This window comes from Lygodium microphyllum, chromosome 21, assembly GCF_053477565.2.
Source record: "Lygodium microphyllum isolate KBCC chromosome 21, Lygodium_microphyllum_v1.1.10, whole genome shotgun sequence".
NCBI lineage: Eukaryota > Viridiplantae > Streptophyta > Polypodiopsida > Schizaeales > Lygodiaceae > Lygodium > Lygodium microphyllum.
This window is the reverse complement of record NC_141155.1, coordinates 115,269,414-115,341,502: the sequence shown is the minus strand read 5'-3', so window position 1 is coordinate 115,341,502 and position 72,089 is coordinate 115,269,414. Positions and strand designations below refer to the sequence as shown.

Sequence of the window (72,089 nt, the reverse complement as noted above, 5' to 3'; positions counted from 1 at the left end):
TTGATGGAATACATGATCGATTATGATTACATGGATGTGCATCCGACAATGGCAGAGATTGGAAGATATGATGCCACAAGCTTAGATACAGTGAGCGCCATCATAGCATCACAAGAGCATATTATCTTGGTTGAAGAAGATTACCTTGTGTCGAATGTTGAAGTTGAAGCACTGCAACATGATCTATTTGGACCAAGGTCGTAGCTTCCTACCAAGGAGTTTGTAGATCCCTTTGGTCCCCAAAGAGGTGCCTTGCTGACACACGAGGAAATGAAGATACAAGATGATCTAGAGAAGATGAGATTTCTAGCTACCATATATTTTTATGCGATGAAACTTAATGGTAGGGTGCATCGGGTCCTTGGAGTCCACCGGTGAAATCTTGGCCAAAAATGATGCATGCATATGCCCTGTCTGAACTCTGTTCATTAGAGTTATACTAACTCTTTCAAGCTTTACTCCTTTGACGACCTCACTTTTATCTAATTTTATAACAAACTACAATTTACCTTACATTCCTCAACAAACATATTGTAATACATTACCATTGCCGACTGCACCTTATATAAATCTAAATAGTAATTGTTGAGTTCGGTGAACTTCACCTCATATGCATTTTTTGTCCCAACCTTTAGTGTTTCCACACATTGAACATGCATGGGATCTCCTATCGGCTCCAAAACCTTTGTATTTAGTTTTCGTCGAGCCTCTATTGACTTTGAAGGTTGAGGAAGAGGCATAATTCTATTTCTCTTCAGCACATGACCAAACCCAGCCTTCACACCTTTGAATATCTTTGAGTAAGTCATTGTGCTAATACTGGCCCTATCACAAATGGATTGTGCATCCACAGCCGAGAACTCATTTGACACATCTTTTAATGTGCACTCAATCACCTTTTCCTTCACAGTCTTAAACTTATGATTGCTCAAAGCATTTTCCAATATACTTGCCTTCCGCAATCTACTAATTCATGATTCAACCTCACCCTCACCTAGGTTCTCATTCTGAGCTACCTTACATGCTTTGATATGTTGGTTCCACTGGCCACTATTCACAATTAACTCATTGATTGGCTTCTTCTTTCATTTGCGCTCCTATGTTAGCTTGCTATTGATCTTTCTCAAGTCGTCCAATGGTGCCTTTGCCTCCTCATATGAGATTCCAATGTTATGGATAGTGTCTTGCATTGAAATAATTTGATTGTTTTGTTGAATTATAGTGTCATTTAGCTATACCACTTGCCCTTTGAGCTATTGTATATGAAGTTGATGTGCAATGATCACATCATGATAATTTTTTATAGTTGCTTGGCAAGTTGTAAATACTTTGAATGCCTAATCATTGAGCTGCCTAGTGTAACCGAGCAACCCATTTTCACCCTCATACACATACTTCAGTAAATTTATGATTCTTAAGAAAGTTGAAAGTCTATTATTTAAGGGGTCAATTGGGTAGAGTAGGAATCAACCCACAAGTCCACACCTTTCAATCCCACTTACATGTAACTCTGCAAAACCCAAGGGTTGACACTAGTACACTAGATTCTTTTGAATAATGGGGCGTATTCAATCTCTACCTCAATATGCAGTTCCTTTTGTCCTGTATTCATTTTCCTATTAATAGAAATGGGGAGCCTACCTGGTTGTCATAGGAGGTGGAGTGGAAATGCACAGAGAGGCACATAAAGGTGCCAAGGGAAAGGAGGGTGTAAGTAATTCACTCTGTTAATGAACGTTGCATAAACACAGAGAAGAGGTCACGATAGAACCATGAGAGAGTATAGATATGGGAAAAATAGCTCAAAGGGTAGGGATGTCTAAGAATTTTCATATTTTAGACATTTCTATTTTAGCTCCAAAAATATTTTTAAAAAACGTGAAATTTGACCAGTTGGTTTGTTTTTTGACCAGAAATTAGAATATAAAAAATTCCCAAAATGTCTTTAAAAACTTTCGAAATTTTATTTTTCTTGTTCTCAATTAAAAAATCAATTACCTCATATCTACTAATCATTTTGCATTGAAAACGAAGCACCATACTCTCGTAACTAACTCCTTTTTTAATATAAAATTTGGTTGAAAAAGACTTATTGAATGAGAAAAGAGAAGGAATTTGAGTGTATCTTTGTAGATAATATAAAAAAGGCAAAATGAGATTGCAAAAGTGGAGAGAGAAGATGATATTTTACTATTCTTCTCTCCTCTTTTCCTTGTTTCAAGGAGGAGAGAGGGGGGAGGCTAAAAGGTCCATTTGCGAGTTCATTTTTTTCCTAGTGAAAGCACCGCTTGTCCATAGAACATGTATGACACTTCGGTGAGTTTCAATTAGAGGTCATTGACCAAGCAATCTCAGACTTTGAGTGAATGGTAAGAAAAGTGTGTATCAATCATGCTTTGCATTAGCAAAGTAATTAGATATCATATACAAAAATATTAGATGTACCCATGAAATTTGTATAGAGAGATGATGCTTCATCCCAAGGAGGAATCCACCTATTGCGGCCCATTAAAGAATTCATGCACGTACAATGGATGGAGTGCCTAGCCGAAACACCAATTGGAGGGCACACTCTGCAAACTAAACCCTCATACCACAAGAGACAATGGGCCTTCTGAACCTCCCTCCAATCTTGGAACTTCAAATGGAGGCAATGATCGATGCATTAATGCCAATGAACATCAAGTCATCTAATCCACTCAGAGATATATGATGGTTTCACTTGCCTAACTAACAATTTCCTTGGCGGCACATTTTACTGGTCCATCAGGGAACTATCCTAGAAGACTTCGTTCGGCACTCGCGACAATGCACAGGGTCTATCATCTAGGTTTCCCAAAGTCCTCCCCATAATGGAAGGTACCGGCTGTCCCCACGAGGATCAACCTACAAGCTCGGGGTCCTATAGATGTTATAGGTGGGTATCGGTGGGAATATTATAGGTAGGTGCTGAGTATCTCGCCTAAGATGTTGCTTGCATTACTAAGTGTGCAGGTAAAGTACAGGTCGAGCGATGTGAGTGTGATCGAGTTGGTCAAGTACATTGTACACTCCCTTTATTTTTTTACTCTATTATAAAATAAAAACACTTCTTATGCTCTATACAATTTCCACAACATGATATCATTATATCTCTTTTTTTCAAGGATGGATATCAGTTACACTCCTATAAAAAAAAAGTAGGCCAATTGTTGTCTATGTCTAGAAACCTATACTATGCAAATAGAAAATTTGGAAAACCATGGATACAGTAATCTCGATACTTGCAACGTCCTTGGATTATAATCTTGTCGGTGGGGATTACCTTTAGTACCTTGTCTTAGACATAATGGTGTAGACGTATTCGCCGACCACCAGTAATCATAATTGGATTCCTTCTAGACTAACAAAAGATAAAGGCCTCAACTACTTTCAAATTTTCCATCATTCAAGGCATTTTAGATTATTCTGCATGTTGAAGAATCGATCGGCATCGATGTAACAATAACACTCATCCTAGAACCATCTTCTTTCGTGATTCACAGGGGATGGATGGTATAGGCAATCAAGTATCCTCATCATTTCTCTTCTCCACTCATTATCCATGGAGTTCAGCGCAAATATGTACATTACTCCAAAAACAAGGCACTGGTTCCAAGCTTCATTATTCTACCAAAGTTTATCCCTTGACAATTACCACACTAATTATTACTTAGAACAATTGGTCTTAAAAACCATAGATATTTTTAATTTCAATTATGCTCGAATACCACATGTCACATGCCGACCTAACAATTCCCTAGCAGCACATTTTAGTGGTCCATCGGGAAACTATCCTAGATGGCTTTGTCTAGCACTTGCGAGAATGCACAAGGTCTATCATCTAGGTTTCCCAAAGTCCACCCATAGTGGAAGGTACCGGCCATCCCCCACAAGGATCAACCTATAAGCTCGAGGTCCTAATTTAAAAATTGAGGTCTCGATGCATCAAGTACCTCCATGGGAGTATCCCACAAGGGCTTGTCATCCAACTGGAGCTATCGTAGTTACCCTTGGTTCATGGAGTGCAACTCTTTTTTCGAGCAACTGGTTAGGATTCAACTTTGACACAGTTCTGGCACAGCTACTGCACTTTTTCCCTAAGATAATTGTTGATCAAGGTTTTAAGAACTGACCCTAGGTTAGTCAACGCTCTGCTCTACCTAATTTTTCCTAATTAACGTATCGTTCAATCTCTTAATGGAAGCTCCTAGCTTACCGGGACCACCCATCCGTAGGGCACGGATATTGCCCATCCGCTTCCCACAAATGGCTTTCTTTAGTTTTCTAATTACCTATCACATTAAGTTATAACATATGAAAGCAACTTCGTTAGTTAACCCATTATCACAGGTTCCTTCACATAATATTATGGCACAACACAAAGACAAAGAAAATAATCTTTTGGCAAAACATATTTTGCAAAGTTATTTACAATGCTTTTCCCCTTCTGTCTACGCAGAAGACAAACCTCCCTTCATCGGAAAATCACTGCTATCTGTGCAAAAGAAAATAATCCCTCCAAGATTTACGTCCCTTCAGTAGTACTAGAGACTCCATGATCCCATCTTGATTCATGTGAGGGTCAGACAGTTCCTAGGAGCGATCGAGAGATTTAGGCCAGAGCCCCTATGGCACTCCCACCTCCTTCTACCTAACAGATTCATCACCGAGCGACCTCTCGCCGTCAAGGCCGGTCCAAACTTCCTCACGGGAGTACAAAGCAATCCCCCTTGGAGCAAGGTTCCGCGTCTAACCGTGGGGTAGGCATAGCGTGATCTTTCCTCTTATTATCCTGATTATATATTTACAATCAGATCTAGCTATTGCAAGCACAATCAATATTTCGTGTGCAACCATCAATGCATGCACAAATAAAAAAATAAACAATAATAAGTTTTTTTAGCATATAGGAAGCAACCCCACCCAAATCTAGGGTTTCTCTTTTAAGGTCCCATCTTATTTTTAGGGTTTTGCTTCCTACTAGCAACTCTTTTTTCAGGATCTGCAAGATATTTCAAGAATCTGAAGTCTATTTTTATCCTATGAAAATTTTGGTATTTTCACCCTAAAAGATAATAGCAAGCAATTCATGCACTGCCCTGCCCTAACCCACACTTAGCAGCATTGCAAATGCTTTTCCAAGTATATTTAGGCTTTAGAATTTGTATCGACGAATTATTATCAATGTTCAACAAGTCCTACGGACTTTCGATATTTATTTAATTTCCTGAAACCGATAGTTTCAAGATTGTCGAGTATTTCATGATTGTTTTTGCTTCAACATTCTTGATATTTTAGGTTAGGTTTTCTCACTGATTCATACATGGGTTAACTCATAATATTGACACTCTCACTAATATAATCATTAATATTAACATTGCATGACTTTTTAGCAAGAAAATAATTTTTATTTTATTCTATTCATATTCTATGGTTTAATCTCGACAATGTCTAAACTTTCAACGTTATCTAAAAATATCAATTTTCATTTAGTTATGTCCTAAGTGCAATGTTAATTGTTTTTTTTTTAACTTTATTATAAGCAATGTAAAAATCATAAGTGTAATTTTTCTTTTATCTTTCACACATCGAATTACATTTTCACACACCTAATTTATACACGTCTAGTATATATTATACTATGTAATTTTTTATTGATTTAATACATTGATTATTTCATCATATTATCTAAATGATTTTCTATAAACTATTATAAAACTCATATGCATATTTTTATCATTAGCAAAATGAATTAGAGATAGTCACTTTCAAGGAAAGTTTATAAAATATTACATTTCCTAACACCGTCTATCATTTTTTTGTTATTATGATCTCATGCATCATTAACGAAATAATAATAAATATCACGAAATAAATTATAATTACGATATTTTCTTAATACCAAGCATATAATCATTTTTTAAGTGAAAGAATCTTTTCATTGAATAGTTAATTATTACATTACTTAGGCTATTTTTCTAAGTGGCAATTTATATGCATTTTCTTTAGAATGTGTTTGTTGTTTAAAGCGAAATATAGCAATAAGCTTATAAAATAGTTTTTTTCCAAATCAAAAATATGTTACTCTATCGGGTTTACTATAAAGGGGGTTTCGCAAATTCCTACCACGTCATTTTCTCCATCGATTGCGTTTCTTGATTCGAATGGGCATCTTGAATTTTTGCAACCTCGTAGAGTAATGAATATCATGCAAAATTGACATAGTAGTTCAGGGAGAGTTGTTGGTCATCCAGAAAAATTTCGCCAACGTTTTGCTTAGCAATATGACTGTATGGGAGGAAGGCGTAACAGGGGATAGAGAAAATGGAAATGAGGTAGAAAATGACTATTTTCCTCCTTCAAGGCTCAAGCTAGAGAAGTGGAGAAATTTTTCCATCATTAGGAGGTCTTCCTTCTTGCTTTCTTTCTGAAGAAGACATGGTATATTTATAGGCATGAGGGGGAGCATGCAGTCGACTCGTTCTTTTGGCTACTTGTCAAGAGCTAAGTGAGATTTATTAAAAATGCATTTTGATTGTCTACCTGTTGGATGGTGGCATGGGGATAATTTTTAAATGCTTTCTCTCCCTCTAGGCGTCAAAAACGTCATGATTTTTTACCTATTTTTTTAGAAACGTCTTTTTTCTTCAAAATGACTTCATCTGGCGGTTTTTAGACAAGTTACCTCATGACTTATCTGGTTTATAAAGTCATGCCATACTCTTTCATACTTAATTTACTCAATATCGTACTCATTATTGCGCGTTCTTTGTCTATCGATTAAGGCTTTTGCGATTTATCTTGTGGTTACGAAATCAATGTGATCTTTGACGCATTAAATAGAATCGAAAATATTAAATCAAATATAATGCGGAAAATTTTATGATCAAGCTGTCGTAATATTATTTATGAGGCGTCTTTGCTTTTTATTGGCTAGGAACATTGAGGCATCTTCTCATATAGGAATGCCGAATTGATTTAATGCAAGACTCAATATTAAAAAAATTACGTGCGGTCACTTATATGATAACTCGACGAGTCATTTTTAAAACATTTCAAGCCTGAATTTTTTTCTTGATATGAAGTGTTATGGTGGGAATATTACAACTGGGTGTCGAGTATCTCGCCTAAAGACGTTGCTTGCACTCCTAAGTGTGCAAGCAAAGTATAGGTAGAGCAATGTGAGTGTGACCGTGTTGTTCAAGTACATTCTATGCTCCCTTGATTTTTTGTCTCTATTATAAAATTAATAACACTTCATATGTTCTTAAAGACATCTTCTAATTTTTTTCACATTCCTAAAGTATTGTATATTACCACCTGGAAACACAATGTCTGAGTCCCACAATGATGCATGATTGGTGTTACGAAAGCTTGGCATGGACTACAACAACATCCATGCATGTGTCAACAATTGTGTGATGTTTCAAGGAAACTACAAGACTGTGGAGACATGTTCGAAGTGTGGTACTCACAGATATCAATAGGACTTGCAAGGGAAAACCATTCCTTAAAAGGTTCTGAGACACTTTCCACTTATACAACATAAACATCACATGTTTCGTACGTCGAGCATGGCGAGCTTGGCAACATGGCATGGGCAAAATAGATTTACAGATGGAGTCCAACGAATATTAGCAGATTCAGGTGCATGGAGCCACATTGACTCTGCCTTTTCACGCTTTGCATGAGAGCCAATGAATCTTTGGCTTGGTCTTGCTATGGATGACATGAATCCATTTGGTCTCCAGACAACTTTTTACAATGTGTGGCCGGTAATTCTTGTTCACTACAATATCCCGCATGGCTTTCTATGAATAAAGGACACCTGATCCTTAGCTTGCTCATTCCTAGGCACTACAAAGTCAAGAACATGGACATCTATGTCTATCCATTAGTTAATGAGCTCAAGATTTTTTAGGAGGGAGGAGGGGATCGCTATGGAAGACATGAGCAAGCACGATGGTTAACGGTCTGCTAATATACAAGCCATTCTCATGTGGACCATGCATGACTTTCCAAGATTCGGGGAGTGCTCACGCAAGTGCCCTGTTCAAGTTTGTGATATCTAATCATTCAAGTTTGTATTGACTAGATAGGGGTATTATGACATATCTCGTTACCTCAAATTATCATGCATGTCCATTGTGTGGGCCATAGTTAGACTCCCGAATGCCACAAACCATAAAGAAGATTGTATATCAAGGACACGCCACTTTCTTGCCGGAGAGTCATGAACTAAGGGAAGGTTTTCTTGGATGACCTCAGGCACAAATGAATGCCCAAAGCTAGTAAGAGTTGAAAATGGTCCACAAGGAGTTATATCCAAGCGGAATACAATGGTTCTCAGTTTTCTACAAGTTGTCGTATTGCATCCACTTACAAATCAGTCATTTATTGGATCCCATGCATATTTTCAAGAATGTGGGCAACTTAGTATGGGACCAAATCATAGGAAAGAGAAACTGTAAGGGCACGAATGGATTTGAAGGAGGTAGGCAAGATGGAGGCACTTTGGCCACAATTGAGCACTGATGGTTCCTTGCAACTACCTTGTTCTCCTTGGATTTTGTCCAGTAAAGAAGAGTGCATCTTAAAGAAAATTATGAGGTCTACCCGCACCCAGACAGATATGATGTGTTCCCTCAGGTTTACTTTCTCTAAAGACGACGAGCTATCAGGGCTGAAATCCCATGATTGGCATAAGATATGCCATGTTTGTCTTGATCTTGGTTCAAGTAGCCTCAATATTTCGTTATTTAGTGTCTACTCAATGTTCATAATGTTTTTCCATTTGTGAAAATTTGTAGTACGATCACGAGGTTGTCGAATTTAGTGCAATGGATCTCACAAAAGGAGTTCAAGTCATCCTCTATTGAATCCGCAAGGCGGGGAGCGGTGGAGATAGTCTATCTCTTTGAGAAGTATGTACCCACAAGCATGCTCACGATACAAACTCACCTTCTAGTGCATCTCATACATGAAGTGAAGATTGCATGACATTTCCATATGCGATGGATGTTCTTCTTGGAGCGCTTTATGAAAACCCTAAAGGGCTTTGTGTGACAATGATCTTGATCGAAAGGTAGCATGGCTGAAGGTTGGCTAGTGTTGAAGAGGCATTATTGCATATTTTAGAGTAGCTACCAAGACAGTGGATTCAAACAATAGTATGCTATGGTCGCTAAAGGACGATGATAGACTAACCGGAGATGTGGTGGTTGAAAATGGAGTAGAAAAAAGGATGGATACTACTATATGGAGGAGAAAGTGAATCATTTTTGTATGGTGTATCTTGCATCCATGGAGAAATGGCTCGCTGGGTACGAGCCAACTAGAAAAGACTAAGGAGAAGTGTGATCGGAATTTTGACACAACACATGCCATTGACCGATTCGATATCTTGAGGGCATGGAGGAGATGTCACAGTTTATGTCTATGCAGTGGCTACATGGAGCTTTGATCGTAGCTTCTCAAGAACGGGTAGATGTATCTACCAAGGAGTGGGGAATTCTCAAGGGGATGTAGTCCAAAGGTGATTGCATGCTTTATTTACTGCCGTGTCTAGATTTTATGCACAACAACTAGTCTAACTATTTCGATGTACAATACAAAATCTACAGTGTGGCATGGTCACGCAGGTGACATTTCCATGTTGAGCACATCTACAAAATGCGCTCCACGACCGATTGTGGTGTTATTGGCAAAGTTTGAGCAAGAGAGCCAACAACGCAGGCCATGGATCCAAATACTGTGGTAGATGAGATTGAGTATTTTAAAAACTTGCAAAGTTTTATCTCAATGGATTACCGTAGCTTGTCCATTATCATATTCGATGTACAATGGTTTAAAATCGTGTTGGAAGAAGCTAGGGCAACAGTTTGGCGAGGTCTATCTGGAGATAGATTCCAAGAAAATATGAACGAATCTACGTGATACATTTGTCCTATCGGGTCATTGTGAACAAGTGTATTACCTACTTTTTTAATTTTTTCATGGCACGAAACAATGACAAATGCTGATCCACTCTTATATGTGATATTGAACAGGTAAGCTTCTATCCAAATCCCCGACAACCTTGATAGTGGTATGTTGTGATGTCAACTCCTCGAAGTGCGCAAGTGTATGACGAAAGTAATGTTCCCAACATAGACGAGAAGAGTATACAGGTGTGGAGGGATTGATATTACAGAGAATGGAGGGCAAAGAGGTCTCAAAACCTGCAGAGAAGATACGCACAGGTAACATAGAGACGAATTAGAGACAAGAGGTCGTGAATTTTTTGAGAATGAAGTGGACTCCTCTTTCTATGGTGACCTACCTTTAGACTTTCTAGTGTACATTGCTGAGTTATGCTAGGAGATTGACATGGAGCCATAGGCCGAGTCGTATTTGCATCCGCTTGCTCAATTCATTGATGATTCACTTTTCAGGGTACTTTAGTATATGTGTTTTAATTAGCATCATTTTTTTAGAGTTATATTATCGTATTTTACCTAAATCTTTATACTCATTATACTAACATCATTTTTTGTTTGCGCAGAGTATCTCTAACGATACCCAAAGAGTAGGAGATGAGTCAAGGGGTGACCGATGAGAAGTTGCAGGAGATATCCACACGCATGTCTCTAGATCAAATGGCCCGATTTAGACATATGGCGGACCAACAGCTATCACGGACATCATCAAGTCGTTCTATGAGGTCTACTTCGACACGCTCTGATGGTTCAATTTCTAGTAGAGACGAGGTCAACGCTCTAGACTAGCCCTAGATGGAGGAAGTGGTTCAGAGAGGGTGGCTCGGGTGGGTGTTATGGAGGCACCGATGCAATGTCTCCACCTTGTCGATCTGATAAATACTTGTCACCTCGAGGATTTGTCACGCCTATAGGGACATCTACTTCCGTGACTCCCAGTTTTGCTCGGTCATCTACAGGTCGCACCCCTATGAGAACTACTCCGAGAGATACTACCCCTCCAGGCACGGCAAACATACAAGGGTCTCCTTGTTATACCTAGGAGCATGGTCATAGTAGATGGGAGAGGACACACCTTAGACATATCCCAGTAGGGTATGCCTACCTCGTAGATGACAGGATATGTGTTATAATCAGGAATGATGAGGGGAGAAGAGTGATGTCTCGCATAAGGGAGTTGTGCCAACAAGTATTTAAGCACAACATTTTGGACCATTGGAAGAATATACCCAAGGGGAGCAAGAACTATGTAGTAGCGTCTTTGCATGAGGAGTTTTCGGTACCTATGACGGCAGAGGTTTTTCACTAGGTGGATGATGGAGTGTATGTGTGCATACATGTCACACGAACAATTAGATGTACGCAAGGCAATTAAGAGTGGCATCTCAAGGCCCAAATGACTAGATGTAGAGGATTAGTGGAGACTCAAGGAGGAGGCTATATATTCTTCGGGATGATAGCAGTAGGAGGCAATAAGGGTATGATTGGAGGCAAGGGTCATGCATCATCTAGAAAGTGGCAATCACAGGACTTATTTGGAGGACTTTGTAAGTTTTTGTTTAGTTTTTCTCGCTTTCTTGTTTGGAATATCACTTGTACTAACAATCGTATTTTTAACAATGCTATTCTATTTTATTTGCAACACTCCATCAGAAACCGTGATCCCACTGGTTTGGAGACTCGATATGCAAAGAGACACAATCTCACTACACTTATCGATATATTGTATACGCACAGTGGCCTAGTAAGTCAATCCTCTTTCTTGTTGGTAAGTCACTAGTTTTTTAATGATGCATTATGTATAGTATACTAATGTCTGGTTGCTCATTTTGCAAAGTACGTTCAACGCTTCTTTGTGTCATGAGGAGCTTTCAGATGGCGAGGATCTATAACATGTGCTTGAATTCGTGGAGCGCATGTCGTCTTCTTTTTTGGTTTTGTGATCTGTGCAGGCCTCTCCCATGCAGTATTCCTTTGATATCATCCTTTGTATAAAATTGCACTTTGTGATATAAACAAATAGATTGTCATGTTTGTTTTGGCTCTCCTCTCCATGGTTCCATGACATAATTTCATAAGTTGTCATCACTAGTTTTGTACTTATTTTATGAGTTATCAATCTTATGGTTTTAAGTAGTTTTTGTGCTCGTTTTGACAAATTTTATGTAGAGACACATATCGATACTTTTAGTGGTACTATGGCCTTGCTACCCTATCACAAAAAAAAAATCATCTATAACCATCGCTATTTGCGTTGCTAATTTACTGCAGCACGCTACAAGCATTGCAATTAGTGTTGTAGAGTGTCACTAAAAACAGCACTAATCACGATGCTAATAGCAATGCTCTCTATGACGAATATGTAGAGACACTTATATCGATGCTTTTAGTGATAACGAGGGTAATTTTTTTTATGAACATTTGTGCCGCTTTGAACATCGGCATGAGGCATGTATCTTGTAGTGATGGATGATCAAAAGGACATTGCTTACTTTCTTCTTCTTATAAATGTGGTATGTGAGTGTGACATAAGAATATTGACCATTTGCATGTGGAAGCTAGTGAGCATAGTAGTGGTTACTAAGGATCAATAGCTCAATGGCAAGGTTTACTACTTACTAACAACCAAGAAGAGGGTTGTACTAAAATATAATAAATTCCCACCAATTTGGTGTTTCTATGTTTCAAGAGCATGTCTTCTAACGATTTAACATATAGCAATTCATAGTCTTTGCTAGATAGCTTCTTAATGTGTGAGAGGATGAATTTCTTTTGTGGCCCCGTGCTAACTAGTTTGGCTATTATGCCTTATATCACTAGCTGTCAAGCAATGAAGTTCTACTATCATAACTACTATCTTTGTCTTTTGTGTAATGTAACTACTTTCTTTGAGGTGTGGTGGATGTGTGCAATGTATCTCTCTTCTATGTTTTGAGTTTCGAGCTACTGATGTAATTGTTTTCCACCTTCGGTTCAAATGTTGTGTATGCTAAATTCATTTCAAGCTACGGCAATTGTGGTGTACATCACGATATCTTTGTTATCCACAACCTTGAGTGTTCATACATGCATGGCCTGGGCCAGCCTTGCAATCTATGCACTACATCTAGGTTATCTCAAGCACGAATATACTTGGCAATTTTCCCAACATGTGATGGAGGTTTGTGGTTTTACTTTCGTAAACTCGAAACAACTTTAGCTAGTACAATGCACACTACGAGAAGTACAATGCATCACCACCCTTCCACGACCGGCGTCTCCCTGTAACGTTGCATATTTATTTATTGATGAAATTGTTTATCAATAAATATATTAACAATTTGTTAGTAATGTATATAATAATTCCTCGTATTGTCAAATATTACATTATTAGTATTAAATATTAATGTATACGTATATTATAAAATATCATTATTAACGTAATATATAATGATAACATATATTAAATATATGAGTACATGCCCAACAAGAGCCGGCATGTGTGGTTGCTCCATGACCATGGTGGTTGGTGTCCACCACTAGCAACCACACCAGGGTGCCTTGAACCCTAGCACACATCGCCAAGTGAATCATATTGCCACATAAGACATGCATCTTGATGTGAAATCCACTAACCAATAGTAACAATAGTGCTTCCAAGTTTGGCACGAAGAGCTAAGTGGAATATTATAACCACGTAAAACATCTAGCATTGCCGTGTTATTAGTTTTTATTAGTTAGCTTATGTCAATGGTCAACTCGTTCTCGCACCTTCCGTATGTCTTTGAACCTTACCTCCATTGCATCGCCTTATTCTTATTGCTTTTGTTCTACCAAAAGGGTAGGTAGGACATATAATCACATGCCTCTCAATAAGCCAAAATTTTAACATCAATCATAATCGTAAACAATTCATATGATTGCTTTTACATGGTGTTTTTAATTGCCTCATTTAAAAATGTTTTTCACATGGCAATCCTCACTCTTTATTTAGCTCTCTCTACTTTTCTCGAGACCTCGTCAAGCTTTGGCTCTAATTTTATCAGCTCATAGCTAAGCAACTAAACATCCATGTAGCAAGAGTATCAAGCTCACTCTTAACACGCGTTGAAAGAGACCTTTTCGACAACAAAACATAAAGCAATCACTACAAACATGACAAAAAGATTAAACTTTGCCTTCTCAATGCAATTCTCTCAATTGAGAATGAAATAACACACATGTTTACCAATAAAAAAATATTTAATTCTTGTTGATGATCTATTATTGAATTTAAATCAAGATGGGATAAAATACAATAGAAAAAATTAATGCAACTTTTAAGTAGTAACATCAAGAAACGAAATGGGGTATCTTAGCTGACCATAGCCAACTTTGTTGGTTTAGACAAATATTGTGTAAGCAAGCATTTGGGTGTCACTGGACTTTGCAAATTGTATTAGGCTAATTACTTGATATCTATAAAAAGGTACAATCTTTCATTACATTAGCTCTTCAACAATGTATTTGGGGACAGTGCTTTCTTCTTTTAGCATGGATTAAAGTTGAAGTTTCTTAGTTTGTCCTCCCCCCCCCCCCCCCCCCCCCCCCCCCCCGCAATGCCCCAAAAACAAAAAGTCCCCCTGAGCACATACACACAACTTGAGAAGTTATGTTGGAACAGCATATGGTTACCATAAGATCTCATAAATTTTGCAAAACATAAAATTATGGAGTCTGACATGAATGACATTGGAGGCAATTGCACCGACTATAATGAGGTCCTACATGTGGACTACAAGCTCGATGCTTTGGCTACTAAAATTCGTGTTACATACATCAGAACTTTGATGATACCAATGTAGAGATTTGTTAATATGATGTGTGATGTGAACAAGGCCTATTTTTTTGGAAGCCCTAGATAGTTTTAACTACTATTTACTTTGTTCACCTCATCAAATAGCAATTCCAACAATGTTACCAACATAAGCAACTTGCAAATGTATGTGGAGGTTGTAGACATGGGTATTGTTCACATAAGGATGCTTATTATCAAGCCTTCACAGCCTTTGGTAAGTTGACTATAAGATGGAATTATTCAAGGCAGAACCACATTATCATGTTGCAAACTCTCCTGTTGCCGAAGGTAGGAGAGGACACTCCATTCAAATAACGAACCTTTCATGTTGCTTTGGGGTTGAAATTATGTAAACATGTGCCCTGTAGTATCATGCAAACTGTGATTCAGCATAACAAATTGTGCACATTTTTCACTCTCATCTCATCGCTTTGAGAACACATATTGGTATTTCTCAACCTCACCTTCCCCACATTCCCAAGCCATAGCATCTATGAAGACCAAGGTTGATTCTCGTAATCGTGTGCAAGTGCAATGAGTTGTAAGTACAGTGAATTGACATGTATAAGTGGAATGTGACATCCTACATAACATTGTGCATGCACCAAGGTATAACGGGTCAACTCCTAACTATTATGAAGTGCCCAGCAAGAAAGTTGTGTTCTTAGAGTATAGCTGCATTTTAAATTACTTTTCAATTCTAAGCCTTGCACATTCTTGTGCACAATGTTATAATACAATTTTCAACTTGTACTTACTAGTCGGTTTACGACTCATCAGCTAAAGCCCAATCTTCTCATGGATATCTGACCCGATTGGATGAATCACAAGATTAACATTCATGCCTCTTATTAGCTAAAACCCAATCGCCATGACTCAGTGAGTGTATTAATGGTGTTAAGCATGCTGGAAGGGCTGATTTAGGCTCACGACCTATACCAAGGCTCTGCCCTGTCACAAGAGGCTAAAAAATGTAGATACTTGCATGAAAAATATTAAATTGATTGCCTAAATCTCATGCAACAAAAGAGCATTGTCAAGAGAATGTGAATGCAATTGGCCAACAAATACCTCAACCTTACCAGCACAGATATCCAATGTTTTACAACGGGATCTGAGATCCATCTTAACATTTCTCAAAAGAGGTCTAGCACGAAAATAAAAGCTTCTGTATTCCAACTTTTGGGTGGAACATAGTTACAACCTTTCTTTGCTGTACCAACAGGCTATGCAAATTGCAAAGCTATAATTACAGGGGCATGGAAAGACACTTCATTTTGATGGTAATTGGATGTTATAACCATGGGGAATGGAACATGCAAGTCTAAAACCTGCAGATTTGCAGCATTCAAAAAATGAATCCAAAACTGCATTCCCCTTCAGAAGGCAAGCTCTTCAAAACAACACAGGCAGGAGTCTCTTGTAACAAGATCCTGATGTAAGATTTCAACGTGTATGAATGATCAGGGAGCCATGCCTCTGCAGTAATAGACACACCCTGCACTGATGTGATAAGTGTCATCCCATATTGACAGTTCTTTCTGTCAATACATGAACCTTTAGTATGTTTTTATGTAAACTTGCAGTGCCTTGATTGGCACATTGCCATCTAGCCCCATTTACAATAACTTCAAAGCTACAAAGTACCTTCTTGGACTTTACACTGGTAAACACTTCCACTATAGTACACTGAAGCAGAATATAGGATTACAAGGGCAACACCAATCCACCTGGTGGCTTGGTAACGAGAGGCAAAACCCAACAGTCAACAACTTCAGCTGCCCAAAACTATGAAGAATAGGGAATAGGTTCCTGGCCTCTTCGAACACCTCAAGATAGTATCACCTGGGTGTGAGATTTGATGTGGCTATGATTCGGCAGAACTGAAGGGTTGCAACTTTGCCCCTTAGAAGTGTGAGAGTATGCTCAGATTACCCAATTTGGTCAAAATGCCAATCACCTGGCTGTAAACAAAAAATCAGAAAGGTTCCTCAAGCACCGACCAGCAAGAGCACTGCCTGCAGCCTGTGATCCGATGGCCACGATCATTTCCCAGGAAAACAAAAATCTTCCCCAATATGAGCAATCTGGGCCAATGATTGCTAGGGCCACAGCCATCCATCCTCAAACAATGTGCCAGGTACAGACAGTGAAATTTCCACAAGCCATCTGTCCAAAGTACTGGTCTTTATTCTGCAGTAAAGGTCCCTTATTTAGGGCCCAACAACGAATCAAGCATCATCATCTACAGAACCAACGTATGTTAGATCAGTTCTCCGTACCCTGACTGCACCTTTCAACCAGGCACAAGCTTTCATACTCCCACTATCACCACTAATGAGGGACCCACTCCCTGTACTAGTACAGCCAGAACCTGTTCCATCCTCCAATAATGTCCAAGGATCAACTTCAATATCTGGCTCCTGACTGGGACTAGGTTTCCCTTTCCCCATGTTACTATCCAGCCGAAAGGGAGCTTTGTAAGAAGCTGTTAAACTTGTGTTGAAACCATTTGTGTGCACAACAGGCCAGACTGCTGCAGGCAATTGAGGTGGACCTGCAAAGATATTGAGGGTAGAAGATGGAGCTAACACAGGCATGGCTGCTTGCAATCGTGCACGGACCATCAAGGGTAACTGCATATGGTCCAGATCAGCCTGTACATTATTGAATAGCAAGTAAACATCATATCAAAATCCTGAACGAAATGATCAAAAAAATGTTTAAACCAACCAACGTTCTAAATACCGACCTGCATGCGTTGTACTACCTCGCGTTCCAAAATTGGAACTTCCCGTTGTGGCTTCGAATTCCCTTTCTGAGATGTTTTCTTTTTTAACCAGCCTGCCCATGTGCTGCTTAAAAGAGCATATAATACACTCAAAAGCCTGTCAAAGAGCCCTTCTCCTGCAGTGAGAGCTGCAGCTGCAGTGGCTGCTTCTGCATTCCAGTCCAGATCATATGCAGGGATAAGAGAATAAGCACAAAAATGTTCTGTACTCTCTTGAACCACACGGGTACCTAGAAGTCGAAGTAAAACAGGTGCAAGAAGTGAACGCATGTTGCGGCCTGTTGATTCCCTGGAAAAATAGATACTATGATCAAATGTTAGCACAATTCAACCGAGCAGAACCAAATGACTCCTAAATCAAGACCCAACCCACTAGTTTTTCTCAGAGGAGAATATAACACACATGGTATTTTCAGATGCATTAGCTAGTAAAATGCATGTTTAAGTCCAAGTGATAGCTAGTGCAGCACATTAGAGTGTCTTTTGGCTGATTTAGACTACTGAATTGCATGAACACAAGCATATCTGAGTACCTGTCTCCATATATGGGTGGTAGAAGAGGAAGAAGGAACTGGAGACGTAGCCACAAAGATGTTTGCATAGCTGCAGAAGAGGGAGGGGAAGAATCTGCTAGTGATGTCATCCTGCGACCAAGACCAGGACTCCCACATTCCAACCCACTTCTAGATCCTTTGCGGGATGATGGTGCTTTGTTTACACCAACTTCAGCAGAAGTGTTCATAGACCTTCCAGCAGCACGGCTGAAAAGACTGACTTGCTGCTCTAAATCACTTATCTGCTTAACTAACCGAGATGCAAATCTTATGTATGTCTCAGTAGAGCTGCGCGCCAAGCAAGGCAGCACTAGATCAGCAAGTGCCTTTTCTATGGCAAAATACTTCTTCAGTGAGGCAGAGGAATCTAGAATCCCCATAGATCCATCACCAGGAAACTTGCCTTCTTTTCTCCAATCCACCTCTTCAGCAACTTCACCTTCTTCTGGTGAAGCTGCATCAATCTTCCTACTTGTGTCAGCCGTCGACATACTATCTCCTCCTTGAGGTAGCCAGTCCCAGATCTTTAACCTCCCATCTCCGACCTTAAACTTCTTTCGTGAGGCCATTTCCTCAAGTTGTTGTCGCAAAGATTTGCGCCCAAGAAGCATGTCATTGTTCTCTAGTATCCACTGAACTTGCAGAATCAAATAGTCCTCCAGGGCCCGACCAGCCTGGCCAAGCAGATGTAGGGTTTCAGAATACAAAGCTGCTGCATCTGGACGAACAAGCAAGCGAGTCAAAATTATCTCTGTAAAGTTCTTCTCTGACTCTGAAAGGCTCTGACCATCGTCAACAGCTGCTCTAGCAGCTTGCACAGCTTCTACTGCTGTAGACACGTTCAGAGTCTCAAGTTTTTCCATGAAAACCTGCTCATTAAGCAATAGTCTTAGCTCTACCCATTGCCAGTGAAATGTTGCAGGCTGCATATTATCTAAGACTTGCACCAACTCTTCTACTTGATTGGTACCACCTTTAGTGCCACTGATGTAGGTTTCATCACCATAGTTGGGCAGTCTACCATCAAGAACAGCATGCAGAAATAAGCGTGCTCGAGAAGGCACCATGGCTGCCACCTTTGTATCCTTAACTGTTCCTTTTGCATCTAGCAAAGATGCATATTCAAGATCACCTGTGTCACCAAAAAGCAGCACGTACAGCAGCTGTGTATCCTGTAAACAAACCTCTCGAAAAGGCTCATGAACAAATAGATCCCCTAAAGCTACTTGAGCCAATTGTTGAAATGATGGGTCCTCCCTGTTCAGGCCAACCACAAAGGAAGCATGTTGACTACGCAGTACAAATGAAAAAAGTGCCAAAGCAGGACTCAACACAGTTGCCAAAGGTAGGAATCGCTGAAGCCGCATGAATGCCAAGAGGCTTGGTTCACCTAATATTTCAGCAACTAAACCACCTAGAACAGATCTGCAATCTCCAATCAAAACACGAAACCAGAACAGGTGTACTTCTGCCAAATTGTCACTTTTCAGTGTAGTCCCAGTCCCTGTAGCACCTATACGAGACATGCCATTAGGATTCAGGAAGCTGTTTTTAAGAAGATTTAAAGCCTCCAACCCTTCTTTAATCTTCAGCATTGAGGTTATCTTTTCCAAACTAACTATGCCATCCAGCACTAAACTAACTAACAAAGCAGCTACAGAAGCTGCTGCAGTGCTTGATTTCCCTAATACTAAACCATTAGAGCCAGAACCTAAGTCTCCAGGATCAGGAGTCTCAGGAGATAGCTGATATTGAGGGCGAGGAGCCCTCCCTGATGGATGTCCAAATGCAGTTGCCACAACAGAATTTGCTTCAGAAGTAATAGCAGATTCCAGAACCCTGTTTTGCCGATCACCAAATACCTCCTTAAGAAGCCGAAGACACTGCATGTGCAAGCATAAGACCCGGCGAGCACATTTACTGGATGAAATCATGCTGGTTGTGCTTGAAGAGTATGAATTATTTGTATCAAAGACACTAGCAACTGATGTGCCCGCATTGCTTACAATGGCTGAAGCTGCAGCAGCAGCAAGCTGTACATCACCATTTGGAGCACTCGATGCATGTTGCTTAATACACTCAAGCAATCCTGTTGCAACATTTTGAGCTGGCTGTGATACCTCACTCCACCTTTCACACCCAGCGTCTTTTGGGCCACTAGATACTGGCACTTCTCTCTCCTTGCTCAGCAATTGATTGACGGACTCTTGGAATCCTTTGCGAACAATCTCCTTCATGTATTGTCCCAACTTCTGTATGCGACCTCCCATCCTTGGAGGTACAGATTCCTCCCGGTCTTCCCCAATCCCTGGAGAAGTAACTCCTGGTAATGTAAAGTTTGCTTCACCTTCACCAGATTTCAATGCTTCAAACTCTACAATCAATCTTTGATCACTGCATGCCTTCCAATTATTCTCCCATAGCTGGAGACTTGCAACACTATTGTACTTTCTGTAAAGATCATGAAGATACGAAAACAAGGCCGAGCACCCCATCCTACCTCCTGGTCCAGAAGATAAGATGATGGCCATCCGCTGCATCCCTGCTGAAAATGCTTCAGGAAGTAGATTCATAACTGTTAACATGCCCTCATATCTGGAAAAGGTTACAAAAGAAAATCATAAGTTTGAAGCAGATTACCACTTTAACAAAAGCTAGCACAACCCAATTACTTATTTAAAATTTCATTACACAAACACAAACAGAAATAATTCATATTTCTGTTGCACCAAACACAGACATGAATCAAAGGCGTCATCATAGACCTGTGAAGATCATGCTCTTATAAGAAAGCTCAATAGAAGGTTATAACCATGGCAAACTGATAATGAGGGTTCGTGATTAATAAGTCAGTCTCTACATTCTTAGATCCACAATCAAAAGGAAACGTGTAATATTCTGGAATCTGCTTTACCCTACTAGTCCATACCTCCGTAAATATGTCAAGATCGTATGCTCTGTAATTTCACCTACTGAACTCTCTTTATTCCAGCTCAATGTTGTGATCAACCTGCTGTTCTGACAAGCTGAAGCAACAGTTGGAATGGCAGCCTTGGGGAGAAACCACAACAGAAGTTTAATCAGCGAGCCAAAATCCATTGTTATGTCAAGCAGATAAACCACGACTGCAAGCTCATCAGTCCCAAATTGCCAACGCATTGAGCTTCTATCATCAGCACCAAGCAACCCACCAGTAGAGGCTGAAGACCTCATAGATTGTGGCAAGGACGATGAAAAGGATGCTGGTTTTTCATGGCCTTCTACAAGATTATGGACAGCTTCATCAAGCCATGTAGCTAAAGCACACTTCTCACTGAATTGCAACCGTTTTATAGCATTGCTAATGGATTTCAAATCTTGCAAAGTAGAAATTCTTCTACTTTCTTTCTTCAGAGATAGTGAACTGTCTTCAGGGACAGGCTTGTGGTATGGGCAACTGACCTTAATGTCACAGGTATGGCTGGAAGAAGCCCCTTGACTACCTTCAATATGTGTGGCAGCTAGCTGCGCTAGGCTTAACTTTCGAACAGCCTTTGGTCTACCTCTAGATGGCTGTTTAGGCAACTTGAAAGGGACAGAAGGTTCCACTTTAATTGCATCTAACACCTTTGAAGGTTTCTTCACCCACCATGCATCATCTTCATCTCTGGGACTCAACACAGCTCCCTGAGAGAACAGAGCATTTCCATCATTGGTTTTTTGCTTTTTACTTCTAATACAATCTTCACAGCCCGGTGTAATGTCTACCATGTTTGCTTGTCCCATGGATTGTCTTTTGGAACCTGTCTGGCCCAACGAGGCCTTAACAAGAATGGATCCATCCTGTTCTCCAAGATACCAGTCAGGGAAGTGTAAAAACTTTGCAATGGCTTGCTTCAATTCCATGAGGTTCAATTTTCTTCTTTGCAGTTTTGTTCTTTTAGCACCAACACTATTTTCAACCGGGAGGAGTCTGGATTCATTACATGCCTCAACACTTTTAAGAGCTGCTTTTGAGAAGTCTTGGCATGCTTGTTTCAGCACACCATCTTCTCCTTTTCTTGATAATCTAGAGCGGCGTGCATCATATCCATTAAGAGCAAGGCGCCTTTCAGTACGGTACAAGCGGAGAGCCTCACTCAAGACAGGATCCAAGGATCCCTTTCCGTCCTCATCCATAAGTCCCAGTGGTCCTGGTAAATGCTGCAACAATCGACGATGCCGTGAAGCACGATCCACATCAGCAGGTGTCTCCTTCTTTTCAAGCACCCCACTCACAATCAGTTGTCTCACATAAGCAGGGGACCAGAACAATCCCTTCTTTACAAGCTCCAATAATAGGATATGCAGTCTTTCAAAGCCACCCTTTCCTTGTTCATGTTGGTCAAGCCAGGCAACAATCAAATCATGAATAGGTCCTGGACTCTCAAAAAAGGTGGAGAGGGAGAACCCTTTGGAACTTCCAAGATCCTGAAAACCAAATGCAGCATGGCTGCTACCATCCTGTACTTCATTTTTCTTATCTTCCAATGCAAACATACCAGGACCTACCATCTGAACACCAGCATGTGCTCTGAGACTAGGACTGCTGGTTCCACTTTTCTGCCTCTTGAGTTCTTCCATTCTCAAACAAAGAACTGAAACTGCCATGTACACTCTACATAGAACTCTTGACTTTAAAGGCCTGCGGTCCACAGTGTTTAGTGTCTTCCTACAATCCCTGAAATCACAAATAGCCCATTCACACAGAAAACGGACTGCGAACACTTCTAGGGGATTCACATTCCCAGACAGTCCAGTCCCAAACTTTATCCAAGGACTGACCTTGGCTAGCCATTCATCTGGTGGTTGTTCATGCCCACAAAAATCTTCAACAAAGATGCAATCATAAGCTGCACGAATATCCCCTATTAGCAGAGCCTTGTCCAAGTTTTGAATCACACTTCCCTCATTTTTCTGCAGGCTTGCTGGATTGACTGCCTTCGCAAGTGAGGCAGCACGCTTTTGTATAACATCAGCCACATGCTTGACTGTGACACTGCGAGAATATTCTCCAAGATTTCTAAGATGGCTAGAACCCTGATCACCTGAACAGGGAATCCCCTCTCTTGCAACAACTTGTACTCCGACTTCATTGTTTCCACTCAAAGGGGAGTTTCTACTGTTGATGCATCCATATACATAAAGTGGAAGAGGAAAGCAATCTAAGGCCACAAAACTATCTGGAACTGTTGTCAAAAGATAACAGAGCAGTTCAACAAAGAATGTTGCAACATAATTATGCCGAGGTTGCTGTGTGACATCTGGCATCTGTCCAGTTGGACAAAGCTCTCCAAGCTTATGAAGAAAGACATCTACAAGCATGCGAATGTGGGTTTGGCAGGTTGAAATCTCATCTATAAGATCTAGGACAGGAGGCAAAAGTGCCTCCACAGCATCTAGAGCATCTCTTTCCTGCAAAAGCACAACAAATATCTGAAAAATCTTCTTTTAAAGTTATTCCAAACTCATGACAACCGTTCTCAACTCTCACCTGTAACTGCTTGATAAGCCATTCCACAACTTGCTGCCTGTGAAGTAGACCCTCTGAGAAGTGAAGCTGCACAAGCCGAGACATGTACTGCCATTTCTTTTTAAGTGGAGGGTCTTCACTGTCAAGGCCAGACTGTGTAAAATCCCCAACTTGCTGGTTGGCACTAACATGTGGCAACAACGAAGAACTCTCCCTTGGGAAAGAAGTAAAAGCTGCTGATCCATGTTGTGAAAGCTCATCCAAAAGCATTTGCAAGTAGTCCAGAACATCCTTAGTCCACAAATCCAATCGTTTAGTTTGTGACTTATCTCCGCCACCAGCAGACAAGCCAATGGAAAGAGGGCGCACCTGCATGCATCACAGCGTTGAGCTATAATGATTGAACATGTCTGGCAGATGAAGGATGAATATTCAAAAAGATGAGTTGAATTCCAGTACATGGACACTATTTTACCTGATTAAGGTAAATGACTTTGATGCACCAGGTGGCTCGAAGAAATGGGACTTCATTTTTAATAAGAGATTCAAAAAGAGACCGTCGGCGCAATCCATGTGGCACATGATCAGCCAATGCTTTCAGCTTCTTGTGCTGAGATAAATCCTGACAACACACCCACTAACAGAATGAGGCAGCCATTCAATGTGATAGACACTTCTGAGAAAGTGATATCCCATAGCAATAGAGTTGAAGTGCATCTAGTGGGCACGTATGCGCACAGTTTTTCCCTTTCAATCCTATGTGTGCAGGAGCATGCAGATGTGTGCACACACAATTACAGCGCACACATAATTACAGCATGGTCAGTCTCTGTAAAGGCCATGATCACCTTCATGTTTTGCTGTTGTTTTATTTGGTTGCAACTTGCTACCACATACAGGTCTCCAACGCTTTGGGATTTCCCACCAGTAGATGAAGTATTACAAATGCTATGGGCATATGCACATAATATAGACCAGGGGTTGCACACACCCCCTCCCCCCTTCCACACAATACTTTTTTTTAAAACTGTATGCATTTATGCATTGTATGGCTAACACATGTATGCACGCTCTAGAACAAGTGGGTGGGAGAGGAGGGAAGCAGAGGGTACAGGACATGAGGGAGATGGAGGAAGGAGGAAGGGAAGGAAAGGCAGGTGCCCGGTGAGGAGAGGGAAGGGAGAAGAGGGGACGGGGTAAGGAGAGTAAGGGACAGGATGCGATGGGAAGGATTGGATCGGGGTAGGAGGGCGTAGGATGAAAGGCACAAAGATGAGTTGTATTTCTGCTCCTTGTAATCGCAAAAAAGAAAACAAAACAAAAGCAAAAGCCACATCCCCTTCCACCTCGTCCCATCCTATCTAACTTGCAGCCGACAAGGTAAAGAGAAAGGAAAAAGAACTTACCAAAAGGAGGAATGTCAAATGAGAAGAAGAGGTGTGACACTTCAGACATTAATCATGTAGAAGCCTTTTACAGAGTCCAAAAATCTTCATTTACTTCACTGCTAGGGGGGGGAGAGAGATGTGCATGTAGATGTATACAAATAGGATGATAATTTTGTCAAATAGAGACCAACCTCAATCCATTTCTTCCTGTGATCTTCTCCAGAATGTCGTTGCTCAGGAAATTGACTTGACTTTGCTAAAAAGGAACCTGACAATGGCACTCCATAAACCTGGCCAGCCTAGGCATTATCCAGTAAAACAGAAAATCAGCCATTCAGTGACAAATAAATCAGTTTAGTAGCACTACTGGAGAATTACAATAGGTTTCTCCTTCTTACCTTGCGCTTCCGAGCAGAGGCATTCTGCAATTCCTTGAAGCGTTTGCGAGCAGCCTGCACTTATTCGAGCGGTAAGATCTTTGTTAGCAGCAACACTATGCGTACTCAGACATGGATAGCACACACTCACTTAGATTGTTGGCTTAAATCTTAATTTGGAAACATCATGAAGAAAAACCAAAACAAGTGACAAAAACTTGTAAGCTAGGCATCTATCTACACCAGAATCTCTGGACAGGTACAGTCCAAAACATATAGCGGCCTTTTTAGGCCCTCTTCAACCATTCTTTCAAGCTCCCTACCCTCACCCTTCCTCTTTTCTTCACATTGTTACCACTTTGCCTGTTGGAAATTTTGGTTGAAGTGTTCCATGTGAACACATATTTACACATTCATCTTTGCATGTGCAATAAGTAATTGTTTTGTATACATGCATGTGAACACACTTTAATTGACACATTGGCAATGTTACCACAGCGCACCTGAACACACTTTTAGAGTAAGGTAGATTTTCCTAAAAGTATTAAGAAGTCTCTAGAAAAAGTGAAACTTGTAGAACACATCAAGAATTCTCTAGAAAGCAGTAGACATTTGTACCTTGCTAAAGGTCTATAGATGGAACGTTGCTGTGACATATATTCAATCATTCCATCAATTGAAGAGACATTCTATAATTGTGTCTCAAGACTCTTGCTCTCTTTTTTTTTTTTTTTGTGTGTGTGTGTTGGGGGGGGGGGGGGGGGGATATAAGGTAATACAAGGGGGGGGTGGGGATATAAGGAAATTGTATTAATTATGAAAAAAGTACAAGATTACATGATTACAAGCTGCAGGCCTACGCCATCATGCATAAAATCTGAGACATCACAATCAAAGTACAAAGGAAGTAGAGTGACTAGGGGGGGGCAGAAGAAACTGCAACATGCCAAGAGAGCAAATCTTGTCTGGGGAGAATATCTGCTAACTCAATCAAATTGAGCTGCCAATGAAGAAGTCCTTTCAAGTGAACTATATGACTCCAGAGTCCACACTCCCAATGAAGCATCAAAGATGAATGCATTCCTCAAGATTCTCTCTCTCTCAAAACAAAACTCTATCTTCTATATCCGCATTTGCTATGCCCAAACACGCCTTCATTTGGCATCAGAGCTTTCTCAGCCTTCACACATGTTGATAACAGCTCCACCTCAGTCTGATGTTCTCTTTTCTTTCTCAATTGCTGGCTGCCTTTGTGCACCTGCTTGCTGCCCTCTCCAACCGTTGACTGCTATTTGCTGTTGTGGATCATCTTTTGTGCCTGTCTCCTATCGAATCAGCCAAATTTTCTCCCAACTGCCCACCAATCTGCTTTCCTCTTTTGCTGTCTACTGCTGTATTCTCCTCACAGCTCACTGAATAATCAGCATCTACATGTTGTCTCATAATCACCTGTTTTCTACCTTTGATTTATCCTAGCAGACAAAGATAACCAATGCAAAGGGATTTGCGGCCACCTACGCCTCTTTCTAGTGGGCTGTGCAGTTCTTTTCCCATGAGGATCAGTGGGAGCCAGTCATTTTATTGGCAACTGGTTATTCTTGGCTGGCAAACCTGTATTTTGATGTCTTCAAACGTTGGTTGATATGATCCTGTTCTTGGCATATTTGTTGTTGGGCTCCCTCCTCATCAAACTACAGTTTGCATACTCTATTACTTGCAAGTCCTGTTGGAGAGAGGGAGCCAATGCCAGTGCCACAAATCCAATGACTCACGCTGTTTCTGCATAGTCTCATGTCTTGGTATATGTATTACATTTCCTAAGCATCTCTTTTCTTCTAAGTTCTTTGTGCAGTGTTCCTTTTCTTTTGCAATGTTTCTCTTTTTCTCTTCTCTTGTGTTACACAGTCTATTACAGCAGTTTTCTAAGCTTCCATCACTGCATCCACTTCTAACATGGTATCAGGTTTCCAATTGGGATCCTGCTCCTGCCTAGTATCGGTCATTTGAGGTGTGCCGGTGCTATTCTTCTAGTGTTGCAAGTCTGCATTCTACCTCTGGTGCTGCTGATTGGACCTGTTTTGACTCCTAAAACCTGTCTTCTATGTTCCCTAGGGCATTTGGTCATGTGCTGCTCCCACACCACACAGGAGAATCATGAATACATATTCCTAAAGATCATGTTGATTGAGAATGAATTTTTGCAAAATCTAATATGGAAGTAAAAAATGAAATCGCGCAATCCCTTCCTAAGAGAATGGCACAAACACAAGGTTGAAATCACTTGTGCCGATAATCATCGTATGTCAAATGTTGGTTGGACAGAGGCATGCAATCAAGACACTACAATATGACTCCACATATAAATATGACCACTGGCTTAATGAAATCTCTATAAAAATCCAAGTGATCATCACTGAGCAGCCCCATCAAACCAAGACCGACCCACTAGAAGACAACATGTTGATGTTGGAAAGAGACGACTTGATTTTATAGCCTCAAAAACCACTTCGATGTTCCAAGGATTTACCCTTATGGAACCATTGGGAAATGGAGTACATCCTATAAATTAGCACCACTAGGAAATGGAGATGGCAATGCAAAGCTGGAAAAATAATGTTTTGAATCTCTCACTGCAACTAACTCTGAAGGTAGCAGTGGCATCTGTACAGATGTTTGGGGCCCAACAGTCAGGACCTATTTCAAATTCTCTAGAACTCAAAGCATAACTTTCTTGAAAGTGAAAACCAATATGTTCTATTGGGCCTGAGCTATCAGTTCATACAAGCAACCTTTTGCTCAGCCAAAATGGCCTAGTTCTGCCCTGGAGGCTGGGACCTGACTACGTTTGCAGCACTTCTGCGTTTACTGATCCTGCCTTGTTCCAAGGCTGAGGCAACAATATTTTCAGGCTTAAGGACTGCTGCAAACTCTTCAGCTTGATCCCTAGCTGGCCGTGTTTGGTCTCATCTTTCCTTATTGATATTGTTTTATGCAGCCATCGTCTTAACAGCTTTTGTGATTCAATGCTCAACAGGGTGGATTCTTGTGTATCCAATCGTTGTGTTCTTTTCACTACACTCTAGTGTTAATCCTTTCTCTATGTGCTTACTTTACTGCTTGAATGCTTCAAACTCCTATGAATCTGTACTCTTGGCACACATCTATCCCTCAAAATCCCTTGCCTCCATTCATCTTCTCTCTCTCTCCTTTTTCATGGCTCCTCCAATTTCTCCTACCGGTGTTCAGCATGCAGACATAGTTTACAATGTTATGTTAAACACTTGCTCTATTCACATTCAAGTTTCCATGAGGATGTTGTCTCTTGATACTTCAAATGTTCAAACTTCAAAGAGGGGTGACATATGATAGCAAGAGAAGAAGTCTTAATGGTGTTACTATGGCAAGAAGAAACATTCTGAAAGAACTACAAGACATTAGCAACTTTGCCAAAAGAGAACCAGACAATGACAAAGGGCTACCACTACTCTATCAACAAGTTTTCATCATCTACAATCCAACCATGTGGCCCAAGAGGGGTTTCCTTGATGCATCGACCAAAGTCTAGCAAGTTTGAAATCCCAGACTTGGGATTAACATCCAAGTTCATGATGAGCTATTTGATAGAAGGCGGGATTGGCTCCAAGTACGAGTTCACACGAGGGGACACAATCTAGCCGAAAGCTGGGAATGTTAGCATGCATTTATTTTCTAGTCATGTGTTTTGCCAGATAAGGCACCTCTGTTCAGAACATGCATTTCTTTCCTAGTCAATTTCAGGTGTTCATCTTGGCTGAGGTTTATTTCCAGCCTTGCCTTTCTTTTGCAGTGGTTTTGGACTGCATTCACACTAGCCACATGGAGCAACCAGCATCCCTTGTAGGCAACAACATTTTATTATTACTTGATTGCTGTTTATATTGGTCAGCCAACATTTAGTGCAGCATCTCACAGCAATTGGCCAATTTCAGCATTCCTTGACTATTTATAGCCATTCCACAATGGCTGGTCATCATTCACAAATTATCTTTTATACACTTTAGCACCACCCTCCGACAGTCACAAATTTTCCTTTGTCTTCTGGTGTTGCCTTCCATCATCAGCCTAATCCGGTGACCTCACCGACACCTTGGGCAGGGACTGACCAGTCCTCTTTGTGTTAAGCATTCTTTGGGAGTTCAATGCAGAATTTCTTCTTCCATTCTCTTCTTTCGTTGTTGTCTTTCTCTTCCCTTCTTCCTCTATTTCATACATGGTATCATTGCCAAAGTGAGGACTAAGAGATTATATGAAGAGAAGACCACACCCAGCTTGCTGTGTGGAGCAGATTTGTCATGAAGAATGCAGATTTTCTACCTTGTTCGAGCCTTCTATAAAGTGTGCAGGGCATCTACAACTTCGCTTTGCAAGGTTTAGCCGATTTTCCCACCGTCTAGCCAGCCCAACCCCAAAACACTAAGTTTTTGTGTGTTTGCAGGTCTAATTGAAGAGTTATGGAGTACTAGTTTGGCAGATTTGATGACTTAGATAAGAAGACCGTTCAATCTTTCTTCAAATAGGCAGTCCCATCAGCCCAACTGTCGCAAAGAGTGATGCAGAGATCCCGCCCCAACGACATGGCAACCCCCCTCCAAAAAACCCCGCTCCATCCGCACCACCCCACCGCACCTCAAAAAGCCCCGCTCAACCCAACATTCAGAACCTCATTCTCCCTCTCATAGAGGGAGAAGATTGGAGCCCCTTCTCCCCCTCTACTTCTCTACATGTTTCTCATATGGTCCTTGCATAACCATGATGACTCCTCTTGTTCAAATGTCGGTACTTCTCTCCCCAAAGATCAACTTCATGGTGCAAACTACTCCCTTTGGTCATGCAAAGTGAAGTGTATCCTCAACACCTTCAATTTACAGGACTTTGTTACTACCCCAATCCCCTGTTCAGTGGAGGATCCCCGCATTGGTTCTACAATGGACCAAGTAACACTTTGGGATTGGTTTTCACGAGTCTATAAGATTCTATCATTGTGCATGCGCACAGACTTTGGACCGCAAAGGAGATGTGGATGAAGCTCTCTTCTCTCTACCATCAAATGACCTTTGCCCACCCTATCACCATAAAGAAGAAACTTGAGATGATTTTTATTGAGGCCAATAATAAAATTGGCTAAGCCAAGTTATCACCCAAGTGATCCTAAGCACTCATTAGCCTAGAACTAGAATTAGTCAAGCAATTATTGTTTTAGACCAAGTTTTGACATTGGGTACCACCTAGCACCTCTCAAGCATAACTTATTACAACTTTTGCAAATGTCACCCACTAATCACTGGGGTTACTAAGATCTCATTGTCACTTAACTAACTTGCATTTCACATGTGCACAACTTAATAACACCAAAGCTAAGCATTAAAAATGAATGTCCTCATGCCATACCTCCCCCTTGAAATCCTTGCAAGCATCCTCGAATGCACCATGAGATGAAGAAAGCAAACTAATACTAAGTTGACAAAAGCATAGGCATCATAGTCAAAGAACACCGACCGTTGTTCTTCTACTATGCTATTGCCCAACTCATGCTGAAATATTCAGCTGTCATAACTAAGTCATAACTGACCAAAAAGAAACTCTAATTGCTGCTGTCAAAACCATTGTTGATGAATACAGTAAATTATCTTGAAAGTGTTCTAATGGAACAACCATAGTAAACCATACACTAAGCATAAATCATGGCTGTACTATTAGTGGCATCGCTTCACATGCTGCTGTCCATAACAACCAGCTGAATACCACTGAAACTAATGACCATATGCCGAAAACCAGTAATTGATATCAGCCTCTAATTATCATACTCTGATGACCAAACTCTAATGATCATACACTGATGCAAATGTACAATTTCAAAGCTGCAATAAAAACCATACCCACTTGCATATCAACTATAGTAACTAGTACACTAAATAGTGACCTCCTAGCAAACATACTATCAGCAAACAGTACCGTGGATGCATTCTGAATACACCCAAGATCCACTATATACTAGAGTTGTCCATCACTAGAGGGCACAAGTACTAGCTCCCCCCGGGGCACCAAACAATGCTCTAGACCTTCTAAGCTCTATGAAGCCTATGACTCAACCCGATCTAAGGTCGGCTCCAATTGAAAGGCTTCTAGGTAAAGTTGCAATAGTTGAGAGTGGTTTGCCAAGTCACCCTCTTTCATCCATTTGGCAACCATAGGTGAATAATTCTGAAATTCCACCAAGTATTTCTTGGTAATCTTCCTTATTTTCAACTTGCTACCTATTGGGAAAATCCCTTGCCATGTGTCCCTTCTCTTCATGTACAACACATTTATTTGCAGTCATTAACTCATTGTATTGTGCAAGTGTTTTCCAAGTTTTTCCTTGCTGTTTTTGCCTCTTCTCATCCCTACTTTCAGATCTGCCCCTCTTTTCAACCTTTGAAAACTTCCCGAACAACTCATCATTAGCTTGGGAGCCTAAATCCTTTCCACATAACAAAACATCAGCTGTAATTGCCATCTCTATAAGTTGTGACATGCTGATCATGGTGGTCTTTATGCAAAAATCCCTAATTCCTTTAGGCAGCCCATAACAATACTTCTCCATTTGCCAATGAAGCGGAACAACTCAATAAGAAGTAACAGGCAGCAATGCATCCCAAAACTTCTTATTGTATTGCTCCAAATTTATGCATTGTGATGCATCTAACTTATTCCAAGCAATCATAATACCCACTTCAAACTCCTCTAGAGCTTCAGAACAATAGGACGTATTGAAAGAAATGTCACAATCGTTTCAAGGTGCTCTCAATGTTGTCAATGAGCAAAAGCGACTAGTCTAAGTGGGGCAAGACACACAAATGCAAGGCCATCTTGGTAGTGCCGATATAGTGGATTTTGGGCAGCAAGGCATGCATGCAAGTATGGGTCAGCCAAGATACCTTGGTGGTGATACTATATTTCAAGCTAGTAAAAAAGTCTTTCTTCTCGAACGGGGTGGTATTAACCTAATAAGGTCAATATTAAAGCAAGCATAAAATTCACATAGACTGAAAATGCAAATGTTACCACTTAATCTTGGACAATGGACAACCTATTGGCCCAAAAATTGGCGCTCCTTCTAGTGTTTCTTTAGCTTGAATTGCAATCTAGATGGAATACAATGAAATTCCCTAAATCTTCTTTGCTCTCCAGTTGCCTCTTGATGTCATAAATAACCAACAAACTTTCAAACCAATTCACCCCTTGGTTTGCTATGAGATTGGCTTTCAATTGTACTCCTTGGGTGACAAATTTAGCCCCAAATGTTTATTGGCTGAATGACCACTTGAATAGCTTGAACTTGCCCCAATTTTAGTGATTGATATTCAAGTCTCTGGAACTTCAACGTTTTAGCATGCTTCCCAAGGTGGCCATCCAACCCTAATTTCTGCCGTAAATTAGGGCTTACAGCACAAATTAATCAAATTCTCCAACTCCGATGGCTGATTTTGCTAGACATTACTAAGGAAGGATAAGAATAGGTTGGAGGATGTGAGGATATACTAAAGAGAGAAAATTCAGACTTCCATCACAAGAAAAAGGAAGAAATCAATTGTTGCCCTATCTAGACAACCACGAAAGTTGTCTCCACTGAATAGAATACCCCGAATATTATGTTGCTTGGCTAAAACAACCATCAAACTATTATCACCTACTATAGTCTCTTATGGGCATGTCACCAACTCCCCCTCTCTTTTTTTTCGTAATTCAATGGCTACCCTAGTAGTAAGCCACTTGTTTTATTAACCCGCTGACCTGAATCTCCCCTTTTATATTCCTACACGAAATGATCGTGCAAACATAGGAATTGAACTCAAAACCATCTAGTCACCATGCATTCAACTTAACCAACTGAGCTACAACCGTTCTCTCTCTCTCTCTCTCTCTCTCTCTCTCTCTCTCTCTCTCTCTCTCAACCTTAAAAATGTTTTTCTCACTTGCGAGAGCAAGTTTTGCCAAGTGATAGCCTTTTAAAGCAATTTTCAACATTATCCAGCTTTATTAAACTACTTTTCAAAATATTAATCCTAAATTTTAATTTAGTAATTATTTATGGCTCAAAAAAATAGTTTGACTTGCCAAAAATTAAATTGTTTGGACCAATTTATCACCCAAGTGATGTTAAGACTTATTAGCCTCGAATTGACATTAATTAATTACTTAATGTCAATTTCCTAGAGTCACCACTAACACTAATGGTTAATTTAAATATTCTAGGCCAAGTTTTGACACCACATATCACCTAGTACCTCTCAAGCATAATTATTATAACTTTTTCCAATGTCACCCGCTAATCACAAGGTTACTAAGGTCTCACTATCCCTTAATTCACTCATGATTCACATGTGTACCTCACATGTGCACAACTTAATAATGCCAATGATTAAGCATTAAAAATACACATCCTTGTGACATCATGAGTAACACTCCAAGGAAAAAATATTGAAAATATTAGTTGAAGTGTTGCATATGAACACATATTTACACATTCATATTTGAATTGTGCAGATACATTAAATACTTATACTGTATATATGCACATGAAAACACTTTAATTGACACGTGTAATGTTTAGCACATCGCACTTGAACACACTTTTAGAGAAAGGTAGAATTTTCTAGAAGTACCAAAAAGTCTCCAGAAAACGTGAAACTTATAAACACATCAAAAATTCTGTAGAAAGCAGTAGCCAATTGTACCTTGCTAAAGGTCTATAAAAGGACCTTTGATGTGACATGTATTCAATCCTTCCGTCTAATCAATTAGAGTGATATTCTTTCGTTGTGTTTCAAGACTCTTACTCTCTCTATCCACGTACGTGCACATTCGCATGTGCACTCTGTGTGTGTGTGTGTGTGTGTGTGTGTGTGTGTGTGCGTAATCAAGTGGCTACCCTACTGGTAAGCCCCTTATTTTATTAACCAATTGACCTGAGTTCAAATCTCCCTTCTCTATTCCTATACTAAATGACCGTGCGGAATGTAGGAATTGAACCCAAGGCCTAGTCACTAACTAAGCTACTTTTGTTCTCTCTCTCTCTCTCTCTCTCTCTCTCTCTCTCTCTCTCTCTCTCTCTCTCTCTCTCATATCTACATTCATTGTGCCCAAACACACCCTCATTGCCTTGTACTTAAAGTGCACATTTTAGTAAGAAGAGAGTGTGCTAATAATTATTTTGCAATTCCATCTCAACACAATAATTCACAAGAATCACATGCATACCAACAAGCACAATTTCAATGATAGAGAGAACAAGAAAGGATAGAAAAAAATAAAATGCAAAAATCAAACGAAACCAAAACCACTAACCTCTACTTCCCAACCAAAATTCAACACCATCTAGCATAACCATGAAACGCATTACAACCACCTTGAAACATGAAATGGCTAATATGTTTCAACCACAACTAAAATGTCTCTAGTTTCAGAACATGAAACAACTAATCTCCCTCCCCCCCCCCCACCAAAAAAAAAAAAACCATCCAAAAAGAAAAGCAAAGTAAGCTATATCAATCGAGGGGAGATAAGAGAGTTAATTTGAGCCAATTTAGGAATTAATGTTGATTGTCAATTTGAGTCAATTTCAAGTTTTCCCTGATTTGAACCTCAATTGGTTGGCCAATTTGATACCCAAATAGCTAACAATGGTAAAAATTGGGGATTCTTCCATAATTGGATAAATGTTGGCTGTTGATTTGGGGACTTGATCCAAATTGGGTATTTTTAAACATTGATTAAGCACTTCTAGGATGTAAGGTCCAATGATATAAGCAATATTAATACAAGTGGTCTTCTAGAATCCTCTAAGGAATCTTCTAGGATCTTCTTAGAATCTTCTAGAAGTTTCTAGAAAAATGCTTGATGTCCATGGCACACACTACCAAACAAACTACAATTATTAACACAACCTTGAGATTGACCAAGTTGGAAAAAGTCATAATTCTGAACTTTCCTTTTGCGAATCTTGAAGAGCTATAGTGTGGAAGGACAAGAACTATCACTGCAATATGGGAAGTTAGGCTAGGTTTAGAAGAAGGCGGTAGAAGGCGGTAGGACTACAAACCATGACCAACCTTCCACCTCCTTTGTGTGAATAGTAACGCCAGAGGTACAATGTGCTACAAGAAGATTAAGAGAGGTTTTTTCTTAGTGCCAAGGCTCTTCCGAGGGGGATGGGGCAGTAGAAAGAGGGTGGGTCCAATGGCAAGAGGAGGGAAGTCTCAACCATTCGGGGGATGCCATGTCAAAAGCATGCCCCTTTGATATATCTCTGCCACCGCTTGTCTGAACCGAGCCTTAGACTATGGTTCTTTCACGAGTCTCCAATCCACATTTGCACATACACATATTCAATACTTCACATCCTTGAAACTTTCGGACATGGTGGTATGCTTGCGGTTGTTTTAGTGTGTCATTATAATATAGAAATGGACCATAAGATTGGGGGTACTATATAGGAAGCAAACAAAACTACAAAAAGGGAAGGAATGAAAGCAATTGGAAAGGTTAGAAGATACATTACTTCCTTCAAGTCTCCAAAATTGATGTCATTGGACCCACACTAAGGCTCGCTTTTTAGGTTGAGGACATTCAAAATTTTCACCATAAGGCTCAATCTTGAGGATGGCTTTTTAGATCTATGCTTAGCAACACCAGATAAGATCATCATCCTCAAGCTCACCCACAAGAAGATTTAAACAATTTCCATAGAAAAACCAAACGTCGGTATCATGAACTAACAAGCACAATAAACTAAAAACATTAAATCAGCAAACGCTAAACTCACAACACAATGGAGCTAGAAAGCTACCATGCTGAAGAGTTGACCGATTGGCCCCAAACCCTGGCATTAAGTAATTCTTTTTATTACACAAGAAGCTTCAAATAATGCCCCGCTGTAAACCCTAATATTAGCCGCTACAAAACAAACCCAAATTTATCATTGGTTCCTCAATGCCTGCTCGTCAAACTCAATCCAGCTTTGCCCGCTACTGCTGCCAACTATTACTCTCACTACCAATAACCTTTTGAGCAACAAAACAAACCCAATTGTTGAGCATCTAGAATTAGGGTTTGCCCTAATCCTAAATAACAAGTTACAATGCATTAATCCCTAATTATGTCTCCTTAAAACAGCCCCAAAAAACAATTCTTACTGATTACCAAAAATAAATAGCTTTATTTTTTGAACAGTAGGACAAATGCACCAAAATCCTCTATAAATAGAGTCGATTGTAAGCTTCGCTTTATTCCACTTTGATAAGCCATTACTACTCTCAGCCATCTCACCTCACACTTGCCCATACCCCATCCTGAAGCTACTGCCACCTACATCACTTGATGCGGGGGGGTGTTAGGGGTTGGGGTTTGGTTAGGTGTTGGTTGGATGGCAGTTTTGGGTTGCTAGTTGGATGGGGTTGTGTTGTGCCTTGAGTGATGTTAGATTCTCCTCTCTCTTCTTACACATTACCTGCCTGCATTACATTTCAAAGTAAGGATTCCTGTATGCGACTCAAAAATTAGGGTTGCTCAATTGTTCACTTTGGTTCTAGTATTAAATGACCAATAGGCCCTATTGCTCAATTATTTGTGTCGATTCCACATGTCACACAAAAATTGTTCCCTTTGGTTCTAGTATTAAATGACCGATAGGCCCTATTGCTCAATTATTTGTGTCAATTCCACATGTGTCACACAAAAGCAGTCAAGTTATTTCTTCAACAAGCACTTAACAGCAGATAAGTAAAATTCTTGGAATTTAGGAACCTTGTCTGCTAGATCTGGGAAAGAGGATTTTGAATCAATAGACTCTAAAGCCATTAGCAATATTCTGCTTTCACAGTTTGAAAGCACCTCCAGTCTCCATTGGGTTGAACTTTTCTCTCATCCTTCACACTTTCACCTTGCTGTGATTTCAGAGTAAGAAAAAGGAAGAGAGTCTAAAAGAAGTTGCAGACAATCAAAGAAGTGTGCACAGAGCCAAACATACATATTCCATTAGTCAATTAGGAGCTCATTAAAAATGCTCGTACCTAGATTCACACTCATTATGGGTAACTTGTGACATAAAAACCATAATCAAATATCAGATAACCACACAAAAAAGGATGCTGTTACTAACAGAGTAGAGACCAATGGATTCTGAGTTCTTTTAACAACAAAGCTGCACCAAAATCACAGTATCAGATTACCACACAGAAAGAGGATGCTGTAACTAACAGGGTAGAGACCAATGGATTCTGAGTTCTTTTAACAACAGAGCTGCACCTCTTTGAATTTGGTGATTGATGGTTTTGACCACACAGACTGATTTACAAGGGTATAACCGGTCTCACGTAGTTCCTGCAACCAAAAGACAAGTGCAAGCTCTCATGTTTGCTCAAATCACACCATATGCAAGTCACTTTCAAGCTCCACATGATGTTGACATGTTCATAAGCAACACATATCTGCATACCTCAATTCCATCGACTGTTTCTTTGTAGCCATTCTGACAAGCTTCTCTACTTAAAGACTCCTCTGCACAGCTGGGACTCGGTGGGAAGTAATCTGGCTGTCCAAGACTGTAAAAATTCCCAAACACGCTCATTATTACACTTACCCAGGTGGTAGCAAATCTTCATACAGGTAATATAACAAGGTATGTAGGCAGTGCTTTTAGATAAGTAAGCTTCCAATAGAGAGAGACCATAGTTCAGCAAAGTTTCACAAAGCCTTGCAGAGCCTACAGATCAAAACCCACACCACAACTGAACCTGTAAACATAAAACCTTCTTATCAAGCACCAGAAGAAGAATTAAACCGCTATGCACCATTATGGCCAAAGTTGGATGAGATGCCCCATATGCATGGTCAATAATGTAAGCAAGTTGATTCCACAAGTCTTCTTAAGTATAACATGTAGGGTCATGTAGTTAAGAGTACATTTAAAAGCTTTGACAATCACTGCCTCTCCCCCTTACTTCTCCTTCCTCTGTCTCCTATAAAGAAGTGCAGGAAATTGCTTTCTCCTTCACCGAGTAACAGCAGAAATGTAAAACACCCACCCAATTCAATCTCTCTCCTGGTAAAAAACAACTACAATGGTTTCAATCACCACCCAGCTCAGAATACTCACAGTGAATGTTAACATTAATATATGGTCATTGCAAAGGACAATTCACATTTCCTCGAAAAGTTCAATGCAACTCAGAATAAACAATCCGATCTAAAAGCGGACATAAATTTAGAGAGTCCAGGAGAGACTCCATTCTCCCCGATGTCACACATCAAGACTATGTTCTGACAGAAGAGACAGACTGCAATGTATGTTGTTAATATTTGTTCCATCATTCTTTTTACCAAAGCCTTGTCAAATAGAGGAAACAGTAAGATAAACTGCAGAGATATTGGCATAAACCATCAGCAGCTGAGAAAATTTCAGTAGAAAACATAGCATACCGTGTGCTTAATGGTTCCTGATCACACTTCAGCTTGTATGGAGTCAATGGTGCAGGACGCCTGCATAAAATCAGTGTAACAGCTTAGACACATCTTCCTCTAAACACATACATAATCACATCATTAAACATTCAAACAAGATAAGATGACAAGAAACACCATAACTACTTACTAGAACCATGCTGATCTACTCCTCACAAGCCCTATACATCACCTGAGAATCATTTGTCAAGTATGGCCCTCTCACAAACCACACAAGGACTTGCCACTAAACCTTGTATCCCAATCCAATAAAGGATGCAAAAGTTATGGCCAAAATACTGAAGTGCTGTTAAACTGCCATAGCTATCCATGATTTCTGTAAGATGCCATGTATTTACTCAAAATAGATACAACGGCTTCCAAGGGAATGCTTGAAAGATATTCTCGCTTTCTCCTTTGCTGCACATACACTTGAGAGGATGAAAGTAGAAGAGAATGTTGATTCCTCCTCTTGGAATGCTTAAATGCTGCTCAACCTCTTTGAGCATCCAAAACCAAGCTGTTTGACTTGAAAACCAGCCACCAATGGCTACTCAAATGCAACCAAAACAAGCAATGAAAGCCCTTGATTCAAGCCTCGAAGGCTCCTCAAGCCAACACACCTATTTAACTTAGATGTAGAGCTCGGTGAGTAGTACCTCTTTCAAGATGCCGCCACCAAGCAACAATGTCGAAGAAGAAACTCAAATCCTCAATCTTTGTAACAAAGCTTCGCTCCTCGCATTCCTTGCTCAAAACGCGCAAGGAATGACCACTAAACATTCCTCTAAATCAATGAGGCTACAACATTCATCACAAGGCTAATAATTCTATCTCCAAGCTGCCACAGTCGAGGCAAATTTGCTAGACAGCAAGAAATCAATCTCTATCTTCTCTACCTTAAGCTTGTAGACTTTGTCATACAACAAATCAAAATTAGGGTTTGGTTGTCTACCGCACATCACTAGCTAGGGTTTGTCAAGATCAGTCACTCTAGGTGTGGAATTGCTTGCCAAAGACATTCCCACAAAAGGACATAGCTTGCATGACCAACCACGCAATCCACCTCCACTTAATACGCATTCAACATTTACCTCATCCCACCAAGACTATGTCCGAGCGTCTACCTCAACCTCTACTACAAGAAGGCAATTGTCAAGAAGCCATGTGAACAAAATGTGTGTAGAGAGAGAGTGAGAGTAGGTGAAACTAGCCTTTCTTCTCGGATAGGGTGGTAAATAACCTAATTAAGCACTTAATTATAGCAATTAACAAATTTACAAAACTGAAATGCACACTTTACCATACAATCTTGGACATTGGACAAACTGTTGACTCCAAAACTAGCACCCCTTGTGATATTTATTTAACTTTTATTGCAAATAAATAAAGTACAATTGAGATTCTCTGACCTCCTCCACTAATCCAAGTGCCTCTTGCTGTCAAAATTGACCAGCAAGCCTCCAAACCAATTTACACCTTGGTTTGGATTGGCCTTTACCTTACTCCTAAAAGACAAATTCAGCCCCAAATCTGATATTGGCTGGCTTGCCTCTTAAATCTCCCTGAAATTCCTCAATTTCAGTTGCTAGAATTGAAGTCCTAAGCCCTCAATTCTAAGTACCATCACAAGGCCGCTATCAAAACCCTAATTACTGCTGTAAACGGCAAAGATTGATTGAAATCTCTTCCTCTAACAACTCAATCTGCTGAAAAATGCTGAGATAATAGAGATATGGATGGAGAATGAGAGAGAATGCTATGGAGAGAGAAATTTTTTACTTTCGTCACAAGAAATGCTGAAAATTTGCTACTGCCCTTCTCAAATAGCCATGGAAATTGTCGCCTATAGCCTAGGACCACCAAAAAGACAGCTGCTCTCTCCTATATACTGTCATCTGCACCAAAAGAACCTTGGGCTGCTGTCATTTGCTCCTAGAGGGCTCCAAACTGCTGTCACATGTTGTAGAATGGATCCCCTGTGGCTACAAATTACATTAGCAACCTCTTCTTGCTCTCTAACAGTCTCCTTCTCTCTCATAATGACTAAAATAGACTCCACCAACCCTTAAAAACGTTTTTCCCACTTGCATGGGCAAGTTTTATCAAGTAGCAACCTTCTAATCTCATTTTCCACCATTACCTAGCTTATTAAACTAATTTTCAAAAAATTAATTTTGAAAATTAATTCAATAATCATTCTATTGCTCAAAAAATTAATTTCACAACCCCATAATTAAATTGGCTAGGCCAAATTGTCTTCCAAGTATCCTTGAGCAGTTATTAATCCTTAGACTGGCATTAATTTACTAATTAATGCCTAGTCTCTAATGTCACCACTAACATTAGTAGCCAATGTATTGGTTAGGTCCAAATTTGACATTGGGTACCACCTAGCACCTGTTAGGTATAACTTATCACAACTTTTGCCTTTCACATCCACTGCATTCTTGGGGCCCTTGGTCTATTACCATGAAATGACTGCCATGTGCATTATAAGTGCTAAACAACCTTGCACATTTGATTAATAACTTAATCAAATGTTATCGACAAGATTAAAGCATCTCAAAATTTCACATCCCTATGACAAAGAGAGATTATAGATAAGCAAAAAGCTAAGCATGAGAACTTGAGAAGTGAGATGAGAGAGACTACATTGCACAAATTGCTACAGGTGCAAACCTCTAACAAACAAGCAATGAGTGCAAATTCAAAATGCAACACGGACAAGTGACCTTTTGCAGAGCTGCCTGACAAAAGGCTAGTGTCAAGTTGTAGATAGCAATAGGTATCTAGTTGTAGATGGTAATAGACTTCACATAGCATAGTATCTCAAAACAACGTTTCAAAGCCCTAATCCTATGTTTGAAACTTCGAAAAGCGTTTCAAGATCAATCATTTTTTTAATAATTAATTTGGTTTGTGAAAAAAAAAAGAGTTTTTGGTTACAAGGGAGAGGCCTTGAACTTTACCCACTTATGTTTCAATTTTTGGTTGACAAACACTGTGTTTTAGTTCTCAGCTTTCAATTCTCCCCTTCAAAAAACACTTTTATTGCATGTGTTTGCATGTCTATTGCGCTTCATCAAAGCCATTTGTAGTGAGAGGATGGAAGCAATCACACAAAGATTTGCATAACTAAGAAGGTAGTACTAACTCTCAACTCTTGCCAACAACCTATAGCTGCTAAATAGTGACACAAAGGCTTGAAACCCTCAACTTGCCATAGTATTCGGAGGGCCCAAGATGGCCATCTCCTAAAACTATGGCCTAGCCCATAAAATAGCAAACTCACAAGTGGCTATTTGAGAAGAATTGTTATAATTTAGATGCAAGCAAAAGGCAATAACTAATTACATTTGAATGGTGGTTCTCTTTGAGGTATGTCCCAAATCACACAATCTAATATCCTAATTTAATGCAACCGTAAGTATAGTAGCATGAAATAGGTTTCGGGGACAAGGACAAGAATTGCCATCCCCTGTTACCATGAGAAGGGGCTTTAACAAGGAGATGAGATTGGCACATTTCAAGAATGGGGTGGAACTAGGGCAGGAAGCTAGAAAATGGACGCCCATCTTACTATGACTATAAGACTCACAATCCTAACACACGACCCAATAGAAGAAAAGAGAACCGAAGAGAGGTAAAAGAGATCCTCAAATATTTATTACAACAATACAATAGAGATTTGTACATTTATCAATTCTCCAACCTCAAGCGTTGTCCAACAATTCAAATCCACAAAGTTACCGAGCTGTCCTAACCAAGATAGTTGTTCACTGCCTTAATCCACCTAAAGCAATCTTCACCTCAATCAAGTCAAGTCCCAAGAACTCTTCAACTCGCCTCAATCTTGCACACACTTCAACTCATGGATCAGCTCACTCGCTACTCCTCACAACTCGGTACGAATAGAAGAAGAAGAAGAAGAAGATATGACAGCTAAACACCACCAGTATGATTGCAATGATGGCCTCCTCAAGTCGCCATTAGCCCATTTAATGCACATCTTGGGATTCATACAACCAACACCCGATTTTCAGCCGACTTTTTTTGGGGGGGGATTCCTTGTCCATCATTTAAAACAACCAACCTTAGAAGTTTAATTACTATGCCACATCATCAAAGTTTATTCCCCTTTTGCATACAAGAAACGTTGAATTGTTGCCCATATCATGACTTGCCATCACATTCATCTTCCACAATCCACAACCTACACATCATGACTTGCCATCAGCTTCGTCTTCCACACACACAAGTCTCACCTCTCACACAATGCTTTGATATTCACAATCCTTTGCATGTGACTAGCAATCCAACCACACACACCCCCCTCCCCAAAAAAAAAGGATGTTGGCTGAAAATTGGGTGTCAACTGTATAAATTCCAAGGTGTGCATAAAATGGGCTGATGACAACTTGAGGAGGGAATCATGGCAATCATCTTGGTGGAGTTTAACTATCGCATCTTCTTTTTTGTGTGTCGAGAGTCTACCCACAAGCTAGAGTGCACATAAGATTGAGGAGAGTCTGAGTATCCGTGGCTTGATCGAGGTGAAGAGCTCGTCACTTCTCCATCAACTAAAACAACTGACCTTAGAAGTTCTATTAATGTGCCACATTATCAAAATTTAAACACCTTTTGCAAAAAACACCCCCCTCCCCAAAAAAGGTCGGCTAATATTGAGTGTCAACCACACAAATTCAAAGACATACATAAAGTGGGCTGATGGCAACCTAAGGAGAGCATCATGGTAATCATCATGGTGCCATTTAGCTATATTCTATCCATGCGAAGTTGCAAGAAGCAACGAGCAAGTCTACCCACAAGCTAGAGTGCACAAGAGATTGAGGCGAGCCAGAGTGTTTGTGGCTTCATCAAGGTGAAGATTATTTGAGGTGGATCAAGACAAAGTGAAGAGCTAGGCAACTTTGTGGATTCAAAGAGATAGACAAAACTTGAGTTAGTAGAGCAAATAATTGTATAAATCTCTATTTTGCTACCGTAGTAAAGATTTGAGAATCTGTTCCGCCTTTCTTGGGTTCTCTTTTCTTCTAGTGAGTTGTGTGTTACAATTACGAGTCTTATAGTTGATATCCAAGCAAACCAAAACTTGAACCCCCCTTCCCAACACACACATGCCCCAAAAAAAAGGTCGACTCAAAATTGGGTGTCGACTACATAAATTCCAAGGCATGCATAGAACAGGTTGATGGCGACTTAAGGGCATCATGGCAATCATCCTAGTGGGCATTTTGCTATTGCATGTTCTTCTTAAGCGAGTAAGTCTTCTGGTGAGCTAAAGTGCATGCAAGATTGAGGCAAGTCAAAGGCTTAATTGAGGTGAAGACTGTTCAAAGTGGATCGTGAGAGTGACGAGTTGTCTCGCATAAGACAATTAGGGGACTTCACAAATACAAAGTGCTAGACAAAGCTTGATCCCAAGTTGATAATTGTACAATACTCCATTATATTGTCGTAATAAAGATTTAAGGATCTCTTCTACCTTTTTTGGTTTCCCTTTTCTTCTTTAGAGTTGTGCATTAGGAACGTGAGACTTACAACAGCACTATCAACCGATGATATGAACCTTCGTATGCAAATAACCTACTCAACACCTGGCCCCTTTATTGTGTTGTAGTAATGCCCACTTCTTAAGTCAAACTACTTCATAGACTATCACAGTGGTTGCCTCCAAAATCGTAACACAAAGACTTTGGTACCTAAGACACCATCACACAAAGACCTATAGTCAAATCAAACAACCTTATTGTTGATGGAGGCAAGACAATACAACACATCCTGCGACTTATTGTCGGAACAAAGACACACTAAATTTGTGTGTCCAGGTTGACATATTCATACCAACCAAAAAAACTTAAGACTCCCAAACCATTGTTTGCTATATTGAATCCTATGTACCACTCCTAACCAATCCTCAAACCAAAGTGAATATACAAAGTGACTATCAACGTTGAAGATTCCAAATATCTGGTGACTTATGTCCATCTTCTTATTCCCTGCAATCATGGCAATACTTCTCACATTCTTAATATACAAACTTACATTAATTATGCATTATGGAGCACCCTCCAATTTCTCTACTTGATACACCATCAAAAAAGTCTCACCAAACTGATAATGCAACCAGCATATGCATATTGACATAGATACAGGATAGCAATTCATGATCAGTAGCTGCAGCAGCAACAGTGGTGCAGAAGTACTCAGTGAAATGTGCTATTCAGACCTATTGATGTGGCAAGTGGCAGTCTACAGTCAGACCTGGTCCAGAATCCAGTCTGAAGCAGTTGTCAATCAGCCTGATCAGTGGCTCCCAAGTAGATATAGCTTATCTATAGGCACTTTGACTGTTTTATAATTCAGATTGTGACAGTTTTATGATCCCAGGTTCATAAGTGTATAGTCCCAAGTTATGTTTTCTATGATCTAGCCCTAGCCTAGCACTCTTCTTTATGTTTTCCATGCTGACAACACCAAACCTTTTGTATTCCCTTATCCTCAGGTGCATACACAGGCAAGGCTCTGAGAGTTGCATATAATATACATACGTTCTCTCTTCTGCCTCTGGGAATTCATTATTTGTTGTTAATGCTAGATTGATAAACGAGTACTATAGATAACAGCAGTTGTATTATATTATCGATAAATTGAAAAAGACAACAATTACAACCTTCCTGCCAAACAAATCTAAACTCTTGATTAAACAACTCCTTTTAAAAAGTTTTCATCCAAACAAATATACTCCAAGCCATTTGGCAACAACATAAATAGCGCAAACTGCCAAAACCAACACACTTCGTAAGTGCTGGTGAGAGAACCCTACAACCCAGAATAATGCAGGAAAAGTGCAAGTACACAGGGCCAAACACCAAAAAGGGTGCCCATATCATATTATAAGATTCCATCCATGAGCAAAATCGTATGATAAGCCTACCTTACTGCAACATTTCTTTGATATTATCACCTTGTATACCTTGTACATGACAAGGTTATAAAAGAGGCTCTTGCACTGAGAGGTAAGATTGATCTTGTTTCAAGTGCAACTGAGAAATTATATAGCCATTATTCTTCCAACAAAACATGCACACAAAGAAGGCATCTAGAATGTCAAATATACAGCTTGTAGAATGTTGTCTCACAACAGGCTTAAAAGAGTATAACAGCTTTAACCAATGATGATGTGTAGAGAGCTCAACATAGTGTTAATGCAAAGCAAAACCTCCTCACTGCAGTGGAGAGTTTGAGAAAAGGAATAAAGTCTTTTAAAAGAGGCAAGTAAAACACTTGAAAGTTGGAAGGGAGGAAAATTCATTCAAATTTTGATGAACTCTTAAGTCCATTCATGGACAGCTGAACAAGATCTGAGTAGAAAGATGAAAGTACATTTAGTAGAGCCATATGATGAACCACACCGGATCTACAAGATAAGTGTACATGACGGACATCTGATAAGAAGGCCAAAAAGGTGACTAATAAAAATGCTGCTGTAAACTGTTCAGATCAAAGTTTTTAGGTAAAGATTACAGAAAGCATAGTGTGAAGCAACACAATCAGTTCATATTATACAAGTTACAGTCAGTGTAGAAAAACGAAGACACATGCATAGCAAAGGGTGGTCAAAGTATGGCCTACCAGGTCAGAGAGAGACAAAAAGTCTCTATGAAATGACCAGCTACAGGATATGCACAGGCCTTTCATCTGCTGTTAGGCAGTAGGCCAGAAACTAATACCACACTCGCTAACTGATAAGATTCATCACTGCAGCTTCTCACAGACTGGCCCTCAGGATATATCTCATCACTCTTGACTGTTCCTTCTAAAATTGGAGTTGGGCAAACTTTGGCATATGTAAACATTTGATAATGCAACACCACAGATGCATGGGACTAATTCACAATCTGTACTATATGCAAACTCATGGACTACCTTTTCATGACTGTAACAGAACTATAAACAACTCTTATCAGCTAGTCGTAAGCAGCATAGGATGTAGCTCAATGATTATGAATGATGAGCAGTTAGAAGAGTGACAAGGTATTAATAACATATATTTTCTAACCACCCACAGCTGATTTTACTCAGAACCAGTGGGATAACTTTCTTACCTCGATGTCAGTGGAAATGTTGTTGGTGGTGAGAAGCCTAGTTCAGGGCGTGCGGCATCTCTAGGAACTCCACCACTTGTGCTGTTTCCAACTCCACTACCACCCCCGACAGTAGGATACCTGTGCATTTCTTCTCACTGTTACCCACATACTGCCTTCACCACTTTGGCCAGCAGAAACCCTGGCTTCTTATCACCAGTACAGCATGGGAGCCTACCCGTGCACTGATGGATGCCTGTTTCTCACCGAAAGCCTGGATTATGGACATCTGTGACTAGCCAACAATCTAGCCTGAATCCTCATCAGAGTTAAACTTATGACAGGTATGCCGAGGGATATTTTGAACTCATTTTGTCATCTGCAGTGGCATTACCAAAAAAGCAACCGTTCCTGGACCTGTTCAGATGTGTGCTAAAAGTCTGGACTCCAAATTCCAAAGCTTCTTCAGCTCTGTGAAATAGACAGAATGATGGGCGTACAGCAACTGCATCCCATCTGTGAAATGTCAGAACGTGTGCTATGGTTCATGCCCTGTCCTTTTTTTTTTCCGAAGCGATGTTGAAAGAGCACACTCTGTTCCAGCTCGAGTTAAACAACGTTGTTTGACGCTCCAAAGGCTTGTAATTGAGGCTTTGCACTGAAATGGCACTTGTTGTTCGCTACAATGGCACAAAATTTCGAGGCCTTCTAGTGACGATGCTTTTCTGGAAGATGAAAAGACAGAATTTCGGCAGAACACAGGAATGTTCAGGCGCAGATCCAAAGCTGCGCTGCTGCTCGTTGCTCTGTTAGTGGACGCCACGAATCTCCCTCATCGGCCGCACAAAGCAGGAAAAGAGGAAAACAAAAAAAAAAACGGTGATCTGCGGCATCCCCTGTATGCACAATTCGCTCCGACTCTCCCCCGGGCAGTGGTGCGCGGTCCAGGAAAGGGTGAGCGTGAGCCTGATTCCAAATTAGGGTTTCTCAAAGACGCAGGCAGAGGTGCAAATCGCAGAGATCCAAGCCGCCCGGAGCAGAAACGGAAGATGCCGGCTACAAGAATTCGAGCGCAAAACGCAAAAGCGGAAAAAGGCGTGCGCAAAGTGAAAAAGGGAGGGCGCGGTAAGGCCACGCGAGGCCTGATCTGGGCTATGGAAGAGGGCAGACGAGTAAAATTTCGACACTAGTCGACCACCAAAGAGAAGGGGAAGATGATAGGTAAAGCAAATGGTAGCTCTGCTGGCACAGACGGAAACAGAGAGACAGATGAGAGAGAGAGAGAGAGGGAGGGGGTACTATCTAGCTAGCCTATCTAGTTGTTAGTAAGTAGTAGTAGGTAGTGTAGAGAGCGGAGCAAGAGACCATAGCCGTCAGTCGGCCTTTTTTCAACACACCCCCACTTACCCACATTACTTCATATTATCTATCCTCCCCCCCCCCTCCCCCTGGCCCCCCATCAAAGTCAGAAATTTATTTATTAAGTATTTTTGCTCCTTCCCTCACCTTCATAATCTGGTACATTAAGGTTGGTTCCCTGTAGGCCTCCTCTCTCCCTTCATCGCTTGGAAGTGGCTAAGAGCAATTGAATAACATCAATTAACAAAAATTATTCATGTTCGTATTCTCCCCTTTCTTCCTATTTTTCATGCTTTCTTTACCTCCATAACTACCTGAGTTCCATGTGACCTTCGTCTCTGTTGCTATCACGACATAACAAACGATTTCAAAGTGGCTAGATCAACCAATTTGCATCACGGTCACAAGAATAACTCGTGATAGGGTAAGGAGGGTAGTACTATGGTGCACACTAAGTCCTGCGTCGTCACAATTAGCCATTGCTACATGATTTTTTAGAAAATTCTCTTGATGAACCTTTTGCGTAACCAAAATGAGATTTGTTTGTAAATATTGAGCTTTTGATTATTGAAGATGAAGATCAAAAGGATCACCGAATCATTTTGGTCTTTCGAAAAAGGCCCCCAAAGGAATGGCAAGTGTGGGCCACTAAGGGAGCAAACAATGTGGCCAAGTCACTTTAGGCCTTTCAATCATATTGTTACATGTTTACTCTTCAACTAGACTTGAGTGACCTTCAATTTGGGCACCAATGGTAAAATATAGTGGCCACAACATATTGCCCCCCTTCCTTTAGTTCTCTTCTCTTTCTCTACTCTCTTTCTATTTCTTTTACCATAATCTCGCTTTTGGAGCGAACAAACACTTTGTAACTACTTGCAAGAAGCCAACTACATTAACATCTTCCAAGAAATGCTCATGTGTACTCTAGTATGCACTAGTTAACATGGAAACATAGAAGTAAAGTAGTTTACCATCCCTCACTATCTTTAATCGTCAAGGCATACCTTGTGGACTTTCACTTTCTATTCTATGCAACCTACACAATTTCTTTAAAAACGCCATTTTGAGGGAGAAACTATTGGTCAACATTGGTAGTCTAATCTAACAAGTGAAAATGTCTAGTGAGATATTGTTGTTAATCTAAAAAACAAGGAAAACCAAAGCTAGCATATGCATTAAAAGGCTGAGTGAATAACTCCTAGCACCTTTTATCTAAATAAAGGGCAATGGATTGCCTACACCAAAGATTATCATTAACAAGAAAGCAATACATGCTTACTTATTATACATGCCACTACAAGCATGCTATCTATGTCTATTGTATCCCTCAATACAAAAAATGTGTGTTCACAACAACTAAATTGGAAGAGTAACACAACCAAGCAAAACTATTTTCAAGCCATTGCAACCCCACTGTAGTATCAAACTAACATTGCACCATAATTAATGTTTCACTGTGACACAAACAATTCTCTCTAGTTAGCATTAGCCTCGATGCATAACATTCTCATAGGAGAACATATTGTGTGGTAGCAATGGTCAATCCAAAAGGTGCATGTGTTCACTATTACGTGAACTCTTGCAATGTGTCATGTTTGTGCCAACCTTCAATAACATTATGAAGCTTGTACATAATCCATGCTAACAAAAATCCTAGTGACCCGAGAATGAAAGGTGAAATACCATCCTTCTATTTAGGCATACAATCAATATGATGACAAGTGTAGCTAACTATAAATTGTATATTGTTGTGAAACATCATAGGACAAAACCATGAGGGATTGACATGTATGTTTGAAGATTTAGATATCCCAAGTTAATCATTTGTAACTTAAATTATGTGTCTTGAAACAACCACATAGTTTTAGTTAAGTTTTGAATTTATTCTTATGATCATGCATTGACTCAACAACTACAACTAATTTGAGAAAAGAATTCATTGACACTTTTAACTTGCACTTATGTCACACCACAATACAACTTTCTTTTTCTCTATTCAAGCATTCATCTTACATCTATGGCCTTCTTAGCAAATAGATATTTAGTTAGTTGTATAAGTGCAATGCTTCTCGTGCCCACATCAAGACATCAACATGTAAATGCCTTTGGTCTTCTTTTTTCTACACACCACCACAAAGTCATGCTATGATTGTCATTATTTTCCGTTAAAGATTCATAAACCCTAAGGGCCCATTTAACCATGGGATGCTCTAGTATACTCTCACCACCCAACATGTCATGTCAATTCACAAAGCATGCACATCTATACACATTATTGTTTCAAGTTTCCACCAAATTTTTATTTATCTTTAAAGCTTTTCTCCATTTTTTTCACATTTACTAACGAATACATCCAATACAACCCTCCTTGTGCCTATTGCAAAGGAAGGAGGGGTGCTCTTTAAACACATAGAACATGTGCAAGCACAAAATTTTTTCAATGACTAGCTTGCTCAAATGGCATGGTGGGTATGTGAGTTGCTCAAGTTCACCAATTTGAATCCTTGCATTTGAGTGGCTCCAAGATATATTACGCTTTCAAGGATATTTGATTATCACAAGCTTGACTAGCAAAAATATACAATAAAAAGGCCAACATGAAATGCTAAAGAATGACACAAATTGAAAGACCATATCATTGTGGTTGTATGCACATGATTTACAAACTTAAGAAGTTTATATCTATGTATGGATCTAAGTATGCTCTCTCTCTCTCTCTCTCTCTCTCTCTCTCTCTCTCTCTCTCTCTCTCTCTCTCTCTCTCTCTCTCTCTCTCTCTCTCTCTCTCTCTCTCTCTCTCTCTCTCTCTCTCTCTCTCTCTCTCTCTCTCTCATGTGCGTGCATGCGTGCGTGTGTGTGTGTGTGTGTGCACGCGCACATAATTTCCTCACATAACATTGCACCTTATCCTATGTTACAAGGGTAAATATAAAGGTGGTAAATTAGATACAAGATGCTTTATTTGCTTTAAAGATTTTGTGTAGGGTTTTCCAATGGAAATTGTTTGTCAAAAAAGAGGAGGGTCACAATTGAAAACATCCTTCGGAGTATCATGACCTTAAAAACTTCACTAATAAACCTCTTTATTGTTGTTGTTGTTGTTGTTGTTGTTGTTGTTGTTGTGTGTGTGTGTGTTTGGTGGGGGGGTATGTGTATTTGTGTGCATGCCCATGTACATGTGTGTGTCCATCTCCATGTCTATTGGTTTGTTTGCCTATGTGTCAATCTACTTGTATAGTACTATATCTTTATCTCACTATTTGTATTAGTGTCTATATGTCAATTTGTAATGTATCACATTGTCTACCTCTTTCTGTCTTCCTAATTCCGGTAATTCATTTGTGTGACAATCCATTGATGCATCTAGCTAGCTAGCTTCCACCTAGCCACCCACCCATCCGTCCAACCATTGATCTATCAATCTATATATACACTTACCAATTCATCAATCCATCATGCTATCCATTGTCTATCATTCCATCCATCCATTTGTTTTTTTATTTATCAACCATCATATAGAATCAAATGTTTGTCGCCTAGGTAAATGCAACATTGTGTATCTATGCTCAATGTTTGCAACCTTCCTTAGTCCATGTTTTTTAGAGTTCTCATAAGCTCAACCTTGTTGGACATCTTGTACATATATGCACCTAATGAATCATGGTTGCAATAATTAAATCTCAACTACCTTTACTTTGAGTTTGTGCATAGCAAAAGCATCAATTCAACCATAAAATATACTAGTTGAGTTTTCAATTACTTTTTGTTTCCAATCAAATGGTAACACTAAACAAACATTGCTTTCATTATCAAGTTCATCTCTAGTTAGGTAATTAGAAACATGCCCTCAATATCATTACTAATGAGCCAACATATTCAAGAGTTCTCTATCATCAACCTTTGCAAAATTGAAGTTCAACAATGTAGAGTTTCATGCAAATGGCCACATTATATTTTAAACGACGTATATGTAAAGTTTCTTAATTAGTGCACAAGTAGACCAAAAGAAAAGTTGTATGGTGATAGCTCAACCAATAAGCTTGCACAGATAATGGAGTAGCGCTTTCTTAATAAGCTCAAATGTATTGAATTGTGCATTTTAGTTATTGGTTAATGACATCTCTTTCTTGTCTTTAATGTTGTCACACAAATCGAACTTGTGAATAACTTAGAATATTAATATTTTGAGTTTTCTCAAGTAGCATACACATTGTTGCCTTATTAGCTTCGTGTAGGATTAAGTAATATCAGCAAGCTCTTGAATTTCATAGATCTATATTTATATTACTTTGTGATATAGGATCATGATTCTCCTGATAGAATTGGTCAACTGTGTTTAAATTTCCCTTATTCTTTTGAAGGTTAAAGTGCAACTTACATCCCCCTTATTATGCTTAAATGGAAAGTTTTGTAACTTTCTAATCTACATTTGGTTGAAATCATTGGTCATAAACATAGTTATAAAACGTTTTTTTCTTCAAGACAACGATAATCTTTAACAAATTCTTATGTAATGTCAAATCCACCTCATCGATGTTTAATTCATATGTCATATGGGCATGCATTGCTTAATGTGTAGATTTAAAGGAACTAGAAGGAGCTATTTTCTTAATCAATAGTATTTGTATTGTCAAGCCAGAATAATGGTTCTTTAAGGTAAGTAGTGTGAGATTTTACCCAAATTTAGATCAATGGCAACTTTCAACATACTTTGGTCTCCAAGTTTATGTGCTTTCGAAAAACATGATTTTTTAAACTACTCAAATATGTTTCACTATAAATCATCAAAATTTGCAAGTTTTCTTACTACTTTTTGCAACTAGCTCATGCATTTTAAGCATATGCAAACTCCAAGCATGGAAGAAGAATGTAGAAAGGAAGGCAAAAGTTGGTGAGTATATTAAGTAATGTCAAAGCTAATTGAGTGGAAATAAAACGAGGTTAGAAAGGAGGGAAAGAGGTAGTGAATATAACGAGGGAGCAAAATTAAGTAACTTCAGAAGCTAATAGAATGCAAATAAACGAGTTCTCAGATAGCATATTTACCAACAAAGTGCCAAAACAAGTATGTGTTATGTCATTTAAAAAGAGATGTTGAAACAAATGCATGACAACTAAAGCCTCTTCATTCATTGCATTCTCCTTTTTCTTTTTAAAACAACATGCTAGTTATTGTATTAACCAATTAAATAATAAATTTCTAGTGTTACATCAATGCATCAATGCTTTGTCATAGCAACCACCCTTAGCTAACTTCTCACAAAAAACTTACATATTCAAACTTTTGGGCTTAGTTTGAAGATTATCCTTTTGAAAGACAATAGGGGGTTGGATGAAGAAAGTCGGAGACTGGTCAACTTTCTAGCCTTTGCTCTTAAGTTCTTATTGACTATAGCCTTCTCCTTATACAATGACTAGTGAGATAAAGCAATGCATTGGATTTAATTACCAACCTTTGTAGGAATTATCATGAGGACACTTCAAATTGAAGTTTCCAATTTGTCAATCTATATAATCAATGCAAAATTGTTAATCCGGGTTGAATGACCTGTTTACTAGTTTAACATCTTGATATGGTTGACTAGGCAATCACCTCCAAAATTCATATCATTACTTTTCCACATATCCTTACAAACAAGTGGATTAAAGAATCTTAATTGATATTTGCAAACCCTTGCATACAAATATAACTTCTTAAATATTGAGATTTTTGATAAAATGATGGAGTAGACTTGAAATCATGAGTTTTATAAAGAATCTATCAAAGAAACACAAGTTCTCCCACTAAAATGTATTTGTTTGATTCAATTCCTATATTTGATTCCAACCTTCATCATGCATCATCTTCTCTTGCTTCTACATAAGTACTCATAGTTACATGCATTTATTTGGCCTGCATGAATTGTTGGTATTGATGACTTGAGAAGAGATGGTATGGCTCGTAGTGCAATCTATGCATGCATAATGAGCATCAATGTGCTTGACAACATTAGCTACAATAACTTTGTATGCATGTGAGTGTGCAGGTAACATTCTCTTGACAAGTGTGAGGAGGCAAACATTGTCTCCTCTTTTCTTGCTCCAAGAGTAGCTATGTCACTTTTATTGACTACTTATTGGAAAAATTCAATAGCCCTGAGATCATTTTTGTGCATTAAGATGTCACAAAGATCAACAAAACAACCTAATACAAAGGTATGCACAATATTTTATTAACAATTACGAGGGGACAAACATTGTTTGCTCTTCTCCTGCTCCAAGAGATAAAATGTCATAAAGATCCCCAAAACAACTTCTTGCTAAATCTATGCTTGGATACATCCATGTGATTTGGATATATGGAGAATTTCAAGTGGTTTTATAATATGTTAGTAAAGCTCAAATAATTGAATTGAAATGATATTGTTTAACAAATTGTAGAATCATAGCATCTCTAGCAAGACATTCACCTCTCTTTAATGTTAGGAAGGTGCTATTGTTTCAATTTTTCTAAGTACGACATCTATGAAAGGCCAAAATTTTCATTTTGGAGGTTGTAGTGGTGAATCTTGAACAAGGGGCAACTCAATGTTAATTGCTAAGTGTTAGCTCTTTAGCATCTTTAAAAAAAGCAATGAATTTTAGGAAAATCTGATGTAAAATTAAAAGTGCATGAAAAGGGCTATTATAAGTTGATGAAAAGTTAAACTTTATGGCATATAATAGAAGTACACAAGCTATATCATTGACATCGTGTTTATGAAGAAGCTCCTAAACATGAAGCTTGTGCTTTATAATTTTGCTTTTAAGTGATAATTTAAGGTTAATTTTGCTTTTAAGTGATGATTTAAGGTTAATTATTCTCTTAATAAAGCCTCAAAAGCCAAGGTTTTTAAAAAGTTGAGTCAAAATCATTGTTGGTCGAAAGAGTCCTATGTCAAAAGGCACCTTCGTGATTGTTGTTTATCTTAGCTATTAAGTCAAAATTTAGTGGATCCTTGGTAGCCAAGTCTAACTTGGAAATTTGAAAAATGACACGAAAGCATTATCGATACCATTTTGCTTGAAGAGCATCCATAAGGGCCAAACAAGAAAAGCAAGACAAAAGTGACTATCTACTAAGTGTTCCATCTCATTTCAAAATTTTTGGGTTGAATGTATGATTGTGCTAATCAAACATGCAAAAAGTCATTTGCATTATGAACGCTACTAAATGATATTTCATCAAATCATCACATCCATCACAAGGCAAGTCTCATGACTCGAGTGTCAAATCTTTACACTTCGTGTCAAACAAAATGAACTGCATTCCACACACAAGTAGCCCATGTTATGACTCACCAAATCATCATTGGCCATAGAGGTTGAGCCATAGTGCCTCAAAAATGAGAGGCATCAAGTGGCATGTAGGATGGGTGAGATGGTGAATGGGCTCTTCTAGCGAGCAATAACACACATAGACGCTAGAAGAAAAAAAAAACAAGGGGGGCGGGGCGGGGGGGATACAAAGAGGAGAGAGGGAAAATGTGAAAATAAGAGGGAGGAGTGGGGGGAGCGACACACACACACACACACACACACACACATACATGAGGGAACATGTATTTTTTGTGGGTGAGTTTTCTCAAAATAGTTTATGTTTTTCTTTTTTATTATTCTTGAAAAGGGGGGCAAGGAAAAGTGCATCACATTCATGCAAAGGGAACACCTAGAAGAGTGCAAGGGAAAGCATGTGGGTGGACTATGAGTTTGACTATAACATTCTAGTTTTGACATTTGGCCAGTACTAGATTAGTGTCCTTTGAAACTTTGATAAGGGAGCTTTGTAGGCCCAAATTTTGATCCAAACTCCTTAGTTTTGATCCAATATCTTGTGTTTTCATTTTGGATTCCAACACTTAAAGTTTGCTTCTTCTTCATGCCTCTCTATGTCATGCATCTCTTTTAAGGGAAAAATCTGTTTGGTATGATTCTTTCTCAAGTAATAAGGATAAAAGGTACCTAGTATTATTGGTTTTTGTGTATACTCAATGGCCAAGTGTTCTAGTAGATGATATCTTTCACAATTATATGTTTGATCTTAAAGTATCTCAAGTTGCTCCTATCATATTTTGTTGCATTGGTAATATTTAGTTTCAATGTCTTTAACTACTCCATTAGTGCATCTATCAACTCCTTCCTAATGTTGTTCAATAATTGGACAATTAGACTTTAAGGCTTTCACTTCCTAATACATCCACAGTGGAATTCGAGGCTTCTTGTTATGATAACATACACAACTTTAGTTGCAATTGGAGGCACTTTGCCTTGGCTCCGATTTAGAAGTTCAAATTGATTTGTTTATTGATCCTAGTTGGATGGGCTCCATTGTTGCAATTGTTAGTTCAACAAGTGCTAGTATCGACTAAGGCCATTATTGTTGTTACAATCGATTTTCCTAATGGAATTGTTTGAGGCCATTATTGTTGTTATAATTGATTTGTCTGATGGAATTGTTTAAGGCTATCGTTGAGTTGGAACATTATACTAAGGCATTATTGATATCTATGGGTAAGATTATGTGAGAGTGCTTGAGGGTTTTTTTTAAAATATTTCTATTAGCGTTGAGGTTAACAACACTTTTTCATTGTGCTATGGATAGTTTAGCATCCACTTCATGGTATAATTTAGCACCTTCCATTACTTCTTACAAAATTTTCATTCTTCTCAGTTCGACAAATTTTCTTACTTCTAGCTATGGTCCTTTTAAGAATACTCCCTCATGGATCCCTTCATCCAAATTATGAGTTTGCTATCTCTTCACCATAGACTCCATTTTGGAGATATACGACTAGACTCTTTCTTTGATTAACTGATTTAAATTGATTTTTTCTCTCGTATGCTTTTTGAATCCTTTTTGTCCAAACTTAATGAGCAAGGCTTGTTTTAATTCATCCCATGTGTCAAACAATCTAGCAATCTATCTCCACTCAATTTTCATGTCTTTGAAAGTGGTGGGGACTATCGATTTCCATTACTCTAGGGTCCTCACATTATAGGCCACACATAATACCATGAATTCCATTATATGAATGTTAGGGTTTTCATTATGCTCTTCTTTGAGAGTTAGTAAGGAGACTATAGGGCAATTATCCACATTTCCCAGGAAAATATGACTAGAAAGAGGGCCTTGGTTCATAGCTCAAGCAATTGGCACTTCTTTAGAAAGCTACTTAAGAGCGTCAATGAATTCTTCAATTGTCACTTGATTTGCTACTCTATCTTGTCAATCTTTATCTTCCTATGTACCTTTGTAGCCTATTCAAAACTTTTATCACTATTAATCGATGCATTGATGGTCCAATTATGGATGTTAATGCCATAGAGAAGGGATTAGAGGCACAATGATCTTTCCACAGAGTTGTGAGAATCCTTTTGCCAACAACCTTTACAATGCTTGTTGAATTCAACTTTTCATGCCGTACACAAAAGACTTTTGTTGCTTCACTTGATACCCTACCTTGTTCTTATTATGTACCTTTAGAGGCTACTTAAAAATTTTATTTGTATGAATCGATACATTGATGTTCTAACTGTGGATGTTACCGCCATAAACAAGGGATTAGAGGCACAATGGTCTTTCCCTAGACTTGAGAGAATCCTTTTGCCAATAGTCTTTATATTACTTATTGAACTCAACTTTTCATGATGTTATACAAAGGAAGGAGATTGATGCTAAAATTCACAAAGTTCATCCACTTAAGGAAATCGATAGCACCATCATAACAGCAGTACTAGCTTTAGAGGGTTTTAGTAGTAAAAGCAATGAATTGATAGTTGAATGCATAAGAGGTTATCAATGCACCAAGCATCCCAAGAATCCCATTGAAGAGCATCCATGTAGAGGGTTTTAGTAGTAAAAATAATGAATATTATCCAATCTACCAGTCACTATTGGGTTAATAGTTGAATGCATAAGAGGTTATCAATGCACCAAGCATCCCAAGTATCCCGTTGAAGAGCATCCATGTAGAGATTCCAACTTTTATCCCTAGTGTAGACTTCTATCATGGAAGGAGATGAAGGTGTAATTCGATCACCACAAGGATTTTCTCCACTCCACCTCCAACTAAGCATACATGCATAAATTTAATAGCTTCTCCATGTTTTATTTCTTTGAGGATTCTTCCATTGTATTGTCTTCCTCCTATCTATCTTCAACTCGAATCATCTAGGTCTCAAGCTTGGCCTTGACCAAGCCATCCTCTTTGCCATTAGGGTTTTCAACTTATGCCTTAGCCATACTTGCCATTGCTTTGCTATTCTCATCACCATGACCCTTCACATTAGCCCTTTTTTACCATTGACCAACACCCTATTCTACTTGCTTGTATTAATTCTACATCCACTAATGGGACATGGCCAGTAGGCCTTTGTGATTGACCACTAGACCTTGTGTATTGGCTTTGCAACCTGCCATCATGCTTGGAGATATGGCCCACTACGGACACACACATTATGCTAAAAAATAAGGCCCACAAGGGTTCATATATTCTCTCTTGGATAGAGGTTACAGATAAGCCCATAATTCAGAGGACTTAGACAGCCTATTTCTAAGATTGGATTTCTACATCACAATTAGACAAATGTTTATAATCATATCAAGGCGCAAGGGAAAAACCATAGACTCGGACAACTCAACATAAGCCATGATGGATTTTTGACTACAATAAGGATAGGCCCATAAGCTTAATTGGCATCCTCCACTTGGATTCTTGCATGAACATAAGGGCAAAGTCCTCTACTCAAATGCTTGCACAAACACAAGACACAAAGGCTCGGATGGGTGCATTGGATGGCCTCTTAGAAATAGGTCCACAAGGGCTTGGACAATGGTTAGTCTGAAGATGGACACACCTCATATCATGCTTAGAAAGAGGCAAAGACCCACCCAACACTAACGTAGTGGACTAGCATGTGAGGGCTTAAACAACAGATGATAGCGACAACTCCACGAATAATTGAAGGGCCAATCATTATTTGATTAGGCTTGTGGTCTCAAGCCATAGTAGTAAGGGTTAGGTTGTTAATTAGAGTGCTTCATCATCACACAATGCTTGATCCATTTTTTGGGTAGCCATTACATCATTGACACTTAGCCATGTGGTCCCTCACCCATCAGGCACGTGATTGGTTTTTGGTCGTTGGCGATGTTGGTCCTCATTCTTTCCCATTAGGACCATAATCAAGAGCCATTAGGCATTTAACAAATGGCCATTAAGGTCATAAGAGGTTAGTAATAGGGGAGTAAATCATTTGGCCATTGGGCATTCCACAAAACATAAACTTCTTGGGCTTGGCCATGTTAGCATTAGCCTTAAGACCCATTGCCTAAGCCTTTGTTATAAGCCCTAGTACACACGATCTACTTGTGGCCGGGGCTCGATGCCACTTGACTTTCTTCATGACAATGTAGAGACCCAAAACTCATTCCTAGGGCATCCAACCACACAATTGCCCAACCTCATCACAAGTTTAAAGGCAAAGTCCACATGTCCAAGCTAGAGGCTTAGACTAACTCCACAAATGGAGTTATCTTTGACACGGATGCCATGAGTACGTTATGATTGAAAGTGTATGGTCACATACTTAGTGGTGAGTGAAGGTAAGTGTGCCTCATGAGCCAACAAGACAAAATAACACCAAGATATAAGCAAGCCATAGTATCAAATCATTTTGCCATCATGCTCATGGCATAGCATAGCCATAGTCAGAATCAAAGAATAAGCCATACAATCTAAGCTTGCATGAAACTTACTTCATGCATGGTGGTCATGAGTATGTACCCTCATGAATGGCGAGAGGAGAATCTTGAAGAACTCCACAATGGAGAAGTTACAAATGATTGTTTAAAAGATTTGCACAACGACTTCTTGCCTCTTATATCAAACCCTAGTTTATCAGTCTAATACAAAGGGTCGGCTAAAATTTATTTATCATGGACCATTCCTTTCCAAATAAGTATTGTCTTCAAAACTCAAGATTACAAGAATGCAATTATGGCTAATGCTAGAATAGCTCATATAATGAAGGACCATTGCGAAATATAGTCCATAGAATAGTAAAGAATTCTCCAACCGAAATATGCACAATCGTAAACTCAAAATTGTGAGTATTCTATATATAGTCCATAAACATGGATGTTATAGTAACATGCCCATAAGTGATAGAGACATCCCTTTGAAGCATAGAAGACAAGGAAAATATTCCAAATATGAATTTGGCTACCAAATTGGCTCCTCCATGTGTGTTCTCCATTTGATGAGGTATTTCATTATATATATCCCTTAAGACATTTTTGCACAGTTACCAATGATTTTCTCAAGTTCGTATATAACTAAACCATCCCCAACAATAAGAGGCAAGTATTCAAGAACTTGGATATTAGGACCCACATATTTCTTGATCATGGATACCCCTCCCAAGAGGTATGTTTGATATGAAAGGTCACCAAAGCCACTATAGTGTCCTTTCGTAGCTCAATAGTGTCACTGTCACTTCAATCTTAAACCATCAAGAATCGTTCTGTAAGCTTCCAAACACTCTTAAACTCCATCAATCATCATTCCATCCTCTCATACAGAAAGAAAACATAACAAAACAGAAGCTCAACAAAACCAATCAGACACTACCAAGACATCAACAAAACATGTTAGAACATCATATCTCCTCTAAAAACTATCATGAGCTTCTAAAACCTAATCAATATTATATAGAATACTCCCAAACACTTCCAAATCAACTAATCAATATACAAAATAAATAAAAAATTAACCGTTTAGTCCCCACAAAAACAACAAAAATCAGCTTAAAAATAAAATCATTCAAGTAGTTAACATATTCCCACACATAAACAAGGAGTGTCCTTGTGACCTTAGAAAAATAGAATAAAAGTTCAAAATATAGCTTAGCTTGATCTTTCATAGCATCTTCAAGAAACACCATCTAAACACAACCCCAACTCATAACCTGCATCTAATAAAGAATTGCAACGAAAGGAAAACACATTTATCCATTAGCACAACTTTGAATTAGAAAACATGACAAACTTGTAAAGGATATAAGAGCTACATCTTGAGCTATCCATCTAGCATCATCACTATGAATCTCCAAAAAGATAGCTTCTTGAACATGTTGAATATCCAACCACCACTAAACACAAAACAACCATCTGAATGGCACCTACAAAAGAGGGATATCATTATGAATCATAAAAAATACAGCCATGGATATTAATGAAGATGATCCTGCTTAAAAGCTTGGTGATTTTGGAAATGAACCATGGATAGAGATTCATCTACAAAAGTCTTGGGAGGATTTTGGAAAAGTGCATGCAACACGTCCTCTCCACCAATACAAGATGTTGGCTAGGCAAGCAAAGGACTTGAAAGTACAATATATCCAGTTGTTGAAGGTCAATATTCACATTCACATTCATACACAACTTCGGGATTGCCTTATGATCATTATGCGAATGCCAGTTCATGTACCCAAGATACCAAGCAAAGTGAGCTACTAGTCTCATTGAAGGATCTGAAGATTGAGAATACTGTTGAGCAAAATACATATAATTCTAAAGAGCTTGGCTAGTAATCATCCATTCCCCTGCAGTCAACGACCAATTTATTTGAGGTCCTATAAGAGAATCTGCTGAACTCCATCCCGATCATCTAAGTATCTTATGATCAAAGCATGTATAACCACTAATCAATCGAGGGGGATGAGGGATAAAAGTGGTAGGAGAGGGAAGAGGAACAAGTAAGAGAGGATGAAGGGATGGGTAAGCGAAATCATAGAATGAAGAATGAGCTAAAGAGGGATTAGTGGAGAACTTAGAGGAATTTGTTAAAAAGTATGTTAACAAATATGCTAGAAAAGTGGAAAGAACGGCTATGGATGGGGAAGTACAAGGAGGGGAAAAAACATGATCCTCAATAAAAGAACAACTAGTGAAAATAGGGATTTGAGGAGCACCTTGGGGTTGAAATAGAAGGAGTAAAATAACTTGTGGAATAGATTGATAAAGTGGAATCTATAATTTGAGGAGCCAATTATTCCTTGAGATATTGAATCTGAGTATTATTTTGGTCTAGGATAATTGTAGTTGATTTGAGGTTTTTTTTTTGGCAGATCAAAGCCTTCAATTCTTGAACCTCCTTCAACAACCTATCCCTCTCTTGAATCATAGTAACAACTTAGGATTTAGTCTCTACTGATTAAGCTTGCAAAGTAGAGATCTCCTCTTTCTCGGTACAATGACCTTAGTCTGTTTCTCCATTTGTGTGCAGAGGTTAGCAAATTTTTATTTGGCAGAGGCTAGTTCAGTATTAGCTTTATTCAACTCCTTCTTGGACTATTGAACCTCTTCAAAAAAGAAGAATAGAGTTTATGGACACAAGCAGTAATTGAGAGTTCAATAGATCTCTAGATGTCTTTGCACAAAAAGGGAATTGCATCTCCTATCACCAGACATTGCAAAGAAGGAATGAAAATATCTAGAGTGCCATCTCTATGTGCTCTAAAAATATTTGGTGTTGTAAGGAAAGGAGGCAGCTAACTGCAAGAATTGAAACTAGAGGAGTGGAAACTGATACTGATTTAGCCACTCTCTTAAGATGCTTCCTTTGAATGACCATAGGAGAGGGGGAATCAACATCCTCAATGATAACATAATCATCTTTAGTAGGAGGAGGAGGAACCTTTGGAGGATCAACTGGTAGTGTGGGAATTTCCTTCGTAGGGGCAGCATATGTTAAGAAAACATAAATGTAAGAACCAAATGCGACATTAGTCAGTCTAATAAAATGCCGATACATTTTATCCAGCAGATATGAACTCCAATCAATGGTGATACCTTTCAGCACCATGCAAGAAGATGTAAATAACTCATTCAAAAGATAATTAGAAGGGGTTTTGGCAGGCATAAACATGTCCTAAAGAAACTGCCACAACTGTTTCTAGAAAGGATAGGAAATCATAGACATAGTAATTCCTGAAGTAGTGATAACCCGCTTAGGATTTAAGGCATCCTGGGTTTGCTTCTATAATAGCTTCATATTATCCTCATTAGAAAATAGTCGACGGGCAGTAGGAAAAGGTTCCCACTATATGGTAGAGAAAGAGCTTTGCCCAGGTTCTTAGGTGTCGTGAGGATAATTGTACTATGAACATGGCCAGACCTCTTGTTGTAAGAGGTTAAGAACTGATCACACATGTTAGAGTCATCTAGGACAAGTGGCAGTGGAAGAGTCACAAATTTAAATAATCCAGCCTTAGCAATAAGGTTTGAATCCAACAACACTGAATAATCATGTGACACTAAGGGAACATACTGGACCAAGAGAGGAGTACAAGGCGCCATTCAGATGGTTCACATATACACAAACAATCATAACGAATGCCTGCAAAATAACAAAATAACATCAGATAAGATATCGACAACAAAAAACTCACATGGACCTGACCGGTTGACTGACCACCCCATTTGGGCATGACATCTTCACTTATGTGATCGAAAGCTTCGTGAAATGCATACAAATAGGCACCCAATATTGTCGTATCAAGTAGAAAAGAAAAAGAATACACACCGTACCCTGACTCAGAGCAATATAACCAAAGAAAGACAGGACTAATCCAAATCACAACACACTAATGACTAGACCGCAAATGACTGGAATAGCCAATAAAGACTCAAATTGGTCAGCACGTTACCTATTCCACGCAGTGCTTCATTAAAAAAGGGGATGGTGTAATGTGAGGTGAAAGGGAATTTTGAATCGAATATTCATTTGACAGATTAATTAACAAGGAGTGAAATTTTATTTGGTGATAAATCTTAATAAGAAAACAACAGTTCATTTTATCCATTAAAAAAAAAACTTCTTAAGTTTTATGATACTTGTTAACATCCTCAGACTACGTCCTCGAACTACGTCAGGACTTAGGGTCTCTAAATGCAACTTTATTAAAAAAATAATAATGTGTGTAGCACTTTTTTGTTAGTGTTGTTGTTAGTGTGTGCACTTATGACGATGGGTTTATTTTATTATAAATTAAAAATATGTGTTTGGTGTAGGAAGTGCGTGCTATGTGAACAACTGGCTTATTTCAATTAATTAAAATGTGTGTTTAGTGCCGCGAATGTGCATGGAAAATGTGGTCAACTGGTTCTTTTAGCAATTAATTATGATGTTTGGTTTTTTTTAAAAAAAAGAGAGAAACAAGGTACCTGGAGGAGGGTGTGAATGTAAATAAATCTAAATGTGCACTCAACAACTGACCTAATGGGAAAAATCGCAACCACAATACAATCCAAAAAGCAATCCAACTAGTTGGAAAATGGATATCATAAGAAAAAAATACCAAAATACCATATCTACAAATTTTCAATGTATTTGGATATTTTTGTTTTAGATTTTAATCAAAAAAAAAAGTTAAATCAAAGGGATGTGTATTAGTGGATTGTAACAATTGCAACCACGTTGTGTTGGGTTGTATTTAGGTTTTCTTTGCTTGGAGGTTTGTATTTATTTTTGTTTTCCTTTTTATGTTGTTTTGGTATGGTTGTGTTGGATTTTTATTTTTCATTCATTTCAATCAACAAAATGTTGGTTGAAAATTGAACATAGGAATCCACTTTATTTTTTGATAATTTTCAGTAAATCGCTCGACCATCTGCTATTTTTATAAAGAAAATTTCAAAAATTTACTCATTTGAGGAGTTAGTTTCTATTCAAATAAATATTTTTTCATTTGTTTTAAAAGGTTTTAGCTCATATCAATGTGCCATATTTATGAAATGAACTTATTAGAATTTTTATAATTTTTTATTTTTTATAATTTTATAAATATTTTATTGAGTTTTATGAAGTTTTGAAGTTTTACGAAGTTGTTTTATGTTTTTCGATTTTGATTGACATTTTTTCATTTGATAAAAAATTTTCAATTAAAAAATAGATTTTATATACTATTTTTTTGTAAATTTTCTCATTTAATTTAATTTTTTAATGGTCTTTGAATTTTTTTTAATGTTTTTAGGATTTTTTCATAATTTAAAATTTCACAAATAGGATACCCATGCGCAAACTGTGTTTTGACTACATGTGAACATCAACGTAGCATGGACGAAATGCAATGCACGTCCTCACGTGTGAATGGGGGCTTACAATGCACGAATGCGTGTTCTTGCACGTGAATAACAACAAATCACGAGAAGACCACCCTGTGCATGATAGGGGGCTTGCATAAGGGCGGTGACACAAAGGAATGAATCTGAAGCATAGTATGATCAATGACACAAGATCATCGGCATGGGGGCGTTCGCGGGGTGGAGTGGATGTTCGTGCGGAGGGTAAGAAGAAGGGTGGTGGGGTAAAAGAAATGGGGGAGGATTAATGTTTTTGGAGCAAGGGGGGGTCTTGAATGTTGAATTGACTGGGTTTTTTGGTTGATTTTTGTTGTTTTTGAGACTCGAATGGTTGATTTTTGAAGGATTTTGAGTGATGATTGATTATTTTGGAAGCGTTTGAGAGTGTTTTGGATTAGGTTAATTATGTTTTGGAAGCTCATGATGATTTTCAGTAGAGATATGAGGCTCTATGATGCTTTGATAGGTTCTATTGAGGTTCTGATAACTTCTACTTAGCTTTTGTTGTGTCCTGATTTTCTTCTGTATGAAGCATAGATTAATGATTGATGGAAGTTAAGAATGTTTGAAAGCTCATTGAATGGTTTTTGATAGTTTGGAATGATTTTAGTACGAGTTATGTGGTTCTGATGCCTTTTGTTGACCTTCTGTAAACCTTCTATTGAGCTTCTATAGAGCCTCTTTTTCTGCTCTGTTCTTGTTCTATTTTGTTTTGTATGCCTCTATAAGTGTTCTGTGGAATGTATGTGAGACTTTGGGGAAGTTTTCTAGCCTTGGAAAGAGGTGAATGTAAGTTCAAAAGAGCTCAATGAAGTGGAAGAAGTAGCTGGTGAAGACTCAAGAGAAGACTTGAGTGAAGTGAGAGTGATGAGCTATGAAGAGTCACTGTAGTGGCTATGGTGACCTTTCATATCAAACACACCTTTTGGAAGGGGCATCCACGACCAAATGAGTGATTATTGAGTATTGTAGTAAGGAGATGATGTACTATTGATTGAGAGAAAAAGAGAAAGTTAAAGATAGCCAATTCTATACCAACAATGTATCTTTCTATGAGAGATTGTGAGAGAAAACTATGAAGACAATGAAGATGAATACTATGTGATATTTTTCCATTCAAAGTAGTGTTTCTTTTGTGTTCTCTTTGTTGGTTGATGAATTCTATGTAGAATATGAAGAGAATGATCAATTTTGTTGAAGTTAAAGCCGTGTGAGAATTGTTTCTATGATGTTGCGTGAAGATTTCTTGCTAGTGGTGTTCTTTTCCTTGTTGTGGTTCTCTAAAGAATGAAACAAAAGCTTGTTGATGTTACAAGATAGATTTTCTTGTAGTAGAAACCCCTTTCCTTGGTGTCTCTCTTGGGGCTCCATGTTTTTGGTGCGCAACTGGGGGGACTGCCATCAACAAGCATCAGAAGAGGTTGAAAATAAAGGAAACGACATTGCCAAGAAAAGAAGAATTCAATGGATGTTTGCAAAGTTTCTTCTACTACTAAAGAATTGGAGATTCTCATTACCAAGGTCACTTTCCACAAGAAGTTCATCCCACAATGGCAGAAACATATTAACATAATGATGTAGGCTCTATGTGGTGGACTATTTCCTCTCTCAATTGAAGCAACAGAGACGTGTATCTTAGTGGCGAATTGTTTGGGAACAACTGAAGTACAGAAACAGAGAGAATGACCATCCATGGAAGATTTGGCATTCATTGAGAAGTTTCTCGATATCATCAAGTGGGAGATGGTGAAGAAGCTTCAGGAGTCATGGTCAGTGGAGGTTTACAAAAACAAGAAAGAAAAGAGTTGGTATTTATTCGTGGATGCTCAACAACAGGACACGTGGGACACATGGTGTTCTGACAATCTCGTGTTTGTCCAATTAGCAACCCATTGGAAGTTGGTGGATAGTATTCTTCACAGCATACACCATTGAAACCATTAGAAGCTGGCATTATTATGATGATGGCATAACAACGATCCTCAGAAGAATGCGTTTTGATACCTTCAGAACAGAATACCTCCCTCTCTGTAGTGGTTTGAAAGTTGAATTTAGAGATGTAGAAAATAAGGAAGTAGGCTAGAGAGTCCTCCAAAGACTGAAGCCCCTTTGATTCTATTCTATTGAGTACAGACTAACTGAATCCCCTAATGAATGATGCAATCAAGAGGCAAGCCCTAGAATGAGCCTAGAGGTACGTAAGAAGAGAGAAGGCAAAAATCAAGGCCGAGAACGAGCTTGCAATAGAAGCCTCTTTTGAGGCTCTAAAAGCACTCTTTATAGAAGTCCCCATGGTGACTCAAAGTCCCCTTCCTAGTCAAATCCGTCCTGGAAATATTGATAATAGGCTAGCAAATGTAGTCCCATTGCCCATTTTTAAGGGAGAGTACAATGAAGATCCCGATCTTCATGTAGTAGAGTTTATGGAAGCATGTGTGGCTAACAATGCCAGAATCCCCGAGCATTGGTTAGCAATATTTCCCACCACTTTCAAGGGCGCGACATTTCAGTGGTATGAGAGACAAGCAGCATGATCTTTTGGCACATGGGATGACCTGAAGTTGGCATTCCTCACTAAATTCAGGCGTGAAGGTTTTGAAGAGCGAATGTGAGAGGAGTTCATGAATCTAAGACAGTCCCCTGGAGAAGAGTAGAAGCTTATGTCTCACGAATGGAATCCGTCTTGAAGAGATGGACCAATCATCATTTGGATGAAGGCATCCAGAAAGGAGTTTTCCTTAGAGGCCTACAACCAGAAATTCGCAAGTTTGTGGAATTGAGAAGACCAGTTAATCTGCAAGCTGCAGTGGAAGGTGCAAGACTGTATGACGAAGTTGAAGAAAGGTTGTCAATGACCTCAGGAAGAGGAGTCTTACCTCCTCCAATGCTAGGAATGGTATACCCACCAAATGAAGTCCTAAGGACAGTTTCCTATCCCTACCCCTAGATGCAAATAGTGCCGCAGTACAATGCATCTAATCCACAGTGGTTGCAAATGACAATGCCTCAAATGATGGTTCAACCACAATAGCAGTGGTCTCAAACAGTTCCTCCAATGGTGACTCAACAACAATGGAATCCTACCCACTGGAATCAACAACCCTAAGTCCCAACAGAAGCTCTAAATCAAAACTAGAATAGAGGACCCTATGGATAAACCCAGCTAGTGTATGTAGTAATCACAGAAGCTTTCCAAAACCCCATTGCAGGTACTCCAAGAGGTGAAAATTTGAAGGATTACCTATCCAATTTAGTTGTAAGTATCAAGAAAGAGCTTATGGATGTGATTACAGAACAACTACAGATACTAAAGGTGAATACCACCAATATATCCACTCTTGCGGGAGGTGGGAGAGATGTGATGCATTCTAATACATGGTGCGAAAAGTGCCATCAAGTGAGACATTTAGTTATTGAATGTACCCGAAAACCAACCATTCATGGAGCTTTCTGTTCATACTGTTTGAGAAAGAACCATACAGAAGATATCTGCTCTCTGAAAAAGATGCATGAATGAAGAAAGAAAGATGAAGATGTAAGATTCAACTTGTTGAAATCCAAAATGACAACGTAGGACATTGGACCAAAGCCTAGAGAGTTTGGTTGTAATTTCGGTCCAAGGAGGTTTCCCTCTTAGTATTACAAAGGACGACAATCTGGTGGTGATCAGAGATCAAAAGTGGAGTGTTATAGATGTGGAGAAAAGGTTCATATTTCACTGAATTGTCCAAACCCTAGAAGGTTTGTGGATTACAAGCCCTTTTGCAGTCGATGCAAAGGAGAAGGCCACACTGCAAAAGATTGTCCAAGTCCAGCCCTTATAAAATCTATTTCGGATATCCAACAGAAGACCCAAGAACCTGCTTCCAATTTGGTGGAATCGGAACTGGTCGCAATAATGCGGGCAAAGAAATGATAACTTATAGTTCCAAAAGAGAACATTCCCTCTACCAAGACTGTGAAGTTCAACCTTCCTAGGGAGAAATAGAACAATGTAGTACAAAACAATGTTGTATAGAGCACTACAGAGATAGTTGCAGAGATAGGACCAAAAGTTCAAGGGATAGAAGATGCCAAAGTACCTCCCCACGAAGAAGAAGCATAGATGTTGTGGCTCCTAAAAGAAAAAATGAAGATAAAAGTGGGCATGGTTCCTATTCCCAGCCGATTGGGAGAGCTTGTGGATTCTATCAAAGTGTATGATTTGGTCAAAGACCTAGACACTTTAAAACCAAACTTAACATCATTTCGATAGTTACTGATGTTTTCTCCTAGCTATCAAAAGAAATTCAAAAGCATACTGACAAGAAGAAGAGGCCTAAGAATTGTTCTCTTCGTGGTGACCAAGTACAACAGAGCCTCAGAACCCGTGAAGGAATTAGATGTGGCTAATGCCTTCTTGGATCCTGGAACCCCGAAGATTGGCGTATGGATTGAAGGGTGCTTTATTGCTGATGCATTGATTGATGGAGGCTCATCAATAAACATAATGATAGATTTGTCAATGAAGGATCTAGGCTTGCAATGAATGCAACAACCTACGCAGTGGCTTATTAGATTGGTAGATCAAACCATTGGGCATCCTCCCATATATAAAAACAACCCTTGCAAGAAGAGACTATTGGTTGATAGATCTGGTGGTCAAACCAAATTCCTACAGGACCTCATATCCTCTGCTATTGGGAAGACCTTGGCTTTTTGAAGCAAGGACTGGTTCAAAGGAACCCTAACCCTTGGCAGAGGACCCAACAAGGTGGTGTTGAAGTTGTATGGATCACAAAAAGGCAATGGATCCATCTCAATCGAAGTCGTAACAGATTCCTCAAATGAAGTAATAGATGGTACATCAGGAGACAAAGAGGCTGTCAAACATATATTTTCTAAGAAAATAGAGGCACAGTCCCTAACAGTGGGTGCTATAAGCCAACTATTGAAGGAAGCAAAGTCTTTGGCCTTAGGAGAATACCTCCTATGCTTGAACCCGAATTGATCTCTAAAATCACCTCTGATAGCGAAATAGAAGCATGGATGTACTGTTCTCCTTATTACATGGCAATCGCAGAGATAGAGACAGGAGCAGAGATAGAGACAAAGACAGACACATAGACAGAAGTAGAAACAGAAGGCATAACAGAGAGCTTGTTCTTCTCTTATAGAACCTCCACATAGGTAGAAGTAGAATCTGAAGCGGACAAAGGTGATAATACAGAAGAAGATTATGGAAGTGAGCTAGAAGGATCTATCGTACTCATAGAAGGCGGAGATGAGGAAGAAGTTTCTAAAGTTCCTGAAGCCTTAAAAGTAGAAGATCCTATTGGTCTCCTCTTCTGATGTTGTGCTGGAACTACTATCCTCTTTTAATGGAGGCTTAGCTTGCTCTTTAGGAGGCAGAAAGGGTATCATTGAGGTTTTGGGTTTGAGTTGGGGATGAGTTATTTTTTGGCTAGAGGATTTGTCTTCTAAGGATACATCCAAGAAGCTGTCCGTGGGACATTTATCCATGAAGTGGAAGGTGAAAAGAAATTGACATTCATGGATGCTGAAGGTACCGAACATTACCTAAAGGTGGGTCTAAATCTTCCACAAGAAGAACTACTGATCTTGTGAGACCTACTAAAGGAGAAGTTAGACATGTTTGCATGGTCATACAAAGATCTAAAGGGGATTGATCCTACAGTATGCCAACACCACGTTGACCTAGAGTATGATGCCAAACCTGTGAGGCAAAGACAAAGGCGTACGAATCCAAATTATTTTACACTAGTGAAGGCCGAATTACTGAAGCTTCTTGAAGTTTTCATTTATTTAATGGCTAACAGTGAATGGGTTTTTCCCATTGTGATCGTACCCAAGAAGAATGGGAAACTTTGAATATGTGTGGACTTCTGAAAGCTGAATTCCAAGACAAAGAAGGATCATTTTCTTATCCCTTTCACATACCAACTATTGGACATAATGGCAGGCCATGAGCTCTATTCCCTCTTGGATGGATTCAGCGAATACAGACAAGTCCAAATCGTAGAAGAGGACCAATCCAAAACAACCTTCACAACAGAATGGGGAACCTATGCTTACAGAGTGATGCCATTTGGGCTCTATAACGCTCCTCCTACCTTCCAAATGAGTGATGATGGCTACCTTTCAGAACCATCTACATGATTTCATTGAGGTGTACCTCGATGACTTCTGTGTCTATAGCCTAATCCATGAGCATTGGGGACACCTAGAGTAGTGTTTTGACAAATGCCAAGAGTATGGGATTTCTCTCAACCCCAACAAATGTGTCTTTGGCGTCTCATCAGGAGTTCTTCTAGGCTACATTGTCTCTGCACAAGGGATAGCAACAGATCCTGTTAAGATTGAGAAGATTGCCACATTGATAGCCCCAACCAACCTTAAGCAATTGAGGGGATTTCTTGGCCATGTGGGCTATTACAGAAGATTCATTGAGCACTTTGCGACAAAGGCATCCCCTTTGCATAAACTCCTAAGAAAATGTGTCGAGTTTACATGGACCAA

General features: G+C 39.2%; 1 protein-coding gene across 4 annotated transcripts; it reads right to left on the bottom strand.

Moving 5' to 3' along the window:
* Positions 1–15,858: 15,858 nt before the first annotated feature.
* Positions 15,859–48,389, bottom strand: CCT (RNA polymerase II transcription mediator). Of its 4 annotated transcripts, none has more exons than XM_087661669.1 (13): positions 47,066–48,389; positions 38,913–38,972; positions 37,930–38,035; positions 37,740–37,814; positions 25,437–25,490; positions 25,230–25,337; positions 24,126–24,272; positions 23,672–24,019; positions 21,089–23,592; positions 18,139–20,754; positions 17,836–17,909; positions 17,567–17,754; positions 15,859–17,471 (listed from the first exon to the last, which is right to left on the bottom strand). In XM_087661669.1, the coding sequence occupies exons 1-13, from the start codon at positions 47,191–47,193 to the stop codon at positions 17,046–17,048; spliced, it is 6,834 nt and encodes a 2,277-aa protein (XP_087517795.1). In that variant the 5' UTR covers positions 47,194–48,389; the 3' UTR covers positions 15,859–17,045. The 4 variants fall into 4 exon arrangements, with proteins under 4 accessions (XP_087517795.1, XP_087517796.1, XP_087517793.1 ...); XM_087661670.1 differs by having other exon boundaries at positions 17,836–17,894; XM_087661667.1 differs by having other exon boundaries at positions 17,567–17,909.
* Between the last annotated feature and the right edge of the window lie 23,700 nt (positions 48,390–72,089).

Coding starts and splice junctions, on each gene's coding strand:
- CCT (XM_087661667.1), bottom strand. CDS start 47,193: ATGCACAGGTATCCTACTGTCGGGGGTGGTAGTGGAGTTGGAAACAGC. Junction 25,491..37,739: donor CAATCACCAAATTCAAAGAG/GTGCAGCTCTGT, acceptor GAATAAGTGCAG/GCTGCTCGCAAACGCTTCAA. Junction 24,273..25,229: donor ACAGGAAGAAATGGATTGAG/GTTGGTCTCTAT, acceptor GTGTGTTGTCAG/GATTTATCTCAGCACAAGAA.